At 39.6% G+C, this 72089-nt stretch overlaps 1 protein-coding gene across 1 annotated transcript; it reads left to right on the top strand.

Moving 5' to 3' along the window:
• The first annotated feature begins 49498 nt into the window (after positions 1–49498).
• Positions 49499–68532, top strand: P2RY10 (P2Y receptor family member 10). The gene is made up of 2 exons (XM_049872839.1): positions 49499–49653; positions 63149–68532. Exon 2 carries the CDS (start codon positions 63198–63200, stop codon positions 64182–64184), a length of 987 nt encoding a protein of 328 aa, XP_049728796.1. The 5' UTR covers positions 49499–49653; positions 63149–63197; the 3' UTR covers positions 64185–68532.
• Positions 68533–72089: the final 3557 nt, after the last annotated feature.

Here is a 72089-nt window from a genome sequence, read left to right as displayed (position 1 = left end):
AAGTAGGAGGACTCACACTACCTGATCTCAGAACCTACAATACAGCTACAGGTGTCAAAACAGCCTGGTACTGGTACAACAATAGGTACGTAGATCAATGGAACAGAATTGAGAACCCAGATGTAAATCCATTCACCCAAGGTCACACGAAAGGCCCAAAGTCTATCAAATGGGGGAAAAGACAGTCTTTTTAACAAATAAAAAACCCAAAATAGTGCTGGCAAAACTGGATGTACATCTGCAAAAAAAGGAAACAGGACCCATACCTCACACCATATACAAAAACTAACTCGAAATGGATCAAAGACCTAAATATAAAGCCCAAAACCATGAAGTTCACAGAAGAAAAAGTAGGATCAAGGCTAGAGGCCCTAATACTCTGCATTAACAGGATACAAGGCACAACCAACAACAGGCAAACTGCAGAGGATAAGCTAGATAACTGGGATCTTCAAAAATTAAACACTTATGTTGATCAAAAACTTCACCAAAAGAGTAAAAAGAGAAACTACAGACTGGGAAAAAAATTTTTGGCTATTACAAATCTGACAAAGGTCTAATCTCTAAAATCTATAAGAAAATCCAACACCTCTACAACAAAAAGACAAATAATCCAATTAAAAAACGGGCAAAGGAAATGAATAAACACTTCAACAAACAAGACATTCAAGCGGCCAACAGACACAAGAGGAAATGCTCACAATCTCTAGCCCTTACAGAAAGCAAAGCAAAACCACAATAAGATACCATCTCACCCCAGCATTACTGGCATGAATCAATAAAACAGGAAATAACAAATATTGGAGAGGCTGCGGGGAGATCAGAACTCTTATACACTGCTGGTGGGAATGCAAAATGATACAATGATTTTGGAAGACGATATGGCTCTTCCTTAGAAAGCTAGAAATAGAAATACCATATGATCCAGCAATCCCACTCCTAGGAATATATCCTAGAGACATAAGAGTAGTCACACGAATAGACATATGCACACCCATGCTCATTGCAGCATTGTTTACCATAGCAAAAAGATGGAAACAACTTATATGCCCATCAACAAATGAATGGATAAACAAACTGTAGTACTTATACACAATAGAGTTGTATGTAACTATACAGAAAAAGGATGAATTTGTGAAGCATCTCATAACATGGATGAATCTGGAGGGCATTATGCTGAGTGAAATAAGTCAATCACAGAAGGACAAATATTGTATGAGACCACTACTGTAAAAACTCATAGAAAAAGAAACAACCTTTGAGGTTAAGAGGGAAGGGAGAGGTGGGGATGGAAAAACACTTAATAGACAATAGATAAGTGGAAACTTTGGTGAAGGGTAAGACAGTACACAATACTGGGGAAGCCAGCAGAACCTGTACAAGGCAAGGTCATGCTAGCTCCATAGACACATCCAATCTCCCTGAGAGACCAAATTGCTGGGCTGAGGGCTGTGGGGACCATGGTCTTGGGGAACATCTAGCTCAAGTGGCATAACATAGTTTATAAAGAATATGTTCTACATTCTACTTTGGTGAGTAGTGTCTGGGGTTTTAAAAGCCTATGAACGGCCATCTAGGATACTCCACTGGTCTCACCCCTTCAAGCAAGGAAAAATGAAAAAAACTAAAGATACAAAGGGAAGATTGGTCCAAAGGACTAATGGACCACATCTACCACCGCCTGCACTAGACTGAGTCCAGTACAACAAGATGGCGCCTGGCTACCACCACTGACTGCTCTGACCAGAGATCACAATAGAGGGTCCCAGGCAGAGCTGGAGAAAAATGTAGAACAAAATTCTATCTCATAAAGACCTGACTTGCTGGCCTGACAGAGACTGGAGAAACCCTGAGAGTATGGCCCTGGACACCCTTTCAGCTCAGTAATGAGGTCACTCCTGAGGTCTACCCTTCAGCCAAAGATTGAACAGTCCCATGGAACAAAACAAGACTAAAGGGACGAACCAGCCCTGGGGCAGGGACTGGAAGGCAGGAGGGAATAGGAAAGTTGGTAATAGGGAACCCAGGGTTGAGAAGGGAGAGTGTTGACATGTCGTGGGGCTGTTAACCAATGTCATACAACAACGTGTGTACTAATTGTTTGATAAGAAACAGTTTGTTCCATAAACCTTCATCTAAAGTTCAATAAAAAAATAAAAGAGAATAAATCAGAAGTAGAATAATTGCACATTAATATTATATTTCATTACAAATTATCTCTGTGCAAAATTCTCTTCTCAGCTGCCCACACACTTGGAAGGGCCCCTGATCTCTGGCTCTGAGTCTAATATCACAGATCTTCAGGATCCTGACTCCCCCCGTCCCTGCACAGCACCCTCACAGAGCAGGGGAAGGAGCATTAACCCAAGGGTCAACTGTTGTACTTTTGATGATGACTTCTCTTCCAAAAAAAAAAAAAATTTTTTTTTTTTTCTCTTCCAGTCAGAAAACGCTTGAAGTGTGACCCTTGTAGAGCTTGTAACAAATCAGGTCAAGTGTCACTGCTTTTTCTTTCTTCAAAGACACTATAAACATGCACTACCCCTTCCTGCCTGACAGGTATCCTTTGGTTCTCTCCCAAAGCACTTCACTTGAACTTAGCTCTTATCATTTAGGCTAGCTGGAATAGGAGTAGTGCTTCCAATGTAGGGAACCCCCAGGTATGTGGAATAAAGGAATGGAGGCTTTAGGTACCAAACACCCTGAGGATGCCTCCTGTATATATCTCTCTTTCTTCCTATATCCAACCAGTTTATGCATCCCTGACATCCATTCTCTCCTTTCCAGTCCTATCACCACTCCTTTAATTCAGGTATTTATTAGCTGACACTTTATCTGTTGAAACAAACATCTATGTCTTAATTTCTGCCTCCTGACTCTTACTCCTTGACACCTTCCTCCTATTATTTCTCCAGTTTATCTTGCTCCCACTACTTTCCTAATCTACCTAATATGCTGATTGTATTATGTAATTTATCTGTCCAAACATTTTCAAAGGCTTCTAATTTCAACTTCATTAGTTTCTCTGCCTGGATTATTGTGGCTCAAACTGTTTTAGTGACAGGCACGCATAAAATATCAACTCTTTTAATTTTTATGAGATTTTAGGCAAAATCACTTTAACCTCCCTGAGCCTTAATTGGGATAATATGACTCATAGTCTTTGGTGAGGTTTATATGAGATAATTCCTCTGAGAATGACCAGTATAATGCTTGGTAGGTGTAAGTTCCCTTCCACCTTTTTTCTATTCAACCGTATATCCCACTATTCTCAAATAAATTCTTTCCATATGTTACTGAACCCTAGAAGGTGAATTCTGTCTGGCACACTCAGACCTACCAATGATCTGGGCACACCTTTGAGAAAGTAACTTTATTGCAATGTAAAGAGTAAGGAGCTCAGAGGAAGCTTCTCAGATCCAACTCCCTGAGCTATGAGGAAGCAGGGCTTATATGTGATTTGGGCAGCAAGATGGTGGCCACGCAGGTGTACTGGGCAGGGAAAATTCTAGAAGGCGGCCAGGAAACAGGAGGTGATGTGGTTCTTGTCAGACCTCTTGCTTTGGAATTGGTTCTGGGTGATGATTTTCCTTCTGATCCATTGCATCTGTGGCTGGGTCCTCTATTGAGGTCATTAACGGTTTCAGCTGGCTCTTCTGCACATGCAGGCCAGCCAAATCTGGCCTGGGCTAGTTCAAGGACAAATGGAAATTTACTGGCATTCATAGGGTCAGGTTACAATCCACCCTTGAAGTGTAGTAATTCCTTAATCTTAAGGGATAAGGGTTGGTGACTCATTTGACTCCTTCCTGCTGACACGAATTGGAGTTATAGGCAAACAATTAGCTTCTGGGGGATAGCAGGCAAAGAAGACTTAGAAGGTGGAAAAGAAGAACTATTATAGAACTTAAGTTTTACTTTTTTATACTATCTATATCCTCTTACCTTCCCCACCAAACTCACAAAAAGAAATATAAATTTAATATATGCCAGACAATGAGCTAAGTCGTTTTTACTTTCTTATTTAATCTTCACAATAACCCTATAAATCAGCCACTGTTATTTACTGCTATTTTGCAAATAAAGAAACTGAACCACCTGGAAGTGAAACCCCTTGACTCAAAATCAAAAGCTAGCAGAGCCAAGATTTGAACCCAGGCAGATGGTCTCCAAGACCCTTCTGTTATACTGCCACCAGAAGCTATATTGGTTTTCTCCTGCTGCCAGGCCCTTTCACACACTCAGAGGTTTTCCCTTCAACCCAATTAACGACCTCCCAGTAAATACTGTACACCTGCTGATGGCTTCCAACTTCTGGGCACCAGTGCTACTGCCGGCTTCTGTCGCCTCGCTCCACCCCTAAGATTTAGGAGGGCAAAAAGAATGGCTGATCTTAGGTGCTAAGAGAAGCAAATTGCCTTGTATAAGCAGAACACATGCCAATGAGCACTGAAATGCAAGTCGGCCTTCCCCCTGGCCCAGAAGACTGGAATAGAAATGGAGCAGGGAACAAGAGCCAGGATGTGAAAGTGTTTAAGATAATGTTACAATTAGAACTGTTACCTAAGATACCTAGAAATATTAAGTTCCTGGACTACTTAAGGATCATCTGAAGCACTACATCCCCAGGTTGCCTAAAGGAAAGTTCTCCCATACAGCATTTCATAGGGGCTCAATTGCAGCCTGCTTCTAGGGTCCACTCGGACTCTCAACAGGGCAATGTAGCAGCTTGATCTCTTTAGAATACGAATATTCACCCACATTGCCCACTCTAGCTTAGGTTTCTAATTATACCTTTTAAGCACAGAGTCAAATGCAGTAATCAAGGTGGGCTCCAGGGAGCGTGTAGCTTCCACCGAATTTCTAAATGTCCTGAAACCTCTTGAGCGACTTTGGATAAAAAGGCTCCTCCGTTATCGCTTTGAATTGAATAAGGTAGGCCAAGTCTAGGAATCATTTCATTGAGGAGAGCTTTGCTTACCTCAGACGCCTTTTCTGTTTGGAAGAGGAAGCCTTCTACTCATTCAGTAAAGGTATCTAGAAACATTAAAAGATACTTGAAACCTCCTGTAGCTGTTGGCATAACTCTTAAGTCCACTTGCCAGTCTTCTCCGGGTCAAATCCCGTGGGCTTGTACCCCAGGCATAGGAGGTTTTGGGCTTGTTTTTGGATTGTTCTTCATGCAGGTGATACATTGTTGAGTATTTTGTAGATTGGGCTCTTTAATTGGTTTGACTAGCCAGTGAAACATAGCACCCTGACCATAATGTGTGCTCTCATGTGCTGCCTTTATTATTGGGTGCATCAGGTGTTCTGGTATTAACACCTGTCCTTGGAAACTGTATAGCTGCTTGTCCCCTGCTGTTATTAAGGTCAAAGCCGCAGTCAGAAGCTCCGTTTATATCACATTCAGTGCTCTGGGGATTTTCTGGTGGCTGAAGATGAGGAATTAAAAGCAAGGCAAATGGTGTGGATTTTTCTTCTAGAAGCTTGTTTGGCCACCTGATCCTTTAATTATGTGACTCTCCCTTCTGGTTTCCCAGGGCAGTGTATAACTGCCACCTCTGTTGAACATAGTACATTATTCAAAAAAAGGCATCTCAGTAGGCTTTCTTTCCTCCAGTCCCACCAGCCAAGAATCTCTTTGCTGTCAGGGGCCTGCCAGGGTTTGGGGCAAGGTAAGAATGGTGACTGTCTTACCAGGCCCTGAAGCTGTGGGTCACCTCTGCCCATGTTTGGCAGCTCTGCACCCTGCCAATGAAGCCGGCTAAGGGCTAGGACTGCAAACTTGTCCCTGCCTGGGGTGGCTGGAAGATCCCCTGTGTGCATGGGACAGTAGCAGAGGCTATGTTCTCCAGCTCTCTGGTCCGTTGCGTATGAAGTAATAGGTTGTGCCCGTGCCTACTAAAAATTTAGTTGTCAGCCCACAGTCACTGTAACCCAGAGCTCCTCATGGGTCTTTTCTCTCTCCACTGCCACTATCTAGTCATCCTTGTAAATGCTTTTCAGGATGAAAGCAGGAACAGTAATCATTAGCCAGAGGCTGGGTGCAGGGGAGCCCCTGGGCCCTGTCAGTCCAAGTTATCTGCAGGAGTTGTGTTATGGGTTTCCTGCTTGGATTGGGTTTGCTGTGAGGGGCACTGTCTTTCTGGTGGCCTTCTTGTTTGCAGTAGGCACACTGTCTGGGGCCTACCTTTAAGGGGCCTTGGGTTGGCCACCAGCCCTTTTGGGGCCCATGAGGACTTACCCTGCATGAGATTTGCCTGGGTGGTGGGTTACCTCCTTCTAACTTTTGAAGTTTCCATCTGATGTCAGGGGCACTCTGGCTGATGAAAGTCATTTATTAACCTAAATTCTCTGGGTCTTCGGGGTTTATATCAGTAAATTGCCAGTATGCTTCACATACCCACCCATTCTGGGAAGCTGGAGGGATTTTCCTTGGAGCCTTGTTGTACATCCTGAACTTTTCTAAAGTTCTTCTGTGTTGGGGCCCCTTGCTGTAAACCAATTTATCAGTTTTTATAATGTTTTAGCTGTCCTGCCCCCAGCAAATGTCTGTGGCAAGTACAGCCTGGGGTGCTGGGAGTCTAATACCATTTTGAGGGTTGAGGTTAAGCAACCTGTCGGCCTCTTGGTGTGCCTTTTCTAAGACCATCTTCCTTTCCTCTGGAGTTAAAAGAATGTGCCAATTATACAGGTCAGAAGTGGAGAACACTGTATGGACCCACATAATCCCTCTTGGCTGGGTGTTGTGATCAAGTCCAGCAAGCATTTGTCTCAGTGGAAATTGCCCTGAGTATACTTGGGTGGATCCCTGGCCAAACAGCACCCCACTACAGGTGTGTGCTGGGGAGACTATTCCCTTGGCAGGACCAGGAGTTTCTGACTCCTGAAGAGCCGGCAAGCAATTTGCAGGAAGGGTGGTGGAGGGTTCTACCAAAGGGGTAGTGGCTGCCACCAGAGGAGCAGCGCAGTGGGGGCTGCTGGTGTTGGGGCCATCAGGGAGGTGCCAGGCCTGGAATTAGGCCTACACCTCCAGGTGGAAGGGGTATGGATAAATGCAAATCTGGGTGGGGCCCCGATTTTTAACCTAAGCCTCCACTCTATAAACAAAAAGCTGTGTTTCTCCCAGGCAAATCCTAGCTCTCCTTTTAGCAGATCCAATTAAATATTGACTGAAAGTAGTTATGTATTCTCTGTAATCTATACTACCCAATATTCTTTTCTAGCATACATATTTAAACATTCAATATCCATAGTACATCCAGATAAATGTATAATCCTAAACACATAACCTTTTAAAACATTCTGTTTAGGCTTCTGTACACCTTCATATGCATACGGCCTTGGGCCTCTGGTTGGGTGAAATCAGAAGACCCTGGCCCCCTATCAATCATCCCATTTATCTGGCCTGGCTTTGGCCCTAGGCCTTGCCAGGTGGAGTTTTCTCCCCTTTCTTTTTCCCCTGCACCGTTAGTTTACACTGTTTTTGTAGGGTTTTGTTTTGCCAGAGAGACATAAAGGTTTTTACACAGGGATTTCATCCCATTTTCCCTCTCTTTTGCAAAACAGACCTAATTGTAAAATAGTAGCATAGTTAAGTGACCCAAACAGTAATTAGAACCCACATGAAAAAACAAACAGCACCAGTAAAAGTACACTAGAGGTTGGTTTCCCATATTTCACTCACACACACACACACTCAGAACCAGAACCAGAACCTAAACCTGACCAAGGTCAACGACTAGAAACTAGGCTACCTGTTCTCTGCCGTTGGCTAGGGAGAGTGGCAGGGCAAGTTAATGAGGATGTCTTAGGAGGGCTTCAATCCTCCCCTATAGGGATGTCTTAGTCCTACTTACAATCCTCCAGATAACTCCCCACCTCAGAACCAGAACCAGGACAGTGGTCCACCAGAAACTAGGGTGGCAATTCTCTGCCATCAGCTCCGGGGAATGGTAGCATAACGAGGATGTCTTAGTAGGGCTTCAATTCCAATTAATGGGGATGTCTTAGTCCTACTTTGACCTTCCAGATACCTCCCCATCTCCAACCCCAAGCACTTACGCTTAACAAGAAAGATTTTGAGGGTACTTACCTAGTGGATGTCCATATCTGAATTAGTTTCTAATTCTCAAAGTAACAGTGCCTCAGACCAGTCATTGCCTCAGTCATGTTTAGGAGACCCACCCAATCCTCTCCAATAAGAGGCTTGGTGTGCGCTGTGGGTCGGTAGAGTTTCCACTCACAATCGGGGGGTTGCCAGGCTCCGAACAGAGGGTCTGTGCAACCCTCTGGACCCACATTGGGCACCAAAATTGCTACCAAACCCTAGAAGGTGAGTTCTGTCTGATGTGCTCAGACCTGCCAATAATCTGGACACAAGACTTTGAGAAAGAGAAAGTAAGTTTATGGCAATGTGCGAGCAAGGAGCCAGGAGAAAGTCCCTCAGATATGACTCCTCAAGCTATGGGAAACAGGGTTTATATGTGATTTGGGCAGCAAGCTGGTGGCCACGCAGGTGTACAGGGGAGGGAAACTTCCAGAAGGTGAACAGGAAACAGGAGATGATGTGGTTCTTGTCGAACCTCTTGCTTCAGAATAGTGTCCAGGTGATGATTTTCCTTCTGATTCATTCCACCTGTTGCTGGGTCCACTGTTGTGGTCAATTAATGGTCACAGCTGGCCTTTCTGCTGGCCTTTCTGCCATGTAACCTACTATAACCTACTGCCGTAGGGCAGGCCAAATCTGGCTTGGGCTAGTTTAAGGACTAATGGAAATTTACTGGCATCCCTAGGGTCAGGTTACACATATACAGGTCTTTGATAAATTGTCTATTTTTTAATAGAGAATTGCCATATTAAGTGTAACATAATCCAATTTTCTAAGATCTGGAATAAACTACAAAACTTTAAAGTTTGTTAAATAGAATTCGGTATTTTCTGATAGAAAGCATAATGGTGAAGATCAATGATCCTTGTGTAGGATAGTAAACAGCATTCTGGTAATCTTACATTTCTGGTTTTTTACTGTTGGATCAACAGGAGTTAACTGATAATACTAGTTATGAGGGTCCTGGTTGAGGTTCAGCTTCAGAGGTAATGGGTGAAATAAATACGTTAGCAATGAAAGATATTGAAAGATAATGAAGGTGTGAGAAATATTTTAGGGCACTTCTTTGGTTTGTTTAGGCTCGAAACTAAAGCTTTTCTCCATGTAATCACTTTTTCCAAAAGCCACAACTAATGTACACATGCTGTCATGGATTGAACTGTGTCCCCCTAAAATATGTCAACTTGGTTAGGCCATGATTCCCAGTATTTCGTGGTTGTCCTCCATTTTGTGATTGTAATTTTATGTTAAAGAAGATTAGGATGGGATTGTAACACCCTTACTAAGGTCACATCCCTGATCCAATGTAAAGGGAGTTTCCCTGGAGCGTGGCCTGCACCACCTTTTACCTTATAAGAGATGAAAGGGAAGTAACCAGAGAGGAGGAACCTCATACCACCAAGAAAGCAGTGCTAGGAGTACAACATGTCCTTCGAACCCAGCTTTCCTACATGGAGAAGCTTCTAGTCCAGGGAAAGGCTGATGACAAGGATCTTCCTCCAGAGCCAATAGAGAGAGAGAGCCTTCCCCTGGAGTTAACATCCTGAATTTGGACTTCTAGCCTACTAGACTGTGAGAAAATAAGTTTCACTCTGTTAAAATCATCCACCTGTGGTATTTCTGTTATAGCAGCACTAGATGACTGAGACAGAATTTGTTATTGAGAGTGGGGTTCTGCTCTAATATATACCTAAAATGTGGAAGCAGTTTTGAAACTGTGGATGGATAGAAGACTCAGAGGAAAGTGAGGAGAACTGTTAACACAGGAGAAGGTACAGATGCTGAGAAACAGCAGCAGCAAACCAGCAGCAGCAGAACCAGAAGACCAGCACCAGACCGTACTGGAGCCAACCCATGGAGTGAGAGAGCTGAGTGTCTGTCTTTGTGCAGGAGGCTTCCTGGCAGCGTGGGGTGCCTATGGGCACTTATCGATGGAGCTACTGAGCTTTGGAACACTTATTTGAGCAGGGCAGATGCTGGTGTGAGGCCCAAGGGCTGAGAGACAAAGAAAACAGGAAGCTGAGCTGCCTCAGTCTCAAAAGATAGGGCCACGACCTCTGGGGTTTCAAAGGGTGAAGCCATGCATGTCCTCTGTTGTTTCTAAGGGTGAAGTCGCCACTCAGATGGACTAGAAGAATGGTGTGCTTAAAGCTGAGGGAGCAGAGTTGCTGTCTGTCCCAGTGGGCCTGGAAGGTGGAGCTGAAGCCCAGAGCCAATGGGCCACCACTCAGAATCTGGAAAGTGTGGCCAATACCTAAAGTTTGGAGGGAAGGGCCATTGTGTAAATTGTTTCAAAAAACAGAGGATTATTTTCAAAGCCTTGAGGGCTAATGTAATGTGTTCTACTGACTTGCTTGGTGCCTGTTATGCCTTATTTCCCTCCAATTTCTTCCATTTGTAATGGAACTGTATAGCTTGTGCCTGCCTGTTCTACCGTTGTACTTTGGAAGCAGATAACCAGTATTCTGGATTTCACAGATGAAGAGGAATTTTTTGGATTTTGGACTTGGAGTTGATTTAATACTTTTGCTGTGATATGATGGGGTGAATGTGTCTTACATGTAGCAAGGGCATGAATTTTTGGGGGCCAAAGTGTGGAATGTCGTGGATTGAATTGTGTCCCCCCAAAATATGTGTCAACTTGGTTAGGCCATGATTCCCAGTATTGTGTGGTTGTCCTCCATTTTATGATTGTAATTTTATGTTAAAGAGGATTAGAGTGGCTTTGTAACACACTTACTAAGGTCACATCCCTGATCCAATGTAAAGGGAGTTTCCTTGGAGTGTGGCCTGCACCACCTTTTATCTTACAAGAGATAAAAGGAAAGGGAAGCAAGCAGAGAGGTGGGACCTCATACCACCAAGGAAGCAGTGCCCAGAACAGAGCACATCCTTTGGACCTGGGGTTCCTGTGTGGAGAAGCTCCCGGTCCAGGGGGAGATTGATAACAAGGATCTTCCTCTAGAGCCAACAGAAAAAGAAAGCCTTCCTCTAGAGCCAATGCCCTGAATTTGGACTTACAGCCTCCTAGAGTGTGAGAAAATAAATTTCTCTTTGTTAAAGCCATCCACTTGTGGTATTTCTATTATAGCAGCACTAGATGACTAAGACATACGCTGATATCATGTTCAGGGAGTTGTGTTTTCCAACTCTAGAGAAGCAAGGAGCATTAGTGTTAGTTCCTGCAGAATATAGTTCAAGGAATCTCCTAAAAATGAGGCTCTAAAGACAAGTCTGCTGGCACTTATGTCCTGACGTCCATTAAGATCTTGATTTCTTGGTCCCTCAATGTCCTTTATTGAATTATATTCACTTCCTTTTGTTTCTTACGCCTCCAATTCAGAAAGAATATTTACTTGTTATGCCTTAAGTAAAGTGCAATGTATGAGGTTAAGTATTTCTGCTTTATAGATCTATTTCATGGCTGTTTCTACTGTTATCCTAATCACTCTTCCTTAATCTGGTCACTATGGTCCTACTCACCTTTTGTGACCTGGACTGACATGTTTTTACTGCCGGGAGTACCCCTATATCTGGTTATCTTGCATGGCTGTGTTACTGTATAGGTTAATGCTGTTCGCCTTACTCATTGCCCTAATACCAGTTACTTAGGACTTGAGTTAATGAAAGTTGTTTGGAAACCTTCTAAGGGACATTATGGTTGTACTTCTTTCAAGATAGATATGTTCATTCTTTTGGCATTTTCCACGGTATTTTCAATATTCTTTACCAAAACCACAATTCAAAGGTATAAGTTCTTTTTTTTAAGTTGTGCTTTAAGTGAAAGTTTATAAACCAAGTCAGTCTCTCATACAAAAACTTATACATACTTGGTATGTACTCCTAGCTGCTCTCCCCCTCATGAGACAACACACTTCTCCTCTCCACCCTGTATTCCCCGTGACTGTTCAACCAGTTCCTGTACCCCTCTGCCTTCTCATCTCACCTCCAAACAGGAGCTGCCACATAGTCTCATGTGTCTGCTTGAGCCAAGAAGCTCACTCCTCACTGGTATCATTTTCTGTTTTATAGTCCAGTCCAATCCCTGTTTGAAGAATTGGCTTTGGAACTGGTTCCAGTCTTGTGCTGAGGGTCCAGGGACCATGACCTCTGGGGTCCCTCCAGTCTCAGTCAGACCATTAAGTCTGGTCTTTTTATGAGAATTTGAGGTCTGCATTCCACTGTTCTCTTGCTCCATCTGACATTAGTAGTGATCAGGAACACATTTGTATTCAGGTCATGTGGAAAATTTTCATGGGCTTGTAAGCTGTGTTGATTGGTGTAATTGCATCAAATATCATGTTCTAAATCTAGAACTACTTTGGAAACCTTTTGTTAAAAAGCCAAAAGATTTTGACTTTTTTAGTCCTCAAATATACTCATTTTTTTTGTTTGTTTGTTTAGTTTGTTTTTTATTTCTTCTCTTATCTGGTAGAAGATAAGTGTACTTTGTATAACAAGAATCACATGATCTTACCAATTGATGCAGAAAAGGCATTTGACAAAGCCCAACACCCATTCATGATAAAAAACTCTCAGCAAAATAGGAACACAGGGAAAATTCCTCAACATAACAAAGGGCATTTATACAAAGCCAACAGCCAACATCATCCTAAATGGAGGGAGTCTGAAAGCATTCCCCTTAAGAAGGGAACCAGACAAGGACACCTCTTATCACCATTCTTATTCAACATTGTGCTCAAGGTTCTATCCAGAGCCATTAGGCTAAGTAAAGAAAAAAAAGGACATCCAGAATGGTAAGAAGTGAAAGTATATCATTTGCAGATGACACGATCTTAAACACAGAAAACCCTAAAGAATCCTCAAGAAAACCACTGAAACTAACAGAAGAGTTCAGCAGAGTATTAGGATACAAGATAAACATACAAAAACCAGTTGGATTCCAAGAGGAAATCACCAAATCAGTAGCATTTACAGTAGCACCCAAGAAGATAAAATACTTAGGAATAAATTTAAACAGAGACATAAAGACCTATACAAAGAAAACTACAAGACACAACTGCAAGAAACCAGAGACCTGCATAAGTGGAAAAACATACCTTACTTGTGGATAGGAAGACTCCACATTGTACAAATGTCTATTCTACCAAAAGCCATCTATAGATACAATGCAATTTCGATCCAAATTCCAATGACATTTTTTAATGAGATGGAGAAACAGATCCCCAACTTCACATGGAAGGGAAAGAGGCCCTGAATAAGTAAAGCTTTGCTGAAAAAGAAGAACAAATTAGGAGGCCTCACACTACATGATTTTAAAACATATTATACCACCACAGCCTTGTGCTGGTACAAACAGATACATAGACCAATGGAACAGAATTGAGACTCTAGATGTAAATTCATCCACACATGAGCAGCTGATATTTGACAAAGGCCCAAAGTCAGTTAAAGAAGGAAAAGACAGCATCTTTAACAAATGGTGCTGACATAACTGGATATCCATCTGCAAAAAAAGAAACAAGACCCATACCTCACACCATGCACAAAAACTAACTCAAAATGGATCAAAAACCTAAATACAAAATCATGGAAGGAAAAATAGGGACAATGCGGAGTCCTAATACATGGCATAGACAGTATACAAAACATTACTAACAAAGCACAAACACCATAAGAGAAATGAGATACCTGGGAGCTCCTAAAAATCAAACACCTATGCTCATCCAAACACTTCACCAAAAGGGTAAAAAGATTACCTACAGACTGGGAAAATGTTTTTAGCTATGACATTTCCAATCAATGTCTGACCTCTAAAATCTATATGATACTGCACTGCAAAAGCTCAACAACAAAAAGACAAATAACCCAATTAAAAAATGGGCAAAGGATATGAACAGGCACTTCACCAAAGAAGACAGAAGGCAGCTAACAGATATGTGAGTTAAAAAAATGCAAATCAAAACTACAATGAGATACTATCTCACTCCAACAAGGCTGGCATTAATTCAAAAAACACAAAATTAATAAATGTTGGAGAGGTTTTGGAGAGACCAGAACACTTATATACTGCTGGTCGGAATGTAAAATGGTACAACCACTTTGGAAATCGGTTTGGCACTTCCTTAAAAAGCCAGAAATTGAACTACAATACTATCCAGCAATTCCACTCCTTGAAATATATCCTAGAGAAATAAGAGCCTTTACATGAACAGATATATGCACACCCATGTTCGCTGCAGCACTGTTTACAATAGCAAAAAGATGGAAGCAACCAAAATGCCCATCAACAGATGAATGGATAAATAAATTGTTGTATATTCACACAATGTAATGCTATGCATCGATAAAGAACAATGATGAATCCGTGAAACATCTTATAACATGGAGAAATCTGGAAGGCATTATGCTGAGTGAATTTAGTCAGTTGCGAAAGGACAAATATTGTATGAGACCACTATTATAAGCACTCAAGAAATAGTTTAAACAGAGAAGAGAATATTCTTCCATGGTTACAAGGGTGGGGAGGGAGGGAGAGGAGTATTCACTAATTAGGTAGTAAGTAGACAAGAACTATTTTAGGTGAAAGGAAAGACAACACACAACACAGGAGAGGCCAGCACAACTGGCCTAAACCAAAAGCAAAAAAGTTTCCTGAATACAACCGAGCACTTGGAAGGCCAGAGTAGCAGGGACAGGGGTTTGGAGGCCATGGTTTCAGAGGACATCTAGGTGAATTGGCATAACAAAATCCATTAAGAAAACATTCTGCATCCCACTTTGGAGAGTGGGGTCTTAAATGCTAGCACGTGGCCATCTAAGATACATCAATTGGTCTCAACCCACCTGAAGCAAAGGAGAATGAAGAACACTGAAGACACAAAGTAATTATGAGCCCAAGAGACAGAAAGGGTCACATAAATGAGAGACTACATCAGCCCAAGACCAGAAGAACTAGATGGTGCCCAGCTCCACCGATGACTGTCCTGACAGGGAACACAACACAGAATCGCTGATGGAGCAGGTGAGCAGTGGGATGCAGACCTCGAATTCTCATAAAAAGACCAGGCTTAACGGTCTGACTGACACTAGAAGGACCCTTTTAGCCCAAGGCTGGAACCATTCCCAAAGCCAATTCTTCAGACAGGTATTGGACTAGTGTATAAGATAAAAAATGATACTGGTGAGGAGTGAGCTTCTTAGCTCAAGTAGATACATGAGACTATGTGGGCAGCTCCTGTCTGGAGTCAATATGAGAAGGCAGAGGGGACAGAGGCTGGCTGAATGGGCACAGAGAATACAGGGTGGAGAGAAGGGGTATGCTGTCTTATTAGGGGGAGAGCAACTATGAGTACATAGCAAGGTGTATATAGATTTTTGTATGAGAGATGACTTGATTTGTGAACTTTCACTTAAAGCACAACAAAAAAAAGGAGTATTTTGTACAACCAAAAAGGACTTTGGAGAATGAAATAAAGATCTTTGTCCCTTTCTAAGCCTCAGTTTCTATAACTAATTAAAGTGTCCCATATGCAATTGTCCAATGCCTTTGCATTTGACCGTGTGCATCATAACAGTTTATGGATAACATTGTAAAGAAGGGGAATTCCAGAACACTTAATTGTGCTCATGCAGAATCTATACATAGACAAAGAAGCAGTTATTTGAACAGAACAAGGGGATACTGAATGGTTTAAAATCAGAAAATGTGTGCGTCAGGGTTGTATCCTTTCACCATATTTAGTCAATCTGTGTGCTGACCAAATATTCTGAGAAGCTCGACTATATGAAGAAGAACACCACATCAGGATTAAAAGAAGATTCGTTAACATTCTGCAATATGCAGATGAGACAACTTTGCTTACTGAAAGCAAAGAGGACTTGAAGCACTCACTAATGAAGATGAAAGACTACAGCCTTCAGTATAAATTACACTTTAACATAAAGAAACCAAAAATCCTCACAACTGAAACAATAAGCAACATCATGATTGGAGAAAAGATTGGCGTTGTCAAATAGCTTTATTTTACTTGTATCCACAATCAACACCCATGGAAACAGCAGTCAAGAAATCAAATGACGTATTGCATTGGGCATATTTGCTGCAAAAGGCCTCTTTATAGTCCTAAAAAGCAAAGATGTCACCTTGAGGACTAAGGTGCGCCTAACCCAAGCCATGGTATTTTCACCTCATATGCATGCAAAAGCTGGGCAATGAATATGGAAGAACAAAGAATTGATGCCTTTGAATTATGGTGTTGGCGAAGAATATTGACTATACCATGGACTGCCAGAAGAACCAACAAACCTGTCTTGTAAAAAGCGCAGCCAGAATGCTCCTTAGAAGTGAGGATGGTGAGACTTTGTCTCACTTACTTTGGACATATTATCAGGAGGGACCAGTTCATGGAGAAGGACCTCATTCTTGGTAAAGAAGAGGGTCTTAGAAATATAAGAGGACCCTCAAAACAAGATGAATTGACACAGTGGCCACAACAATGGTCTCAAACATAGCAATGATTGTGAGGTTGGCACAGGACCAGGAAGTATTTTGTTCTGTTGTACACTGGGTCGCTATGAGTTGGAACTGACTGAGGGCACCTAACGACAACAACAACAAAACAACATATGTGACTGTGTGAAATAAATGAATAACCATTGTAAAGAGATACATAGTAGGGACTCAAATAATAGTAGCTATTAAAAAATTTTTTTTATTGGTAATATTATCACTATGTTTATTGTTGTCAAATATTATCAAGGATGTTCATTGCGTTAAAACATCTACTGAGCACTTCTGTACAGGCACATGCTAGGTGAAGACTTAGACATGGTCTTGAGTCTTCGGTCTAGTGAGGGTATAATCATAAAAATAAATAATTACAACACAGTATAATATAATCTTCAGAGTAAAGTATTGTAGGCACCCAGAAAGGAAGTAAATAACTTCCTATAAAAATTAGAATAATGATAGTTCCTACCTCATAGGATTAGTATAAGAAATAGATTTGATAATATATGTAAAGCTTTTGGTACATGTTGTTAGTTGCTTTGAGTAGGCTCTGACTCATGGTGAACTTTTGTATAACAGAATGGAACATTGCTCAGTCTGTGCCATCTTCATGATTGTTGGTATGTTTGAATCTATTGTTGCTCTTCTGTCAATCCATTTCATTGAGGGTTTTCTTCATTTTCATTAGTCGTCTATTGTACTTTTCTAGAAATTGGGTTTTCCTGATGACGTGTCCAAAGTAAATGAGTCAAAGTCTTGCCATCCTCACTTCTAAGGACCATTCTGGTTCTATTTCTTCTAAGACTGATTTGTTCATTCTTCTGGCATTCCACGTTATATTCAATATTCTTTGCCAATACCACAATTTGAATGCACCTATTCCACCATTTTCTCAATGATCGTGTGACATGTATGAAATCAGTAAGTCTGTATCAAGAAGCCTGGAATAAGAAATTGAGGCAAGATATATCTTCACATCATCTATTTGTCTCTTGCTCATTGTTTATGCCTTTTATGATGTGGAAACCAAAGAAAGCATCAAGAATTTGGGGGAAATTAAACTAGATTAATGGAAATGAAACAACCAGAATGGAATTAATGAGAATGGTCATGCATTGTGAAGAATGTAACCAATGTCTCTGAACAATTTGTGTAAAAATTGTTGAACGGGAACCTAAACTGCTGTGTAAGTCTTCACTGAAAACAATAAAATACTATTTAAAGAAGAGGTGGGGCCAAGACTGCAGTATAGTCAGATACATACTGTCATTCCTTTGACAACAAAGACCTCTCCCGCCCCCCCCCAAAAAAAAACAACTGAATTGGATATATATGACAATCTAGGAACCCTAATCATCAAAGACAAACCTGAAAAATTGGACTGACTGACAAGTGGAAGGAGAGACAATTCAAAAACAGCAGAAATGGAGAATTACAGATAGCAGGATTGCCAGCATCCCACTAGCTGCATCTGCACAGCACACACAGATTGAGGAAGCAGGAGCATCATAACCCAAAACCCACCCCATCTGCTGAAGTCAAGGCAACAGTGAATTTGCATGCACCTCCAGAACCAAGCAGGAGTGACACCAGACCTGCAAAAATTAAGTGCAAGCTTCCAACCCACCACATATGCCCACCTTAAGCCTTCCCACACCAGAGCTCCACAGCCAAGGATCACTCCCTTCACCTCATTCATCCCCTCCCCACTCCAACACCAGTCTCGCGGCATTCAACACTGCCATGCCCCCTAACCCGGGAACTCATGGCCTGGTCTGGAGGCACCTGCCCCTTCGCCCAGCCACTGGTGTAGGGGGTCCACAGACTTACAGTGCCCTTCATCCCCCATATTTCAATCACACTGCTTACTGCCTTGCTGGCAGACCTGGCACAAAACTCCTTCATTAGGTCAAAATGGGCAGGGCATCCACTTGAAGCCCATTTGAACATGCAGCCAAAAAGTGGCAACTGCAGATTTCTGACATTTGAGACCACCCCATCTCTTAAGAAGGGGCCTCATCTACCCACGCCTGGGGCCTAAAGGCTGGTGGTACTACGCAGTCCTTCTAGCCGCCCATGACAGAGTCCTGAGAATTAATGGTGTCCCCCAATCCCTCCAGCCAATGGCACTGGGCATCCAAGGATCAGCTGCACTATCCCCCGACTATGTACTCTAGCAGACAGGGCACCCCCTTCATCCAAGCACCTGGTGGCAACTGACAGCCCCCCCCGCCTTGCTCCCCACATCACCCCCCCACAGCAAAAAGAGAACTGTGAGTGCTCCAAACATCCCCATGCAGTCCTACCCATCCAGGACTGTAGGTGAGAGTCCCTGCACCACACACTCATGATCAATAACCTGCACACCTTTGCCCCAACCAACCAGTAGGCAGAGGAGCACACACACAACGTTCAACCTAATGTCAAAGGAAAACACCCCCTGCAACCACGGCCAGGTGACGAGCAGGACAGATTCATTGCCTCACCAAAAACTACACCTACAGCATCAGCACCTGCAGCAGAACAGTGAACAGACTCCCAGACTCACAGACTTAGAAGCTGACAACCTGGAGACAGGAGGTGAGAGCTTCAATGCCACCAGATTAACCACCAGAGTAGCACAAAATCTCAGCCTATTTGAACATATCAAAACAAAACACAACAAAAATTCAGGATGCAGTAAACAAAAAAAGAATAAAAAAGTAAATATAATAACATACTGATACTTGGGAGACAACAGTAAATATCAAATCACATAAAGAACCAGGACAAGATGGCTCCAGCAAGCGATGAAAATAAAACACCAGAAAACATTCTGGAGGAAGAAAAAGCAATGAAACTACCTAATCAAGAATTCAAAAGCCTAATATACAGAGCTCTTCAAGAGATCAAGAAGAGAATCAGACAAAACACAGACAAAAACAAGGAATGCACATGCAAATGCACATACAAAGCAATAGAAGAATTCAGGAAAAGAATACAAGAACAAAATGACAGAAAAAAACAGCTGCTAGAAACCATACAAAAACAGCAACTAGAAATCCAAAAGATTAACAATAAAATTTCAGAATTAGACAACTCAGTAGCAGTCACAGGAGCAGAACTGAGACGATGGAAGTCGAAATTAGTGAGATTGAAGACAAACTCCTTGACACTAATATGAGATAAGAAAATATAATTTAAAAATTGAAGAGTCTAGAATTATGTGGGACGCTATCAAGATGAAAAACCTACAAGTGATTGGAGTACTAGACAGGGGATGGGAAGGATAACAGAAAACACAGAGAATTGTTGAAGATTTGCTGGCGGAAAACTTCTCTAATATCATGAAAGGTGAACAGATGACCATCCAGGAAGCTCAACAAACCCCAAACAGGATAGACCCCAAAAGATAGTCACCAAGACATATCATAATCAAACTTGCCAAAATAAAAGACAAAGAATCCCAAGAGCAGTTAGAGATAAAAGAAGAGTCACCTACAAAGGAGAACCAATAAGACTAAGCTCTGATTACTCAGCAGAAACCATGCCAGCAAGAAACCCATGGGATGACATATATATAAAGCCTTGAAAAAAAATTGCCAGCCAAGAATTATATATTCAGCAAAATTGTCCCTCAAATATGATGGCAAAATTAGGTCATTTCCAGATAAATAGAAATTAAGGGTATTTGTAAAAAACCAGGCCAAAATTACAAGAAATATTAAACGGAGCCCTCTGTTTAGAGAACCAACAACATCAGACAATTCAAGACTAGGACAAAGGACAGATCAACCAAATTCCAACCCAGATAGGGAATTCACAAAAACTAACCAAAGCCAAAAGACTAAAAATAGGGAACCTATTTGTCTTTTACAACATATGTAAATGACAGCAAGGTCAAACAAAAAAGAGGGAATAAATGTTGTAGTCATAGAACTTCCATTTACAGAGGAAGTCAAGGTGATATGAAGACATAAAAGACTGGCTGCAACTTAGAAAATAAAGGTAAATTTCAAGGTAACCACAAAGGAATCTAACAAACCAACCATAAAAATAAAAAAAAGAAGAAAAACATAAAAACTCTCAGCAAACACAAATTCAACAATAAGGAAAGAGATGAAAAGAAAATACATAAACTACTCAGCACAGATAATTAAGCAGAACAAAGAAACTGTCAACACCCCCCCCACACAAAATAAAACCAAATGGCAGTAGTAAAATCGTACATATCAATAATTACACTGGATATAAATGGCCTAAATGCACCAGTAGAGAGACAGAGAGTGGCAGAATGGATAAAAAAAATCCATTTATATACTGTCTACATTTATATACTGCCTTAGACACAAAGACATAAACAAACTAAAACTCAAAGGATGGAAAAATATCTATATCACACAATAAATAACCAAAAAAGAGCAGAAGTGGTAATATTAATCTCCAATAAAACAGACTTTAAAGCAAAATACAACATAAAGGTTAAGAAAGGACACTATATAATGATTAAAGGGTCATTACACCAGGAGGACATAACCATAATAAATATATATGCATCCAATGACAGGGCTCCAAAATATATAAAATAAACTCTAACAGCATTGAAAAGAGAAATAGACAGTTCCACGAGAATAGTAGGAGACTTCAACATACCACTTTTGGTGAAGGACAGAACATCCAGAAAGAAGCTCAATAAAGACATGGAAGACCTAAATGCCATAGTCAACCCACTTGACCTCATAGACATATGCAGAACACGCCACCCAACATTGGCGAAGTATACATTCTTTTCCAATGCACGTGGGACATTCTCCAAAATAGACAATGTTTTAAACCACAAAGCAAGTCTTAACAAAATTCAGAACATTGAAATAACACAAAGCATCTTCTCTGATCATCATGCCATAAAAGTAGAAACCAATAACAAACAGCGAGGAAAATAATCAAATACATGGAAACTGAACAACACCTTGCATAAAAAATACTGGGTAATAAAAGAAACCAAAGATGGAAAAAAAATTCATAGGATCAAATGAGAATGAAAACACATCTTACCAAAACCTTTGGGACACAGCAAAAACAGTGCTTAGAGGTCAATTTATGGCAATAAATGCACACATCCAAAAAGAAGAAAGAACCAAAATCAAAACATGAACCTACAACTTGAACAAACAGAAAGAAAGCAGCAAAAGAAGCCCTCAGGCACCAGAAAAGTGAAATAATAAAGATTAGAACAGAAATAAATGAAATAGACAACAGAAAACAAACAATTGAAAGAATCAACAAGACCAAAATTTGGTTCTTTGAAAAGATGAAAAAAATCAAGAAACCATTGGCCAAACCAACAAAAGAAAAACAGGAGAGGATGCAAATAACCTGAATAAGAAATGAGACAGGGGTATCACAACAGACCCAAATGAAGTAAACAGGATCATAACAGAATACCATGAAAAATTGTACTCCAACAAATTTGAAAACCTAGAGGAAATGGACAAATTTCTAAAAAGCACACTACCTACCTAATATAACACAAACTGAGGTAAAAAAACTAAACAGACCCATAACAAAAGAAGAGATTGAAGAGGTAGTTAAAAATAAATGAATAAATAAATAAACTCCCAACAAACAAAAAAAGCCCTGGCCTGGATGGCTTCACTGGAGAATCCTACAAAAGTTTCAGAAAAGAGCTAACACCAATACTACTAAAACTTATTTCAGAACATAGAAAAGGAAGGAATACTCCCACACTCATCCTATGAAGCCAGCGTAACTGTGATACCAAAGCCAGGCAAAAACACTACACACATACACACCCACACACACACACACACACACAAAAAAAAAACTACATATAAATATCGTTCATGAATGTAGACAGAAAAATTCTTAACAAAATTCTAGCCAATAGAATTCAACAACATACCAAAAAAATAATACATCATGACCAAGCAGGCTTCATATCAGTTATGCAGAGATGGTTCAACACTAGAAAATCAATCAATGTAGTCCATCACATAAATAAAACAAAAGAATCACAAGATCTTATCAATCGACACAGAAAATGCATTTTACATAGTTCAACATTCATTCCTGATAAAAATTTTCAGCAAAATAGGAATAGAAGGGAAATTCCTCAACATGATAAAGGGTATATATGCAAAACCCACAGCCAACATCATTGTAAACAGAGCAGAGTGAAAGAAAGCATTTCCCTTGAGAATGAGAACCAGATGAGAATGCCATTTATCACTGCACTTATTCAACATTGTGCTGGAAGTCCTAGCTAGAGCAATAAAGCAAGAAAAAGGAATAAAAGGTAACCAAATTGCTAAAGAATAAGTAAAATTATCCCTATTCACAGATGATTTGATCTTATACACAGAAAACCCCAAAGAATCCACAGAAAAAGCTACTGGAACTAATAGAAGATTTCAGTAAAGTAACAGAATACATGCTTAACATACAAAAATCTGCACTAAGAGAACCTTGAAAAGGAAATCATCAAATCAATACCATTTAAAATAGAACCCAAGAAGATAAAGTACTTAGGAATAAATCTAACCAGGGACATAAAAGACCTAGTCAAAGAAAACTACAAAACACTACTGCAAGAAACCAAAAAAGAACTACATAAGTGGAAAAACATGCCACCGTCATGGATAGGAAGACTCAACATTGTGAAAACTTCGATTCTATCCAAACCGATCTATAGATACAGTGCAGTTTCGACCCAAATTCCAACACCTTTGATCCAACTTGAGAGAGAGAGAAAAAAAAATCACCAATTTTATGCAGAAAGGGAAGAGGCCCCATACAAGTAAAGCATTACTATAAAGAAGAGCAAAGTGGGAGGCTTCACACGACCTGATTTTAGAACCTATTATATAGCCACGCTAGTCAAAACAGCCTGGGGGACAGAGCAATATGGTGCTATAGACAGAAGTGCCACACCTTCCCTCCACAAAGACCCGAAAAATTAAGTAAAACAAAGGCAAACACCAATCTTGAAACCTCAAGTGTCAAATGAAGAGATAAAGAACTCAACGAAGCACCAAATGGAATAAGAAACTGACAGAGAACAGAGACCAAGGAGAGGTATGGAGTGGAGGTCCCCTATCAGCTAACATGTCATGGATTCACCATCTTGGAACTCTTAGCCACCTAGAACAGCAGGCAGGGAGTATGGGAAGGCAACTTCACAGAGTTCCCAGCAGGAGACAAAGTGCCTGGTAACCAGCAGTACACACTTTCCCACCCCCCAACCTTCTTCCCCCTGCTTTGCCTCCACTGCTTTCCAGTGGGCTGTGGTCACTAGGCCAGGGAGATGCCAGCTCCTTGCTGCTTGGATTTGCTCCACCCCCACTGGCCAGCTACTTCAGTGCCATTTTTTTGTTGTTGCTTTTTTTTTTTTGGCTTCTTTTGGTTTCTTCTCTCTTTCTCACTTCCTTCCTTTCCTTTCTCTAGAACACCTGGCTCCATGTGCCATCTCTGCTCCTTTTGACAGGCTGTGCAGCTCTGCTCGGCTGGGGAACCATTTCCCCAGCTCATGCCACCACGCCACTAAACTTCCTGGGGGCTTTTTTTTTTTTTAGTTTTTCTTTGTTTCTCAGTTTCTTGTGTCCCTCCACCTTCCTTCTTTTCCTTTCTCCTGAATACCTAGTGCCATTTGCCATCTCTGCCCCTTCTAGACAGGCTGTGCAATGACACTTGGCTGGGTATCCCTTTCCCTGATCTGTACTGCCAAGCTAGAGGGCTCCCTCGGGGCGTTTTTCTTTTGTTGGTTTCTCTTCTCTCTCTACCTATCTTTCTTTTCTTACTTCTTAACACCTAGCACCGTGTGTCATCTCCACTCTTTTTTGACAGGTTGTACAGCACTGCTCCTCTAGGGAGTTCCTTTCCCAGTCTATGCCACCACACCAGTATGCTCCCTCCCAGCATTAAAAAAAATCTTTTCTCAGTTTCTTGTCTCTCTACCTTCCTTCCTTACCCTTCTCCTGAACACCTGACGCTGGGTACCATCTCTGCTTCTTAATGGGCTGTGCGGTGCCACTCAGCTGGGGACCCACTTCCAGTGGGCCTGAACACCTGACGCTGGGTACCATCTCTGCTTCTTAATGGGCTGTGCGGTGCCACTCAGCTGGGGACCCACTTCCAGTGGGCCTGAACACCTGACGCTGGGTACCATCTCTGCTTCTTAATGGGCTGTGCGGTGCCACTCAGCTGGGGACCCACTTCCAGTGGGCCTGAACACCTGACGCTGGGTACCATCTCTGCTTCTTAATGGGCTGTGCGGTGCCACTCAGCTGGGGACCCACTTCCAGTGGGATCTCTTGGAGCATTTTTTTTCTTCTTTTTCTCTCAGTTCCCTGTCTCTCTCTACCTTCCTTCCTTTCCTTCTGCCCAACGACCTGGCATCTTTTATTCCCACCTCCCATGGTTTCTTGTCTTTCTATCTTCCTTCCTGTCCTTTCTCCCAACTACTAGACCACTTGCACCTTTCTCTTTTTTTTTTTTTTTTGACCTAAGTTTCTTATCTCTCCCTTCCTTCCTTTCCTTTCTCCTGCTCACCTAGCTGGTGTGCTGTATCTGTCCCCTCTTGACAGGCTGTACCACACAGCCTGGCTATAAAGCCACTGGTACACAGTCTCCCTGGGTCTGTACGGGCAAGTTCCTTCAGTATTTTTTTTCTTTTGGTTTCTTTTTCTCTCTCTTTCTCTTCTTTCCCACACCCACTTAGCTCCACACATCACATCTTCCCAACACCCTCCTGCCTATCTGCACTCTACGCTGAGCATCGTACCCCCAAGCACCACAGGAATCACTACCAGAACATGCCCTGCACTGCCCCCAGAACCCACCTTGTTGGCCCCAATACATGCTGCAAATGACCCATCACAACCCCTCACCTTCTGCTGGATCTGTCCTGCTGCACCATAGCTGAGTGACTGACTCTGTCTATTGGACAAGGTGGTGAGAAGTATCATGTCCAAAGAGAAGCAAAAAACAAAAAATGCCCAGCCCGCCTGCTCAGAAGTAACCTAATAAAACAAACAAGTGGGACAAAACAAACAAATCCACAATCAATGAATGAAGAAAATAATTACCGAATTCCCAAATACAGTAGACAATATCTAAACATATATATATATATTTTAAAAAGGACAGTATGGTTCCAATAGGCTTTCAAAATAAAACACCAGGTGACCTTCCAGTAGATGAGAAGGCACTGGAACTACCTGATAGGAAATTCAAATCTCTAATATTCAAGGATAGCCAAGAGATGAAGAAAAAAGCAGACAAAAATCAGGGAAAAAATAGAAAAATCATGGAAAATACAGACAAAACAATGGAAGAATTCAGTAAAATAATACAAAAACAAAATGTCTAAATAAACTCACAACTAGAAATCAGACAAAAACAGCAATTAGAAATCCAAATGAAAAACAACAAGATTTCAGAAATGCACACTGTCATAGAATGTTTGAGGAGCAGGTTTGAAAGAACAGAGGACAGGATCAGTGAAATTGAAGACAAATCCTTGGATACCACTTTGAGGAAAAATCATAGAAAAGAACTAAGAAAAATGAAGAAAATCAGAGAACGATGTGGGATATAATCAAAAGCAAAAATGTTTGAGTGATGAGAGTTCAAGAACAGACGGAGAAAACAGAAAACACAGAGAGGATCATTGAAAAATTGCTAACAGAAAACTTCCCTAGTATGATGAAAGATGAAAACCAACCCTCCAAGAAACTCAACAAACCCCATATAAGATAGACCTCCTAAAAAATCACCAAGGCTTAATATAATCATATTTGCTAAAACCAAAGACAAAGAAAGAATCCTGAGAGCAGCTCGAGTAAAACAAAAAGTCACATAAAGAGGGGAAACAATAAGACTAAGCTCTGATTATTAGTCAGAAGCCATGCAGACAGGAAGAAAATGGGATAACATATATAAAACCTTGAAAGATAAAAAAATGCCAACCACGAGTAATACATCCTGCAAAACTCTTGCTCAAATACGATGATAAAATTAGAGCATTTCCAGATAAATAGAAATTAAGGGAATATGTAAAAACCAAACCAAACTTACAGGAACTATTAGAAGGAATTTTTTGGTTAGAGAACAACATCAGACAATAGCCTGAATCTAGGATGCAAGACCACATCAGCCAGATACCAACCTAGGTAAGGAACTCTCAAGTAGAAAACAAAACTAAAAGTTTTACAACAGGGAACCAAAGAGGTTAACCTGCATATGAAAACAACTTCAGAAGAAAAAAAGACGGACTAAATGGTATATGTTTAGAGTTTTCAAATGGAGAGGCAATACCAAGTAATGAAAGACTGGTTCAACCTTAGAAAGATAAAAGTAAATTTCAAGGTAACCACTAAGAAGATTAACAAAACTACTCATCAAAATAAAGAAGAAAAACATAGTCTCAGTAAACACAAAATCTGCAAAAATGAAAAAAAGGAGAGAAAATCCAGTAACAAAACGTATTCAGCTCAGGAGAGTAAGAGGAACAAAGAAAACGTCAGCATTAAAAAAAAAAAGCACTACAAAATAACAGCAATAAACCCAAACCTATCAATAATTACACTGAATGTAAATGGCCTAAATGCACCCATAAAGAGACAGAGAGTGATAGAATGGATGAAAAAACAGGACCCATCAATATGCTGTCTACAAGAGATGCACCTTAGAAACAAAGACAAAAATTTATAAAAAAAAAAAAATCAAAGGATGGAAAAAATATATATCAAGCAAACAACTATGAAAAAAGAGCAGGAGTGGCAACACTAGTCTCAGATAAAATAGACTTTAAAACAAAATCCACCATTAACAGACAAAGAGGGATGCTATATGATGATTAAAGGAATGAGCCATCATAACAACATAACCATAATAAATATCTACACACCCAATGACAAGGCTCCAAAATAAACAAACTAGCAGTGCTGAAAAGAGAAATAGGCTTTAGAAGAAAATCTGCCATAAAAGACAAAGAAGGGCTGTTCTACAATAATAGCAGGAGACTTAACACATTACTCATGGTAAAGGGCAGAACATCTAGAAAGAAACTCAACAAAGACACGGAAGATCTAAAGGCAACAATCAGCCGCCTTGACCTCATAGACATATATAGAACATACCACCCAACAGCTGTACAGTACACATTCTTTCCCGATGCACATGGAACGTTCTCCAGAAGAGAGCACATCTTAGGCCACAAAGCAACCCTCAACAAAATCCAAAACACAGAGATAAAACAAAGTATCTCCTCTGATCAAGATACCATCAAAGTAGAAATTAACAGCAAGAAGAGCAAAGAAAAAAAATCAAATACAGGAAAACTAAATAGCACCCTGCTCAAAAACCACTGGGTAAAGAAGAATTCAAAGATGTAATCAAAAAATTCCTAGAATCAAATGAGAATGAAAACACATCATATGAAAACCTTTGGAACACAGCAAAGGCAGTGCTCAGAGGTCAATTTATAGCAATAAATGCACGCATCAAAAAAGGAGGGACAAAATCAAAACATTAGCTACACAACTTCAAAGAATAGAAAGAGAAGAGTAAAAGAAGCCCACAGCCACCAGAAGAAAGGAAAAAAAAAATCAGACCAGAAATAAATGAAACGGAAAATAGAAAAACAATAGAATCAAGGAAACCAAAAATTTGGTTCTTTGAAAGGACCAACAAAATTGACAAACCACTGGCCAAACTGACAAAAGAAAAACAGAAGAGGGTGCAAATAACTCAAATAAGAAATGAAATGGAGAACATTACAACAGACTCAACTGAAATAAAAAGATTCATAAAAAAAAAATGCTATGAAAAACTATACAGCAACTAATTTGAAAACCTAGAGGAAATGGACAAATTTCTAGAAACAAGCTATCTACCCAAACTAACAAAAACTGAAGTTGAAAATCTGAACAGGTCCATAACAAGACGAGATTGAAAAGGTAATAAAAAAAAAAAAAAACTACCAACAAAAAAAAAGTCCCAGCCCAGATGGCTTATGTGGAGAATTGTACCAAACATTCAGAGAAGAGCTTACACCAGTACTACTCAAACTATTTCAGAACATAGAAAAGGAAGGGATACTTCGAATGCATTCTATAAAGCCAGCATAACCCTGATACCAAAATCAGGCAAACACCACGAAAAAAGAAAACTACGTAACCAGTATCTCTCATTAATATAGATGCAAAAATTCTCAACAAAATTCTAGCCGATAGATTTCAGCACCACATCAAAAAAAGAATGCCCCATGGCCATGTGGGATTCATACCAGGTATGCAAGGACGGTTCAACATTATAAAATCAATCAATATAATCTGCAATATAAATAAAATAAAAGAGTCACATGATCACCTCAATCGACGCAGAAAAGCCATTCAACAAAGTCTAACGCCCATTCCTCATAAAAGCTCTCAATAAAATAGGTACTATTGTTGTTGTTTGATGCCATTGAGTCCATTCTCATTCATGGTGACCCTATGCGCAACAGAACAAAACATCACCCGATCCTGCGCCATCCTCACAACTGTTGCAATGCTTCAGCCCATTGTTGCAGCCACCGTGTCAATCCATTTCCTTGAGGGTCTTCCTCTTTTTCACTGACCCTCTACTTTACCAGGAATGATGTCCCTCTCCACGGGCTGATGACATGTCCAAAATATGTGAGATGCAGTCTCATCACCCTTGCTTCTAAGGAGCATTCTTGCTGTACTTCTTTCAAGACAGATTTGTTCATTCTTTTGGTAGTCCATGGTATATTCAATATTTTTGCCAACACCACAATTCAAAGGTGTCAATTCTTCTTCAGTCTTCCTTATTCATTGTCCAGCTTTCACATGCAGGTATAGGTATAAAAAGAAAATTTCTCAAAATATGCTGGAGATCGCATGATTGAATTTTCCAAGATCGAAAACTTCTTCACTGCAAATATCTTTTTTCACCAAGATAAATGGTGGCTATATGGACCTCACCAGACAGAATACACAGGAATCAAATCCACTGCATCTGTGGAGAGAAGGAAAGGCTTGATGTCATCAGTCAGAACAATGTTAGGGGACGACCGTGAATCAGACCATCAATTACTCATATGCAAGTTCAAGCTGAAACTGAAGAAAATTGGAACAAGTCCACGAGAGCCAAAGTACAACCTTGAGTATATCCCATTTGAATTTAGAGACCATCTCAAGAATAGATTTGATGTGTCGAACTGAAGACCAAATGAGTTGTGGAATGACATCAAGGACATCATAAACGAAGAAAGCAAGAGGCTATTAAAAACACAGGAGAGAAAGAAAAGACCTAAATGGAAGACACTCTGAAACTTGTTCTTGAACATCGAGTAGTTAAAGCAAAAGGGAAAAAATGATGAAGTAAAAGAGCTGAACAAAAGATTTCAAATGGTGGTTCGAGAAGACAAAGTAAAGTATTATGATGACATGTGCAAAGACCTGGAGATAGAAAAGCAAAAGGGAAGAGCATGCTTGGCATTTCTCAAGCTGAAGAACTGAAGAAAAAGTGCAAGCCTTGAGTTGCAATAGTGAAAGTTTCTACATGAGCCATCACATGAATAGACATATGTACACCCGTGTTCATTGTAACATTGTTCACATTAACAAAAAGATGGAAACAACCTACATGCCCATCAACAGATGAATGGATAAACAAACTATGATACATACACACAGTGGAATATGATGCAAAAATAAAGGACAATGATGAATCTGCTAAACATCTCACAACATGGATAAATCTAGAGACTATTATGCTGAGTGAAATAAGTAAATCACGAAAGGACAAACGTTGTATGAGACCACTGTTGTAAAAACTCAGGAAAAGGTTTACACACAAAAAGAAACAATCTTTGATGGTTACGAGAGAGAGAAGGGGTGGGGATAGAAGAACACTAAATAAACAATAGATAAGTGGTAACTTTGGTGAAGGGTAAGACACTACACGATACTGGGGAAACCAGCACAACTTGTCCAAGGTGAAGTTATGGAAGCTCCATAGACACATCCAAACTCCCTGAGGAACCGAATTACTGGACTGAGGGCTGTGGGTACCCTGGACTTGGGGAACATCTAGCTCAATTGGCATAACATAGTTTGTAAAGAAAATTTTCTATGTTCTACTTTGGTGAGTAGCATCTGGAGTCTTAAAGCTTCTGGGTGGCCATCTAAGATACTCCACTGGTCTCACACCATCTGGAGCAAGGGAGAATGAAGAAAACCAAAGACACAAGGGAAAGATTAGTCCAAAGGACTGACAGACCACAAGTACTACAGTCTCCACTGGACTGATTCCACACAACTAGATGGTATCCAGCTACCATCACCCCAGTAGAGGGACCTGGACAGACCTGGAGAAAAATGTAGAACAAAATTCTAACTCACACACACACACACACACACACACACACACACACACACACACACAAAAGACCAGACTTGGGGGCAGGGCCAAGATGGCGGAATAGCCAGATGCTTATAGTCATCCGTTTTACAAATAAGACCTGAAGAAACAAGTGAAACAATTATATTTATGACAAGCTAGGAGCCCTAAACATCAAAGGCAAAGTTAGAAAATGGGCTGAGGGGCAGGGGGAGTGAGAGATCATCCACAAGCAGAGAGGAGTTGCCGGACCTGAATCACCAGGACCCCTCAGGCACCATTCCTGGGATTGGCTGTGGTGGGCTGGTGGTAGGGATCAGCTGCAGTTTCCACAGGGATAAGCAGCCAGCCACACAGCCTACTTACACCTCCAGAACCGGAGAAGAATGGTGCTCTCAGCAAATGCTAATTACTTGCATATATTTTGCCACACCCCCAGCCCCCAAGCCAGGTTCAGTGGCTGTTGATTTGCCTGGGCTAAAGATAGGCCTTGCTGAGCACTTTGAGTAATTCTCTCAGCCTTGGAGAAGGAATAAATCCACAAATGGGGAAAAGATAATTTGCCAGTTCTGCTAACCTGGGGAGCTCAGGACAGAAGCGGCTCCTGTCCAGGCATAAATGGTCTTTTTACATTGAATACATTTCCCCTCTGCATGACCTATGCGGGCCTATTTCAGGAGAACAGGTGCTTGTTGGCAGACTGCAACTATTTCAGCTGTGCGGTGGAGAGGTGTGTGTTTGATGTTTGGCACCACTTTGCCTATTAAACAGGGTCCTCACCTACCCACATGATGGGCCTAAGGACTGGTGGCTCCACTCAGGTCACTCAGCGACATGCAAAAGGGTCCAAGGATAACTGGTACCTCCCAGTCCTTACAATCAGAAACACTGGGTGCCCATGGCCCATCTGCAGAACACACCCACCTGTATGCTCTAGGGAACAGGAACACATTTTCCTCACAGACACTTGGGGGAAGGTTGTCAGCCCCCTGCCTTGTTCAGAGTATGAACCACTGCTGCAACCAGGTACTGGTACCTACACAAATCACCCCTGCTCCTCTAAGACTCTAGGACAGAGCCTGTACCACACACTTGGTGACTGGCTACTAGGACACCTGAACTGAATCCATACAAGAAAAGTGAATGGACTCCTAGACTCATATACCTGATAACATCTCTAGCCAACTATTGACAAGACATCAGAGCTTCAAAGGTGAAAATAATGAAGATAGCTCACTCAACCAACCCATTTGGGCATATCAAAACAAAACAAAGCAAGAAGCTAGGATACAGTAAGCAACCATAAAATAAAACCACACAATAACTTATAGATGGCTCAAAGACAACAGTCAATATCAAATCACATAAAGAAGCAGACCACAATTACTTCAACAAGCTCTCAGAACAAAGAACCAAGGGATCTTCTGAATGAAGGTGCTTTCCTGGAATTACCAGATACAGAATACAAAAGATTAATATACAGAACTCTTCAAGATGTCAGGAATGAGATTAGGAAGGAGATCAGGCAATATGCAGAACAAGCCAATGAACACATGATAAAGCAGACAAAGATATTAAAAAAGTTATTCAAGAGCATAATGCAAAATTGAATGAGCTGCAAGAATCCCTAGAGAGACAGCAATCAGAAATTCAGAAGATTAACAATAAAATTACAGAAGTAGACAACTCAATAGAAAGTCAGAGGAGAAGAATTGAGCAAGTGGAAAGCAGAGATGGTGATATAGAAGATAAAACACTTGACACTAATATATTTGAAGAAAAATCAGTTAAAAGAATTAAAAAAAATGAAGAAACCTTATGAATCATGTGGGACTCTATCAAGAGAAATAATCTACGAGTGATTGGAGTACCAGAACAGGGAGGGATAACAGAAAATACAGAGAGATTTGTTGAAGATTTGTTGGCAGAAAACTTCCCTGATGTTGAGAAAGATGAGAAGGTATCTATCCAAGATGCTTATCGAACTCCACATAAGGTAGATGTTAAAAGAAAGCCACCAAGACATATTTTAATTGAACTTGCCAAAACCAAAGATAAAGAGAATTTGAAGAGTAGCTAGGGATAAACAAAAAGTCACCTACAAAGGAGAGTCAATAAGATTAAGCTTGAGCTACTCAGCAGAAAGCATCCAGGCAAGAAGTCAATGGGATGACTTATATAAAACATTGAAGGAAGAAAATTTCCAGCCAAGAATCATATATCCAGCAAAACTGTCTCTCCAGTATGAAGGTAAAATTACAACATTTCCAGATAAACAGGAGTTTAGGGAATTTGTAAAAACCAAACCAAAAGTAGAAGAAATACTAAAGGGAGTTCTTTGGTTAGAAAATAATAATATCAGGTATCCACCCAAGACTAGAACACTGGACAGAGCAATCAGATGTCAACCCAGACAGGGAAATCACAAAAATAAATCAAGATAAAAAAGCTAAGAACAGGGAAACAGTGATGTTATTACGTAAAAGATGACAACATTAAAACAATACAGAGTGACTAAGAAATGTAGTTATAGATCTTTCCTATAGACAGGAAGACAAGGCGATATGTAGAAATAAAAGTTATGTTTAAACTTAGAAAAATAGGGGTAAATATTAAGGAAACCACAAAGGAGAATAACAATCATTCTCATCAAAATAAAATCAAGAAAAAAGCAGAGACTCAGCAGAAACAAAATCAACAGCAACAAATAAGAGGAAAGACAATATAAAAGATAAACTATGCAGCACAAAAACTTAAGTGGGAAAAAGAAACTGTCAACAACACACACAAAGACATCAAAATGTCAGCACTAAAAACAAACTACCTGTCCGTAAATACGCTAAATGTCAATGGACTAAATGCACCAATAAAGAGACAGGGAGTGGCAGAATGGATTAAAAAACAAGATCCGTCTATATGCTGCCTACAAGAGACACAGCTTAGACTTAGAGACAAACAAACTAAAACTCAAAGCATGGAAAAAAGTATATCAAGCAAACAACAATCAAAAAAGAACAGGATTGGCAGTAATAACTTCTGACAAAACAGACTTTAAACTTTAATCCACCACAAAGGATAAGGAAGGACACTATATAATGCTTAAAGGGACAATATACCAGGAGGATATAACCATATTAAATATTTTTGCACCCATTGACAGGGCTGCAAGACACATAAAACAAACTCTATCAGCATTGAAAAGTGAGATAGACAACTCCACAATAATAGTAGGAGACTTCAACACAGCACTTTCAGTGAAGGACAGGAGATCCAGAAAGAAGCTCAATAAAGACATGGAAGATCTAAATGCCACAATCAACCGACTTGACCTCATAGACATATACAGATCACTCCACCCAACAGCAGCCAAGTATACTTTATTTTCTACTGTACAGGGAACATTCTCTATAATAGACAACATATTAAGTCATAAAGTAAGCCTTAGAAGAATCCAAAACATCGAAATATTACAAAGCATCTTCTTTGAGCATAAGGCCATAAAAGTAGAAATCAGCAACAGAAAAAGCAGGGAAAAGAAATCAAACACTTGGAAACTGAACAATACCCTGCTCAAAAAAGACTGGATTATAGAAGACATTAAGGGTGGAATAAAGAAATTCATAGAATCCAGTGAGAATGAATACACTTCCTATCAGAACCTTTGTGACACAGCAAAAGCGGTGCTCAGAAGTCAATTTACATCAACAAATGCACACATACAAAAAGGAGGGCTAAGGTCAAAGAATTATCCCTACAACTTGAACAAATAGAAACAGGGCAACAACAACAAAAAACTCTCAGGCACCAGATGAAAGCAATAACAAAAATTAGAGCAGAATTAAATGAAAAAAAAAAACAAAAACAGAAAAACAATTGAAAGAGTTAACAAGACCAAAAGCTGGTTCATTGAAAAAAATCAACAAAATTGATAAACCACTGGCCAAACTGACAAAAGAAAAGCAGGAGAGGAAGCAAATAACCTGAATAAGAAATGAGATGGGTGATATTACAACAGACCCAACTGAAATGAAAAGAATCATATCAGATAACTATAAAAAATTGTACTCTAAAAAATTTGAAAACTTAGAATAGGCAAACACCTAACACTATCCACCTAAACTAACTCAAACAGAAGTAGAACAACTAAATAAACCCATAACAAAAGAAGAGGTTGAAAATGTATTTTAAAAAACTCCCAAAGAAAAAAAGCCCTGGCCTTTTGAAAAAAAGCTTCACTGCACAGGTCTACCAAACTTTCAGAGAAGAGTTAACACCACTATTACTAAAGGTATTTCAGAGCATAGAAAAAGACAGAATACCCCCAAACGCATTCTATGAAGCCAGGATATCCCTGATAAGAAAACCAAGTAAAGACTCCACAAAAAAAGAAAATTACAGACCTATATCCCTCATGAAATTAGATGCAGAAGTCCTCAACAAAATTCAACAACATATCAAAAAAATAATTCACCATGACCAAGTGGGATTCATACCTGGTATGCAGGGTGATTCAACATTAGAAAAACAATTAACGTAATCCATCAGATAAATAAAACAAAAGACAAGAACCACATGATCTTATCAATTGATACAGAAAAGGCATTTGACAAAGTTCAACACCCATTCATGATAAAAACTCTCAGCAAAATAGGAATAGAAGGAAAATTCCTCAACATAATTAAGGGCATTTATACAATGCCGACATAAACATAAATGGAGAGAGTCTGAAAGCATTCCCCTTGAGATTAGGAACCAGATAAGGATGCCCTTTATCACCACTCTTATTCAACATTGTGCTGGAGGTCCTAGCCAGATCAATTAGGCTAGATAAAAAAATAAAGTGCATCTAGATTGGTAAGGAAGAAGTAAAAGTATCTCTACTTGTAGATGGCATGATCTTATACACAGAAAACGTAAAGAATCCTCAAGAAAACTACTGAAACTAGTAGAAGAGTTCAGCAGATTATCAGGATACAAGATAAACATACGAAAATCAGTTGGATTACTGTACATCAACAATTAAAAGAGTATTGCAGTGAAAATCACGAAATCAATACCATTTACAATGCCCCCAAGAAGATAAAATACTTAGGAATAAATCTTACAAGAGATGTAAAAGACCTATACAAAGAAAACTACAAGACAATACTGCAAGAAACCAAAACAGACCTACATATGTGGAAAAAAATACCTTGCTCATTGATAGGAAGACTTAACATTGTGAAAATATCTATTCTACCAAAAGCTGTCTATAGATACAATGCAATTCCAACCCAAATTCAAATGACATTTTTTAATGAGATGGATAAACAAATCCCCAAGTTCATATGGAAGGGAAAGAAGCCTCGGATAAGCACAGCATTACTAAAAAAGAACAAAGTGGGAGGCCTCACTCTACCTGATTTTAGAATCTATTATAACTGCCCCAGTAGTCAAAAGAGCCTGGTACTGATACAAAAACAGATACATAGACCAATGGAACAGAATTGAGAATCCAGACATAAATCCATCCACATATGAGCAGCTGATTTTTGACAAAGGCCCAAAGTCAGTGAAAAAGTGGTAAAGACAGTCTCTTTAACAAATGGTGCTGGCATAACTGGATATCCATCTGCAAAAAAAAAAAAAAAAAAAAAAGAAACAAGGCCCATACCTCACACCATGCACAAAAACTAACTCAAAATGGATCAAAGACCTAAGTATAAAATCTGAAATGATAAAGATCATGGAAGAAAAAACAGGGACAACGCTAGGAGCCCTAATACATGGCATAAACAGTATACAAAACATTACTAACAACGCAGAAAAGAAACTAGATAACTGGGAGCTCCTAAAAATCAAACACCTATGCTCAAGCAAAAAGTTCACCAAAAGAGTAAAAAGATTACCTATAGACTGGGAAAAGTTTTTAGCTATGGCATTCCCAATCAGAGTCTGATCTCTAAAATCTACATGATGCTGCAAAAACTCAACTGCAAAAAGACAAAAAAACCAATTAAAAAATGGGCAAAGGATATGAACAGGCACGTCACTAAGAAGACATTCGGATAGCTAACAGATACCTGAGGAAATGCGCACAATCATTAGCCATTAGAGAAATGCAAATCAAAACTACAATGAGATTCCATCTCACTCCAACAAGGCTGCATTAATCCAAAAAACACAAAATAATAAATGTTGGAGAGGTTGTGGAGGGACTGGAACACTTATAGATTGCTAGTTGGAATGTAAAATGGTACAACCACTTTGGAAATCGATTTGGTGCTTCCTTAAAAAACTAGAAAGAGAACTACCATAAGGTCCAGCAATCCCACTCCTTGGAATATATCCTAGAGAAGTAAGAGCCTTTTCATGAACAGATATATGCACACCCATGTTCACTGCAGCACTATTTGCAATAGCAATAAGATAGAAGCAGCCAAGGTGCCCATCAATGGATGAATGGATAAATAAATTATGGTATATTCACACAATGTACTACTATGCATCAATAGAGAACAATGATGAATTCGTGAAACATTTCATAACATGGAGGAATCTGGAAGGCATTATGCTGAGTGAAATTAGTCAGTTACAAAAGGACAAATATTGTATGAGACCACTATTATAAGAAATTGAAAAATAGTTTAAACAGAGAAGAAAATATTCTTTTGATGTTTACAAGAGTGAGAAGGGAGGAAGGGAGGGAGAGGGTTTTTTACTCATTAGATAGTAGATAAGGACCATTTTAGGTGCAGGGAAAGACAGCACACAATACAGGAGAGGTCAGCACAACTGGACTAAACCAAAAGCAAAGATGTTTCCTGAATAAACTGAACGCCTCGAAGGCCAGTGTAACAGGGGTGGGGTTTTGGGGACTATGGTTTCAGGGGACACCTAAGTCAATTGGCATAATAACATCTATTAAGAAAACATTCTGCATCCTACCTTGGAGAGTGCCACCTGCTGTCTTAAACGCTAACAAGCGGCCATCTAAGATGCATCAATTGGTCTCAACCCACCTGGAGCAAAGGAAAATAAAGAACACCAAAGACACAAGGTAATTATGAGCCCAAGAAACAAAAAGGGCCACATAAACCAGAGACTACTTTAGCCTGAGACCTGAAGAACTAGATGGTGCCTGGCTAGAACTGATGACTGCCCTGACAGGGAACACAACAGAGAACCCCTGAGGGAGCAGGAGAGCATTGGACACAGACCCCAAATTCTTGTGAAAAGACCAGACTTAATGGTCTAACTGAGACTAGAAGGACCCTGGAGGTCATGGTCCAGACCTTCTGTTAGCCCAAGACAGGATTCATTCCCAAAGCCAACTCTTCAGATAAGCATTGGACTGGCCCTGGAGGTCATGGTCCCCAGACCTTCTGTTAGCCCAAGACAGGATTCATTCCTAAAGCCAACTCTTCAGATAAGCATTGAACTGGACTAGGGGATAGAAAATTATACTGGTGAAGACTGAGCTTCTTGGATGAAGTAGATACATGAGACTATGTGGGCATCTCCTGTCTGGAGGGGAGATGAGAGGGCAGAGGGGGTTAGAAGCTGGCTGAATGGACACGAAAAGAGAGAGTGGAGGGAAGAAGTGTGTTGTCTCATTAGGAGGACAGCAACTAGGAGTATATAGAAAGTTGTATATAAATATTTGTATGAGAGACTGACTTGATTTGTAGACTTTCACTTAAAGCACAATAAAAATTAAAAAAAAAAAAGACCAGACTTACTGGTCTGACAGAGACTGGAGAAACCCCAGAGTATGGCCCCTGGACACACTTTTCACTCAGTAATGAAGTCAATCCTGAGGTTCACCCTTCAGCCAAAGATCAGACAGGCCCATAAAACAAAATGAGACTAAATGGGGACACCAGCTCAGGCAAAAGGAAAAGAGGGCAGGAGGGGACAGAAAAGCTGGTAATAGTGAGCCCAAGGTCAAGAAGGGGAGAGTGTTGACAAGTTGTGGGATGGCAACCAATGTCACAAAACAGTATGTGTACTAATTGCTTAATGAGAAGCCAATTTGTACTTCTTTTAAAGTACAAAAACAAAACAAACAACAACAACAAAAAGAAAGGATGGTAGTGTTACAACAACAGACACATAGACTAGTGGATTAGAATTGAGAGCCAAGAGGTAAATCCATCCATGTATGAGCAGTTGATATTTGACAAAGGTCCAAAGTCCATTAAATGGGGAAAACATATTCTCTTTCACAAATGGTGCTGTTAAAACTGGATGTTCATATGTCAAAAAAAATGAAACAAGATCCATGACTGACACCACACACAAAAACTAACTCCAAATGGATCAGAGACCTAAATATAAAATAAAAAAGGATAACGGTAATGGAAGAAAACATAGGGACAATGCTAGGGGCCCTAATACTTGGCATAAATAGTATACAAACCGTAACTAACAATGCACAAACACCAGAAGAGAAATGGAATATCTGGGAGCTGCTAGAAATTAAACAGTTACGCTCATCAAAAGACTTCCCCAGACGAGTAAAAAGAGAACATACAGACTGGAAAAAATTTTTTGGCTATGACATATCGGACAATGGAGTAAACTCTAAAATCTACCAAACACTTCAACACCTCAATAACAACAACAACAAAAAAACAATAATCCAATTTAAAAAATGGACAAAGGATGCGAACAGACAGTTTACCTAAGACAACATTAGGGTGGCCAACAGACACATGAAGAAATGCTCCGAATCATTAGCCATTAAAGAAATGCAAATCTAAACTACAATGAGATCCCATCTCACCCCAACAATACTGATGCTAATCCTAAAAACACAAAATAACAAATGTTGGAGAGGTTGCAGGGAGGTTGGAACATTTATGCACTGCTGGTAGGAGCGTAGAATGGCACAACCACTTTGGAAAATGACATGGTGCTCCCTTAAAAATCTAGAAATGGGGATACCATATGATCCAATAATTCCACTCCTAGGAATATTAATATACCCTAGAGAAATAAGAGCTGTCACATGAATGGACATATACATACCCATGTTCACTGTAGCACTATTCACAATATCAAAAATATGGAAACAACCTAAATGACCATCCTCAGATGAGTGGATAAACAAATTATGGTGCATAAACACAATGGAATACTGGGCAATGATAAAAAATAATAATGAAACTGTGAAACATCTCACAATATGAATAAATCTGGAGGGCATTATGCTAAGTGAAATAAGTCAATCACAAAAGAACAAATATTGTATGAGACCACTATTATAAGAACTCAAGAACAGGTTTACACACAGGAAAAAAAGCATTCTTTAATGGTGGGGAAGGAGGGGGAGAGGAAATAATTAGATAGTAGACAAGGGTCAACTTTTGTGAAGGGAAACACAATGCACAACATAGGGGAAGTCAGCACAACTGGACAAAAACAAAAGCCTAGAAAATTTCTAGACACATCCAAACACTTTGAGGACCTGAGTGGCTGAGGATGGGGGCCATAGTCTCAGGGGACATCTAGGTCAATTGGCATAACATAGCTCATAAAGAAAATGTACATTCCATTTTAATGCATAGTGTCTGTGGTCTGAAAAGCCTGTGAGCAGCCATCTAAGATACAACTATAGGTCCCATCATGTTTGGAGCAAAGGAGAATGAAGAAAACCAAAGACACCAGGAAAACATTTGCCCAAAGGACTAAAGAACCACATGAACCAGAGACTTTACCAGCCTGAGCCCAGAAGAACTAGATGGTCCCCAGCTACCTCCACCTACTGCTCTGACAGGTATTACAACAGAGTCCTGGGCAGAATGGTAGAAAAATGTAGAACAGATTTCAAATTCATGAAAAAAGACCAAATGTACTTGTGTGACAGAGACTGGAGGAACCCCCAAGACTATGGCTGCAGAACTCTCTGCTACCTCAGAACTGAAATCACTCCTGAAGCCCACTTCTGAGACAGAGTAGACAGGTCTGTAAAACAAAAAATTTCACGTGAGGAACGTGCTTCTTAGTTCAATCGAATATACAAGACCAGATGGGTAACTCCTCTCCAAAAGCGAGATAAGGCAGCAAGTGTCAGGATCTGGACAAATGAACGCGCGGAACCAGGAGACGGAAAGGGGGAGTATGCTGTCACATTGTGTGGACTGCAACTAAAGTCACAAAACAATATGTGTTTACATTTTTGAATGTGAAATTAACTTGATCTGTAAACTTTCACCTAAAACACAATGTATTAAAAAATACATATTACTTTAAAGAAAAGAGCTTGAGGAAATTCCACGACTCTCTTTAATTCACAACATGTAGACACAAGGAGCCAGTTTGGTTGACTGAAACCTCTTCTTATAGAAATTATCTTAAATATATTTCTTTAGAAATTCATATCCTGTGAGACCAGCTTTCCCCCCCCGGCCCCTCAGGATTACTCATTCCTCACATAGGGCCTCAAGAAGTTGCCTGTCTCCATGACAAGCTTTTGGAACTCAGGAAAATTAATGCCTCTTCTAGCTACAAAGTATGTTTTTCTCACTTAAGGAAGATACTTCAGTGAATGACTCAAAAAAATTTTAATGAAAAATATGCAAAAATTAAACCCCTTCAAAGGCTGATTTATTCACACTCATGAAGACTCATTTTCTCTTTTGTTGATTACTATTTTAAGTGCTCTTTTGCAAAATATATTTCATTTGAAACTATTCTCTCTTTATTCTTATTGTCATTGCCCTAATCAATGCCCTCATTACCTTAAATTTAAATTACTGGTATATCATCCTAATAGGGCTTGTCATGGATTGAATTATGTCCTCCCAAAAATGTGTGTATCAGCTTGGTTAGGCCATGATTCCCAGTATGGTGTGGTTGTCCTTCATTTTGTGATCGTAATTTTATGTTAAAAGGATTAGGATGGGATTGTAACACCACCCTTACCCAGGTCACAACCCTGGTCCAATGTAAAGGGAGTTTTCCTGGGGTGTTGCCTGCACCACCTTTTATCTCTCAAGAGATAAAAAGGAAAGGGAAGCAATCAGAGAGTTGGAGACCTCATACCACCAAGAAAGCAGCATCAGAAGCAGAGCGCATCCTTTGGACCTGGAGTCCCTGCGCCTGGCAAGCTCCTCGACCGTGGGAAGATTGAGGACAAGAACCTTCTTCCAGAGATGACAAAGAAAGAAAGCATTCCCCTGGAGCTGATGCTTTGGGTTTGAACTTTTCACCTACTTTACCATGAGGAAATAAATTTCTCTTTGTTAAAGCCATCTGCTTGTGGTGTTTCTGTTATGGCAGCACTAGATAACTAAGATAGGGCTTTCCACCTCCTCTTTCACCTTCTTCTCCAATCTGTCTTGTCTATCATTGTCTGTGTGATCTTTCAGGGAGTAGTAGAAAGAGGCTTGGCTCTGGAGCTAGACGGGCTTGAGTCTGAATCTTGCTTCTCCCACTTACTTGTTGTGTGGTCTTAAGGAAATTAACCTCTCTGTGCTTCTGTTCACTCATGGTAAGATGGGGGTAATGTTAGCCCCTATCACATTGGGATCACAAGTTAGAATCAACTTGACAGCAACTAGCAGTGACAACAACATGTCATAGGACTGTTCAGAGTATTAAATGAGATGTGTATAAATTACCCAGAATGATGACAGGTACGTAGACTGTAACTCAAGTAGTTCTTATCTACCTCCTTCAGCTCTGTTTAAAGCTCTTCAGTGGCTTCCTGTATCCTATGACTTCTATACTCCAAGACCATCTTTGTATGGCTCAACACTCCAAGCTTCTTTCCTACTGTTTCCTAACATAAACCTTATGCTTCAGTCAAGTCTTTTGTCCTCAGTGTCACACAAACAGTACGTGTTTATTCTCTATTCATGTCCTTGGCATGTCCTTCTCTCTCCTGAAATTCCTTGCCCTCTCTCCTCTCCCTAAGCTGGTGTATTAGTTTCCCAGGGCTGCCCTAACAAAATACCATAAATTGGGTGGCTTATAAGAACATAAATTTACTGTCCCACAGTTCTGGAGGATAGATGTCTAAACCACTGTATCAGCTATGCTGATTCCTTCTGAGGGCTTTGAGGAAGAAACTGTTCTATGCCTCTCTCCTAGCATCTGGTGGCTTCTGGCAATCCTTGAAATTCCTTGGTTTGTAGATGCATATTCACATGACAGTCTTTATCTCCTTGTCTTTGTGTCTTTTCTCCTCTTTTATAAGGACACCAATCATATAAGACACACCCTACTCCAGTATGAACTCATGTTAACCTAACTGATAATAGCCTCAAAGACTATTTCCAAACAAGATTGCGTTCACAGGTTCTGGGCATTAAGACTTCAACATATTGTTTTGGGAAACAAAATTCATTTATAATACCTGATATTTGCCAAATTTCAGACACTCAAATTCTCCTCCACAATTTTCTATGCCTGATTACCCTCCATACTTTTTTATGAGTGTGCTTGTTTAAATAATCACAATTTTTAAAACTTAATTATCTACTTTAGCCTGTTCCTAAGTGATATCATCCATAAAAGCATGGATTTGATGTACAATTTTTAATAATGTTAAAGCATCAAAATAGATGCATAACTTTAAACATCTTCTTAGTTATTCCTTGTACCACTTAAAATAACCTTGCATGCCTCCATTGGAATATGTTCCACACATTGGCAAACACTGCTGAAACTAAAACTTGCCCACTGAGAAAGGATCAGTCAACCTTCTCAAACATGTCCAGCCTCCAGCCCATAGTTATCTCATTTTCTTTTTAACTTTCACATAGTTTAATAGTAAATCATATACTATGCCATGTGTCTAATTCTTTTATGAGTTGTCCTCTTGTCACTTGGATTGTAGGCTTCTGGAAGATAGGGAACATATTTTTTGCTTTTGAATATAATCCTGCCCATTAAGCATTCAACAAAATTTATCATTGTTGTAGCTCATTAATTACTTACTGAATGATTAATTCCAAAAGAAAAGTCAAAGGCCATATAATCAGATATGAGCAACGCTTGAATACAGTTTATCTGAAAAAGTTCATGTTAAATAGTTCTAATACAGTGCTTCAAACAGAACACAGGGATATCATATGGCCTAAAATCAGGAAAGGTGTGTGTCAGGGTTGTATGCTTTCACCATACTTATTCAATCTGTATACTGAGCAAATAATATGAGAAGCTGGCCTATACGAAGAACGCCGCAACAACATCAGGATTGGAGGAAAACTCATTAGCAGCCTGCGATATGCAGATGACACAACTTTGCCTGCTGGAAGTGAAGACGACCTGAAGCACTTACTGATGAAGACAAAAGACTTCAATATTCAGCATAGACTACACCTCAACATCAAGAAAGCAAAAATCCTCACAGCTGGACCAATAAGCAACATCATGATAAATGGAGAAAAGATTGAGGTTGGATCCATGGCCAACACGCATGGGGCACCCATGGAAGCAGCAGTCAAGAAATCAAAAGACTTGTTGCACTGGGCAAATTGGCTGCAAAAACCTCTTTAAAGTGTTGAAAAGCAAAGATGTAACTTTGAGGACTAAGGTGTACCTGACCCAAGCCATGGTATTTTCAATTGCCTCAAAATGGGAAACCTGGGCAGTGAATAAAGGAAGAAGAGTTGATACCTTTGAATTATGGTGTTTTCAAAGAATGTTGAACATAGCATGGACTGCCAGAAGAACGAACAAATCTGTCTTGCAAGAAATACAGCCAGAATACTTCTTAGAAGCAAGGGTGGTGCAACTTCTTCTTGCTTACTTTGGACATGTTATCAGAAGGGACCAGTCCCTGGAGAAGGACATCCTGCTTGGTAAAGTAGAGGGTCAGTGAAAGAGAGGCAGGCCCTCAATGAGATAGATTGACACAACGGCTGCAACTATGGGCTCAAGTATAGCAACAATTGTGAGGATGGTGTGGGACCAGGTAGCATTTCATTGTGTTGTATGTAGGGTCACTATGGGTCAGAACCAACTCCACAGCACCTAACAACAACAACAGTTCTAATGCAAGAAGAATTGAGGTCATTGTTTACTCTGTGCTTTGTTTTTTAATTATTTGTCCTACTGTTTTCCCAGAAAGGACTGAGGGTAGTTTAAAAGGATGCATACCATAGCAAGATAATATAAATTAAAAGTAGGTGGAAAATAAGGGAAAAAACATAAATATTGAGCCATGAATGAGGCCAATTAAAATGCACACCATAAAAAGGTATCTACACTTGTTATCATAGGTGTTGTTGTTGTTAGGTGCTGTTGAGTTGGTTCTGACTCATATCTGCCTTGTGTACAACAGAACAAAACACTGCATGGTCCTGAGCCATTCTTATAATCATTGTTATGCTTAAGCCCATTGTTGCAGCCACTTTGTCAATCCATCTCTTTGAGGGTCTTGCTCTTTTCCGCTGATGCTCTACTTGTTATCATTAGACTATAAAATCAGCTTCAAGTTTTTCACTAACCTACGGATGCAGTGCTGGAAGTGCTCACTTGTCTGTGTCAAGAAATTTGGAAGACAGCTACCTGGCCAACCAATTGGAAGAGATCCGTACTTGTACCCATACCAAAGAAAGGTGATCCAACGGAATGCAGAAATTATCAAACAATATCATTAATATCATATGCAAGCAAAATTTTGCTGAAGATCATTCAAAAGCGGCCACAGCAGGGAACTGCCAGAAGTTCAAGCCAGATTTGGAACAGGACATGGAATCAGGGATATCACTGCTTATGTTAGATGGATCCTGGCTGAAAGCAGAGAAAACCAGAAAGATGTTTACCTGTGTTTTATTGACTATGCTAAAGCATTCGACTGTGTGGATCATACCAAATTATGGATAACATTGCAGAGAACAGGAATTCCAGAACACTTAATTGTGTTCATGAGGAATCCACACATGGATCAGAGGCAGTCATTCGAACAGAACAGGGGGATACTGCGTGGTTTAAAGTCAGGAAAGGTGTGTGTCAGGGTTGTGTCATTTCACCATACCAAAAAAAAAAAATTTTTTTTTTTTATCAATCTGTATGCTGAGCAAATAATCCAAGAAGTTGGACTATATGAAGAAGATCAGGGCGTCAGGATTGGGGGAAGACTCGTTAACAACCTGCATTATGTAGATGACACAACCTTGCTTGCTGAAAGCAAAAAGACTTGAAGCACTTACTGATGAAGATCAAAGACCACAGCCTTCAGTATGGATTACCGCTTCAACACAAAGAAAACAAAAATCCTCACAACTGGACCAATAGGTAACATCATGATAAGAGGAGAAAAGACTGAGGTTGTCAGAGATTTCATTTTACTTGGATTCACAATCAACTCCCATGGAAGTAGCAGTCAAAAAATCAAAAGACACATTGCTTTGTCAAATTGACTGCAAAAGACCTCTTTAAAGTGTTGAAAAGCAAAGATGTCACCTTGAGGACTAAGCCACGGTATTTTCAATCCCCTCATATGCATGTGAAAGCTGGACAATGAATAAGGAAGACCAAAGAAGAATTGATGCCTTTGAATTGTGGTGTTGGTGAAGAATATTGAATATACCATGAACTGCCAAAAGAACGAACAAATCTGTCTTGGAAGAAGTATAGCCAGAATGCTCCTTAGAAGCAAGTATGGCAAGACTACGTTTCACATACTTTAGACATGTTATCAGGGGGGATGAGTCCCTGAAGAAGGACATCATTCTTGGTAAAGTAGAAGGTCAGCAAAAAAGAGGAAGACCCTCAACAAGATGGATTGACACAGTGGCTACAATAATGGGCTGAGCATAGCAACAATTGTAAGGATGGTGCAGGACAGGACAGTGTTTCATTCTGTTGTGCACAGGGTTACTATGGGTCAGAACTGACTCGACTGCACCTAACAACAACAACAACATGTAAAGAGGGACATATGATCAATTATATAATATCAGTGTCCATTAAATTCTAATCAAAGCAGTTGCTTGGGAAAAGCTTAGGTCGTCCTGATAACAAGATCAGATAAGACTCTTTGGTTCTCTTAGAAAAAGAAAGTTCATGGTAGTAAGTAATGCCCTCAATAGCCATCGCTCCCTATCTCCTGCTACTGTCAGAAAAGACCTAAAATCCTTTGAAGCACCAAATCTTAAACTTCCTCCAGCCTAAGGAAGATATGGTCCACCAATTAAACCTTGAGGCTGAACGTCTGGAAAAGAAGATATTTCAGAATTAAGAGCAAGAAGGAGCAGCTGCACTACTTTTCTACTCTTTAGATACCTATGACTGGATATATAATGCTTCATTTGAGGCACTAATGATTTCTACATGATCAATCATGTCAGATAACTAGAGGACTCTCTTCCAAAAGCTAATTGGAGATTGTTAATTTATCAGCTTTTTTGATTTGTCCACATCTTTGCGCCTTCTAATCAGCAATCAAAACTTGAGTTGAATTTTTCTTTTTCATGAACTGGGACATTGACTTCTAAGCTTTTTTTGTTTCCCTTTTTAGGGTCAATGAGAGGAGAGGATACTTGCATGCAAGAGAGAAATGAGGTAAGCTGGCTTCCTCCTAGAAATGTTAATGTGTTTGTGTGAAAAACGAAGGTGGGGGTGGTGACAAGAGCTACTTGTCAGGAAAAGGTTCCTTTTCTCTCTATATCACAGGGTTTGGTTTCTAAGCTCAAGAGGTCTGCAATTTTCTTTGTCTAGAGAAGGATCGGACCCTAGGAAAACTGGCTGTCACTGTCCAAACTCACAAGGGACAGATTTGTACCAGAAAGCCAATTTAATAATTTATAGCCAGGAGCATAACTCAAATGGACTGAAATGTGTGGTTGCCTGTCAGTAGGGAAGCCAAGTCAGGTAACTAAATTAACAATAGATTGGAGCTGAATAAATATATGAAATCAGCATGAGGAAGGGAACTGCAAGGTCAAGCTTGTTTTATTTGGTATACATCAGTCAGATGGGCACCCTCTCCTTTTACCAGTCCTCACAAGCCATGGCTTTCCCATCAATCAGCCCAAAATCTTAGTTTCCAGTGCAGAAATCTTTTCTGCTTCCATCTTGTTATGCCCTCAAAATTTATGTTGAAGATCTCTGAGTGTTGGACATGGCTGCATCTAATTCTCTAATGCTACTTGTTTTATATGGAGAGCCTGGTGCAGATTCAGGTTGCCCTCTTATAAGAATATTATCTATTTCCTTCTTTAATCAGTCTTATCCGTTAATTAAGGAGCCCTGTTGCCTAATGATTAAGGACTAGGCTGCTAACTGAAAGGCCGGCAGTTTGCAAGTGGCTCCAGGGAGAAAAGACCTGGTGATCTGCTTCTGCAAAGATTACATCCTAAGAAACTCTATGAGGCAGTTCTACTCAGTCCGATAAGGTCATTATGAGTTGGAATTGACTCGATGGCACATAACAACATTCATGAGTCCAAATTCTACCCTTTGACCTTACCCACAGTACTTTCTTTTTCTCCTTTACTATGTTTATTACAGAAACCCTGGTGGCATAGTGGTTAAGTGCCACTATGGCTGCTAACCAAAAGGCGGCAGTTCAAATTCACCAGGCGCTCCTTGGAAACTCTATGAGGCAGTTCTATCTGTCTATAGGATCTCTATGAGTTGGAATCAACCAGATGGCAACGGATTTGGTTTTCAGTTTTTTATGTTTATTACCCAGAAGACTCTGCAGCTTTGAGCTCTTGGTTCTGAGTGCAGTTCTCTTATGTGCCCACAGAAGTTTGTGCTGCTTTGTAAGCCTTCTTTTTCAGAACTATTCTCTGATTTGGTTGAGGCTACAGTCTCTAAATGTATTATCTTCCTTTATTTTCAGTCTGAAGACCCCATAGACATTGTACATAAAGTTCAGAATCCTGGAATGCCTGGAGGGAGGCTGTGTAACCAACAATATTTATTCATGCATTCTTTAAACATTCATTGATTCATTCATTTCCTCACATATTCATTTAACAAACATTTGTGAAAGTGCCTTGTGTTGTACAATTTGAGAATATAGAGATGAGTCAGACATTGTTTTTGCCCTCAATTTACACTGTAGTAAAAAGAAAAGAAAAATTCTTTTTTTTTTTTTAGGGGATAAAAAAATGTACAAAAATAACCAAAGTGCACATTAAATTGTGAACCTTGGGATAAGGAGGTCGAGGAAAGTGCACTCCAGATGGAGGGAAGAGCTTAAGTAAAGGTAATCCTACTGCTTTTATTTCTGACTTGTATTTTGAGATTTCTTAGCCTTTGCCCTCAGGTCTTGAAGAAGCTGCATCTCTTGTTCACAGGTAAACTCTCATCAGATTTTACTTGAAAATCTCATCTTGCCATGGAGCCTGCTGAAACCTAATGAGACAGGCATGTGGACTATAGTGAAAGGCGGAAGGGTAGGGAGCAGTGAAGAAGGCTAGTATGCAGTCATTGAGTGTGCGCATAACCTGCCCTTTGAATTTCTCTGCACCAATGAAATGAACTAAAAAAAAAAAAAATAGAAATAAAACTAAGGTGGCGTCATCTGTTCAAGGGACTTACCTTCGTTCTGTGCAAGTTAGGTTTCTGTGGTGAGACACCAAATGTATTCAACTTCCTCTTTCAACAACAAGTTTGTTAGTTATCGGCAGGATCCTTGCCCCTCAGAGTTAGGCGTTTTTACTCCTACCTCCCTGCAAAAAGAACAAGAGTCTAATCCCGGCTGAACTCCAAGGTAAGTTACAGCCTAACACCTGGAAATTGGTGGTTCCATGTGGGAGGATTGGTGGAGACATGAAGATCCAAGACGTAGGCTGTTGTGGGGTTGGTGTCTGAAATGAAAATGGTCTCTGGTTTCTCATCTCAGACTTTTTACAGCAGGGGCAAATATGATTGCCTTTGAATCTGACCAGAGTCCAAAGTTAAGGTTAATGCCGTTAGTCCCCACCATTGTTCCAGGAGTGTGGTGTCCATGATACATCTTCCTCTTTTCTGAGGGTTCTTTGTAGGGTGGGACCAGGAAAGATGACACAAAGTGGTTAGAAAAGAGTGTCCTCAATGAGACTCATTGGGACAACTTGGTATATTCAGTCAGAAAAAGAGGATTTTTTTACACATTTCATGTAGATTAAATTTTGTGTTTGTGGAGGAGAAAAGGAAATGTGAAAATGTTTGTGCTTTATCTTGGTTGCTGGGAAAAGAAGAATGATGTTTTGCACTCAACTTCTGCTGTGTGTAGTTCATCTAGCTGTATAATAAACAAAGATTTTTATCTATTAGCTCCTTGCTTTGAAGTTTAGTTTTCAGCAGTACAGAGACAGATGTTAAGTTTTCCCAGGAGAAAAGGAATGAAAACCAGAGCATAGATTTTGGAGCTGAAACCAAAAACCTGAAGAACCAAATCCATTGCCATCCAGTCAATTCCGACTCATAGCGACCTTATAGGACAGGGTAGAACTGCCACATATGGTTTCTAAGGAGCACCTGGTGGATTTGAATTGCCAACCTTTTGGTTAGCAGCCGTGGCTCTTAACCACTATGCCACAAGGGCTCTTAGAAGATCCAAATCTCTTAAAATACACATGGGGAAACTGAGAGATAGTGCAGGGAAGACACTTGGGATCACATCATCCAGTTTGGGAACCTGTGTCTTCTGACTAAAACACCCTTTTCCCTACAGCAGTCTGCATCTCCCAGAGAATACTGTAAATGTTATTTATGACTCTGCCAGTTTTTAGTTTAGAAAAGGAGAAAATATCTCAGATCACAAGCTCTAGTGAAATTATTTCAGAGTCCGCTTGGAAGATTTTTTTTGATCCTTTGAAAGCTACTGTTTGATCCAAGTCATCCGCACTATACAGCAGAGTCAAGAATAACAGCAAAATGACACCTGTCTTTTCAGTAATTATTGCTTATTACTTTGAGTGCTAACATCTGTCTTGTTCAAAGCCAAGATGAATGAGTAAAATAGGAACTGCCAATTGGGGAGTTCCTGAAGATGGACTGTGCCAAGCCAGGTGGCATCAGAATCAGTATAGATAGAATGATGACAGGTTTTGTTGTGCTTTTAAGGGTGAAGTAGCCTCAGTCCCAAGGATCCTGCAAGTAAGAATATAATATTTTTTGGTTGTTCAAATGAATGCAGAGAGTTTTTGCCAGTTCTGTTAATTGGAAGTTTATTCCTCAGCAATTGTGACACAGTAAAATTATTTGCTGCTGAAAGCAGGGGACTTGCAAGTATATTGCAGCAGAAAATGGCCTGAAGTATACTTGGAATTGGGTCATGAATTTGGGGTAATTGTCTTTGCAATGGCCCTGTTTAACATGGCTATTTCTTTGGACAAAGGGAGTTCTGTTTTGAGCTCAACTGGGGAAGTTGTTGAGTGCAAGTTGTACAACCCGCTCAAATACTAGCAGTGATGAATCATCAAACTCCAAATGAATGAGCATATTTCTGGGTCATTTGAATTGTCTTCAGTGGTCAGTGGTGTTTGAAGTAAGTCATTTGAGGCCATAAGAGACAGGGCAGACCTCTGTCATGGCTCTAGCAAAGAGGATTACACTTTGCCATCACGTCAGTTCCAACTCATGGTGATCACATGTACTACAGACTAGAACGGAGCTCCAAAGGGTTTTCATGGGTGTAATCTTTATGTAAGCAGATCACCAGGCCTTTCTTCTGTGGCACTGCTAGGTGGGTTCAAACTACCAACCTTTCTATTAATAGTTAAGTGCAAACCTTTTGCACCATCCAGGGACATTTTAGTAAAGAGAATAGAGGCTGTATGTTTTGAAACTACCCCTTCTAAGAGTTCCATCACTCAGGGTAGTAGATATGGCTGGCAAGAAATCTAGGCTTTATTTAAACGCCATTGGCCTAAAGGTCTGCTTACACTCCAGATAAGGGTATTTTGCAGAGAAATTTTCATCTAGTATCAGTTCACATGCATCAAAAGCAGAGTGATAAAGCAAGCAGAACTATAGACAGGGGGTCAAGGAGTCTGTGTTCTAGCTCAATGACTCAAAGGTGTGGCATTGGGCAAGTCATTTTATTTCTTTGGGTCTCAATCTTCTCACCTTTTATAAAGGGGAGACTTGGAATAGATGGTATCTAATTCCCTTCTTAGAAATATAATGATTCGATTCTAGGCTGCTAGGTACCTCAGAAATGTTACATATCATTAAGTCATGAATAACGGTGTCATTAGTAGGAAAATCTAATTAGAAGGTTCTTTCTGAAAATAAAATCCAAGTTTCCAGGGTAATTCAGTAACCTTTGCAAAAGGTCATTGTATTTCTTCCAGATTATGTTATCACAAGACCTTCAACTTTTAGGGCACAGGAAAATGTTTTGTAAGTAATTTCCTTTTTTGTTTTTCTTTTTCTCAAATAATAAAACACAGACAACAAAGGAAAGAGTTCTAAAATCTGATTTCCACCATGACTGTGTCTTTCAATTTTTATTTGTCAATCTTTTAAAACTAATGTTGCCTTTGAGAAATATGAAAATCTCACTAGAAGGTTATTGTGAACTTGCCTTACTGAGAACCAGACCCTGGACCCTAGAAAGACCTACCACATCATACAGATTTTTCAAGTACTCTGCACCCAACAGCCAAGAAGATTTTATAGATCTGTACACCCAAAAGTTTGTATTATAAGGACAATAATTATATTTTGTTCTCCAAATAAATTTATTATGATAAAGAATATGTATTTTTTTAAGTAGCATATGTTTTTCACACTCCCACTTTAAAATTACTGCTTTAGACCTGTCTGGCTCTCATGACTATACTTTTCAGGGATTTTTTTCTAAAAATACAGGATCTAACCAAAGTCCTAGGAGATCACTCTGTGTACACGTAAAGAGGAAATTCACTAATGTTTGTTGAATGTCTGTTGTGTACCAGACATGAAAATAGGTACTTTCGCACAAGTTTCCCATATAATCTTCACAACAATCTATGTTGTGGACACCACTAGTATCTTTATTTTATAGATGAGGAAACTGAAGCCCAGAGATAAGTGAGATGTTTCAGGCCAAGACCGAACCCATTGCCATCAAATCAGTTCCACCTTATACAGACTATAGGACAGAGTATAACTGCACCATAGGGTTTCCAAAGCTGTAATTTTTATGGAAGCAGACTGCCACATCTTTCTCCTACAGAGGGGCTGGTGAGTTTGAATTGTCAACCTTTTAGTTAACAGCCAAGCACTTAACCACTGCACCACCAGGGCTCCTGTTTCAGGCTACACAGCCAATAACTTAGTCAAGATATGACCCCAGGTCTGCGCAAAGATCATGGCTTTTTCCACTAACAAAATGCTGCACCAACTGCAAAAAATGGTATCTAATCATGCCTCCTTCCTAAGTGACTAAAAATCCAACTAAGATTAATGCATGGAAGTTCAAATTCAAACTCTAATATGCTAGTTCTTTAATTCATTTTAAAGGTATATAATTTTTACTTCCCCTAATTTACAGAAAAAAATGTGTAAACTTGTAGAATATATCCAAATATCTGCATTTCTGATGTCAAGCTGGGTTATCTGGAGTTGATTTTAATTAATTCAGAAGATATCAGTTTCCAGTCCCAGCTGATCTTCTTTAGCTCTGGTTATGAGAGATTGAATGAAGGACACCATGGTTATAGAATTCATACTGGCAGAGCCAATTCATGTTAGACTTTAGTGGTTAAAAAAGATAAAAAGGTAAGATAAGGCAAAGCAAAGTTCCCAATGACCTGTAAAAGCTGTACCTTGGAGAGTGAGAAGTTTCCTTTTAAGTGCCCATTCCCTTTTCCCTGTTTTATTTCCCCTTCTCCTCTCAAGATGACAATCCCACAGTTGTCCCTATCGTCAAAGAAAATAACCCAGAAAAAAACCCAGTGCCGAGGAGAGGTAAATTTAATAAACATTCTCATTTAGTGGTGTTAATATGGAGCCCTGGTGGCACAGTGGTTAAGAGCCTGGCTGCTAACCAAAAGGTCGGCAGTTCAAATTCACCAGCTGCTCCTTGGAAACCCTATGGGGCAGTTCTACCGTGTCCTATACCGTGTCCTATACGGTTGTTGTGCGTCGGAATCAACTCGACAGCACTGGGTTTTTTTGTTTTGGTTTTATTGAGAGGGTAGAGGTTTGTAGAGTCGGTACTAGGAAAAGAGCAGTCATTTTGATGCTAAAAGCTTAAACTCCACACTCCTGACTCTGCCACGTGCTAATCTTGCATCTTCAGGCAAATGAGATCGATTCTTTGAACCCCAGTTTCCTCATCTGTAAAATGAGGATGATATCCCCTGACATGATTATTCATAATATATATTTTTAATAATTATTAACTGCAAATGTTGGTGTAATAATGCTCTTGAAAATGTAAATCAGGAGATAGATTGAGGTGATAACTGTGTAAGCATTAACAGTGGCAATGGCAGTGCTGGTGGTATTAGTTAGGGGCAGGTATTGAGAGGGATAATGCCTATAAAGCACTGGAAAGTTAGAGCTGGAAGGGAGTTTAAAGATCACCCAGTTCAAATTGTCTTATTTTAATAGTGAGAAAAATGAAACCCACAAAAGGGAGGGGGCTTATTCAGGGCAAGATAAAGAGTTAGTATTTGAATAAGTATTAGAAACCAAGTCTGTTGGCAACAAATTCAGTATTCCTTTTCATATATCCTACTGCTTTTGAGCCTTTTCTATCCCACAAAAAGGCTTGTCCCATTCAGATCACTCCTGTTATAGATTGTTCCAGTACTTCTACCCACAGATCTGTTACGGTTTGGGTTCATAAACAAAGCTCCAAAAAGGCCCCTGGCTTTGATAGAACTGTACCCTAACATATGATGGGTAATTCAGAGTAGAGTTGCCCAATGCAGGGAAAAGATGAGAGTTAAGATGGGATCTTATGAGAGGAGCAAAATATTGAACTCTGAGATGGGCTTCAAGGGGAAAGGAGTTTGATGGAGTTTTGGTCAGGAATATCCTTAGAGCCACATGTTGAAAGTGAATCTTGTTAACTCAGAGCTGATGGCTGATTTTCTGTTCTGTGATTACTAGATTAGAGCTCTGTACTGGTCATTTTCTTCGGGACTTAGCTTCTGTCAGCAGACTCCTCTTTCAAAAGAAGAGGCATCCCTCCCCATGGTCCTGACCCTTGGAGTAGGCAGTGTGTACCCTGGGCAGAGTGTCCCAAACTGGAGGAACCAAGAGGCATTTACTTCTGTAAGACTGGTATTCTTAGGAATTCATCAAGGATTCTGCTCTAGAAGCTGGCTGAACGGACATGGAAACACAGGGTGGAGGGAAGGAATGTGCTATCTCATTAGGGGGAGAGCAACTAGGAGTATGTAGCCAGGTGTATATAAGGTTTTATATAAGAGACTGACTTGATGTGCAAACTTTCACTTAAAGCACTATAAAAATTTAAAACAAACAAAAAAGAAAGTGATACTAAATGGGCACGCCAGCCCAGGTGCAAGGATGAGAAGGCAGTAGAGGATAGGAAAGAAAGCTGGTAATAGGAACTCAAGGTAGAGAAGGGAGTATGTTGACATGTTGTGGGGTTGTCAGCCAATGTCACAAAACAATATGTGTATTAATTATTTAATGAGAAAGTAGTTTGCTCTGTAAACCTTCATCCAAAGTACAATAAATAAAGGATTCTGCTCTAACTGCAGCTGAGTGGTTCACAACTACAGAGCTAGGGACTGAAGCGTGGCACTGAGAATGTGGCATTTTCACAGGTTATAATTTTATCTGGCCCTTATTGTCTCTGTGGACTTAGTTAGCTGAGTTGGTTATGCAACATCGATGAAGTTAAGTCCTTAGGATTAATCCCCACATAAGCCAGCTAACATCAGTTGTTTTAATATGTTCAGCCTTGTTCAAGAATTAGAGAAGCAAATTTGGGACATGGTCCCTGACTTCATAAATTTACAACCAAGTGTAAAGAGATCCATAAATAGTTAAACAATAAAAGAGTTGTAATAAGGCAGAATATTTATTTAGTTAAAATATTAACGGAATAACTACTACGTGCCAGGAATTCTGCTATGTTCTGACATATTAGTTAGAAATAGAGACATAGATGCAAACATTTAACATAATATAGTGAATGTAGTGTTAATGTAATTCTCATGGTGATATGGGGCAACCAGATAAGCATTTTTATTACATATCTATGGTAGCATGCTAGACGATAGACTTTAAGAAGGTAATTCTTCAGGCAAGTAGATAATTTACTAAGTCTTTTAACAATCCAGGCAAGGGAAGATGGCAAGATGAAAGCCTGATATAGAGGAGCCGTAGCTGAGAGAAAGAGAGAATTTTGTGGTTGATTGGATTAAAGAGAAGTTGTCTAGGATTATTCTAAAGATCCTGGCTCTTGAACTGGATAGATGGTGGTGGATAAGTAAAGTTCAGGGAGTGTGATGAGTTTTTTGTTGTTAGTTGTTGTCAAGTCAGTTCCAACTCATGGTGATCCTATGTGTACAGAGTAGAACTGCTCTATGGGGTTTTCAAGGCTGTGATCTTTCAAAAGCAGAAGCAGGCCTGTCTACCAAGAGGCCTCTGTGTGGGTTTGAACTGCCAACCTTTCGGGCTAGTACTTCAGCGCTTAACCATTAGCTCCACCCAGGGACTCCCATGAGGAGTTTAGGTTTGGGCGTATTCATTTCAAGATGCTTTGGGATGGCTTGGGGACATTCAGGAGCTCTGGTGATGCAGTGGTTAAGAGCTCAGCTGCTCATCAAAAGGACAGAGTTCTAATACACCAGCCACTCCTTGGAAACCCTGTGAGGCAGTTCTGCTCTGTCCCATAGGGTCGCTATGAGTCGGAATCGACTAAAAAAAAAAAAACAGTTTTTGTTTTGTAGACATTCAAATGGGAAATCTCAGCTCAAAGTTGGACATACAGGTTTAATATCTGGAGAGAAGTCAGATCTGGATATATAGATGTGAGAGTCCTCAAGATATGGGTGGTAATTGATGCCATGAAAGTAGATGATGTTACTCAGGAAGAGTATGCTGAATAAGAAGAGAGGATACAGACTTGGAGAAAAATCAACATTAAAAGAATAAACAAAGCAAAAAGAAGCCACAGAACAGATTTAGAAAGAATGCACAGGTAGTAAAGAAGAGAACCAAGAAAGAATCGTGTGTTGGAAGCCAAGGGAGGAGAGCACTTATAAAAGATGGACGTGGTCAGACTGTTTTCAAGGCAGCAGAGACGTCCTGCATGATTTAGCAACATGATGATCACATGTGGACATTCGCCAAAACAGTTTCAGTGAGGTTGTTCAGGGTATTTACGCTACCTTGAAGGGCAAAGAAGAATGGATATAAAGTGAGGAAAAAGAAACAGTGTAAACAACTCTTGAAATTTTATTTAAGAAGAGAGGGAAAATGACAAAGAGAATAAAGTACTAGAGAAGAAAAGAATTATTTTTGAGGTTAGAGAGACTTGATGACATAGATATAGCTGAGAGAGGAGGGGAATATGATGATCAGGAGTGAAAGGAACAATTAATGAAAGAGGATCCTGAGGAACATAAGAAGAGATGGGATTAAGGGTACAAAGATTCATCCGGAGCATCTGGAAAGACAGCTATGTTGGGAAGTGAGATGAGTGTAACTGTAGAAAAGATTATATGTGTGTTGGGAGGGGGCAATGGATGAAGTTGAGTTGCTTTTCATCCAATAACCTCAATTTTCTCTGTAAGGTAAGACTGCTGAGAAAGGTCTGGGATGGGACAGCAGGAAATAGGAGAGAGGTTTAGTAGAAATGTGCAGATGCAGAATAGCTACCATGGGAAATGAAGAAGATGCTAAGCAGAGGTTTGCAAAAGAGGATAGAGCAAAAACAAACAAACAAACAAACAATAACTCTTAAGCTGGAAATCATAAATTTGTAGTTCTGTTAATCCAAAAGACGTTGGTATTTTTAATAGTATTGTCCAGCAGCTTAAGTGGTAAGAAAGAGAAGATTGTGGAATTGACCTGAGGTTAATGTTTTGCCAGGCTGGTTCAGCAGAAGAATGGGGTGCAAGGAAGTCAAGGGTTCTCATCTGAGAGTTGTCAATTTTACCAGTTATTTGATCTATAACTGGAGAAGAAGTGAGATGAAGGAGGTTTGTCGAGTTAGACTAGGAGAAATGGAGAGATCTAGAAATGTTAGATCTCTAGGAGTGTATGGTGCAAGTTAGTATGGCATAGTTTGCAGTGTAGCTCAGCAATCACAATGTTAGAGAAAGAAAACCACTTGAGACAACAGGAATTGATAAAGAGTACAAATTTGGAAAGCGCTGGAAAAAGGAAGTACTACCTTCTCTGACTCAAAGTGCCCTATCTCTCAGAATTTGATAGAGAAGAGAGCACTGAATAAGAGGCCAATAAGCCTGGCTTCTAGTTTTGATTCCATCATACTCTAACCCTGTGACCTTGAACGAGGCACTGAATCTGTCTTGAATCCATCTCGTTATCAACTAAAAATATGGTAGAGGTATTACTGGTACCTGTCCCGTTTACCTCACCAGGGTGAGGCTGTGCTAACATGAGGGGTTCTCATCATCTTCTATACCATTCCCTCAGTTCTTGGTGTGCACTGATGGTGTTTTTGGATAATTTAAAAATGTTTCTCCCACCAGACCAGAAGCTTCTCAGGGCCAGAGGCCATGGTTTATGAGTCTATATTCTCCACAGAATCTAGCACAGGGCTTATAGTATTGGGCTTATTAAATACATGTTGATTGAATGATGGCCTCCAAGGCAGTCAGAATTTCAAAAAATCAATGGAAAAAATTAAATAAGGTTATTTTCCCCTTTTTGTTTACTTTAGAGGCATAGACAGCTTTGGGAACTACAGATGCAACTTTCTTACCCCCATTTCAGGTCCCACACATGGGTGGGTATGAAATCATTTGCTGATTATATTAGTAGGTGTACACTTTAAAGGATCACAACCAATAAAATTGAAAAATTGAGATGCCTTTGGAAGCAGATCACAAAGATACCTCTCTTCCTGAGGTCCAGGTAATAGTGTTGATGATACTCGGAGAACTTGAGTTATGTTGGTTTCTACCCACAGGATACGTCTGATCACCTGTGATTTCTGCTTTGTTCTCTCAGGTCTTTCCAGGCATTATCTTTCTGAGTTGAAAAGGAAAGGCATAAGGAATATTGATGCTGATAGGCCAGATCAGAAGACAGAATTTCAGGGAAACAGTTGGCAGCAGAAATGTGTTAGTTGAGATATCATAGCTTGCATTTTTGCTTTAATGCTTTTAAATAAAGGCTTTGAACTATTGTGATGCAATTCAATCCAATTATACAAATACTTTTGGGTATTACTAGCTAGCAGGCTAGGTCCTAGTTACATGGAGATGAACAAATCAGATGTTATGACACTGGTGTTTTGTTACGACTCTAATGAAGTTATAATAGATTGGTTGAGATAACCAATGAACAAGTAAACAAACATCTGTATTACAAATGTAGATGCTACAAAGGGAAAGAATAAAGAGTATGAGAAAAGATAATGACGTGTAGAATTATCTAGTTAGGATTGGCAGGAAAGTTCTCTCTGATCATAAACTGAGTTTAAAAGGAGTCAAAAACGTGCATATCTGGAGGAGCAGAATTCTAGACAGAAGGAACAACACATACAGAGGCATGGCTTAGTTGTCTAGTGCTCCTATAACAGAAATACCACAAATGGATGGCTTTAACAGACAGAAATTTATTTTCTCACAGTTTAGAAGGCTGGAAGTCTGAATTCAGAGTGCCAGCTTATGGGGAAGGTTTTCTCTCCCTGTCTGCTCCGGTGGAAGGTTCTTGTCAGTCAGAACAACCTCGTCTCAGCTGTGTCCATTAGACAGGCCTCTCTCTGGCCCTTGGCCCCAAGGCCCCTCAGCCCGTCCTCTGTATTACTGAGGCAAGTGTTACAAAGCTCTTCAGCTCCACTGACAAGTGTCCAGACGCACCCCACTCCGCTTGGAAGCCTCCTGCCTGAAGGTACTCAGGTCTCTTTCGGTCTTTCTCACTCCCTGGGTTGGCTTCCACACGTCTCATACTGGTCTTCTAATTCTGCTGCTGCCATTTCTCTGTGGCTGCTTCTCACTGTCTTGAGCCACCTCCAGTGTTACACCTTTCTCTCTCCTGGTTGTAGGGGGTTCTCAGCACAGGGACTATGGGTCTAGAAGGTGAGCTCAACTCTCATCTCTTCTTCTTGGTGGTATTAAGGTCCCTATCTCTGTTTGCTTCTCTCTCCTTTTATCTCTTGTAAGATAAAAGGTATGAGTCAAGGGTATGACTTGAATAAGGGTAGTAAGGGTGGTGACTGGGATAAGGGTGTTCACTTGAGCCACACACTCTAGTAAGGTAGACTCAGTATACATCCTGCTCTAATCCTGCCTCATTAACATAATGGACAGCTCACTCCCCAGTGGGACTATAACTACAGGCATAAAGGTTAGGATTTACAATGTATTACAAAATGGAGGATAATTACATAAGCTCACAAGATGGAGGACAACCACACAATACTGGAAATCATGGCCTAGCCAAGTTGACACATATTATGGGGGGACACAATTCAATCTATAACAAGATCTTTGTCAGGAAAAATGCTTGGCTTGTTCTAGAAACTGAAAGCATCTCAGTTTAGCTGAGAATGAGAATGAGGTAGAGAACAACATAAGCTGATGTTGAGGGATATAGGAACCACAGTGGATATGGCCTTTAGGCCATGGTGAGACATTCCCTCATCTACACTATAAAGGCAATAATAACATTTACCTCTTAGGGTGGCTGTGAGCATTAAACTAGATAATGCATGTGAAAGCTCCCATTGCAGATATCGGGATACATAATCCAAAAAAAAAAATCCGAACCCGTTGCCATTAAGTCGATTCCAACTCATAGCAACCCTACAGGGCAGAGTAGAACTTCCCCATAGGGTTTCCCAGGAGTGGCTGGTGGATTCGAACTGCCAGCCTTTTGGTTAGCAGCTGAGCTCTTAACCCTTGAGCCACCAGGGGATACATAATAGATAGTCACAAAATTATAATTAATCTCTGCTTTTCCACATGGGAAACCCTGGTGGCGTAGTGGTTAAGTGCTACAGCTGCTAACCAAAGGGTCAGAAGTTCAAATCCGTCAGGCGCTCCTTGGAAACTCTATGTGGCAGTTCTACTCTGTCCTATAAGGTTGCTGTGAGTCGGAATCGACTCGACGGCAGTGGTTTTGGTTTTTTTGGTTTTCCACCTTGAGTACCCTCTTCCCCCTCATTCTGGTCTTAAGCCATACAGATATGCAAAAGATTACTGTATGATTCTTTAGGGCATATCACACGTGATAGGCCAAGTAGGGGGAAGTGAACATAAGAGAAATAGTAGATTATAACATCACCCCCCTTTTATCTGTGAATCCATCACTTGGAATTTTGTTCTTTTATCACATCTCTATTTCCTGGAGCCCTGGTGGCACAGTGGTTAAGTGCTTGGATGCTAAACTAAAGGTTGGTGGTTTCAACACACCCAGAGGCCCTGTAGGTGAAAGACCTGGCAATCTACTTCTGTAAAGATTATAGCCAAGAAAACTCTATGGGGAAGTTCCACTCTGTCATATTGGATCACTATGAGTCAGAATTTACTTAAAGATACCCAACGACGACAACAAAATTTCTTGGAGCAGGACTGAAAATGAAGTAGGAAGCTACTCTGCTACTTAAGAGGAGAAACTAAAACCAGATTGGTCTTGTTTTTGTAAATGTGCAAAACAAAATAACAACAAAACAATAACATAACAACAAAACTCTTATCCCACCTGAGGAACAAACTCACTGCTTTACTTCTTCCACTTCTGGCTCTAAATGCAAAAAATATTCCATGATATGGATAGAAGGTATGTTTGTAAAACTTGCTTTGAGTAGGAAAATGGATGGTGGGAGCAGGGTGGGTATGAAGATTAAGCACCTTGTCTTCCCTTTTGAAGTCCCAAATCTTTCATTCAGTAGATGTGTGGCTTTAAGAAACTCTTCTCTCTGGGCCTTGCTTTTTCTACCCTTTTTTTTTTTAATGTAGGAGTTGAATTAGAGTTTTTCCAAGGGTTCTTACCAGAGAATTAAAGTAAAATAAAGAGTCTTTGGATTGCTTGCTATTCCTACCTGCAGGGAGCCTGTGCAACTCCATGGTCAGACCTTGGAAAGCCCTAAAAATTACTGTGTGCTACCCATGTCCCACAAATAATACATAATAAAAACCATGCTAAAGCATAGAGTATGATTAAGGAACTCCAAAACAGATTTTCTCCTAATGATGACTACTTTAATGAACAAAAGACTAGCATTATATCTTTTTTCCAAAAAATGGTTTTGGCAGCCTTGTTTTGCTGTTGCCCTAAACAATGTTCATTTTGACTGTTGGATAATCCTGGCATATCCATGGCACCACACCAGCAAAGAATTCCTCTTAAAGGGTGAATAGGTCTTTTCCCCTCCAGGTTACATAAGAGAGGCTATCCCAGTTCAGCTTCTGGATGAATCCATATGCTACTGAAGTTTTTCAGGTAAATACGGAATGGGACCAAAGACAAAAGAGAGAGACAAAGTACAGGAGAACCTCAGAGTCACCAGCTACTGCGATGGAATAATAGAGAAACCACGTTCCCAACCCCTAAAAATCAGCCAGGACACTGGCATGCTGGCTCGAGGAGGCAGGGCCATTTTCCAAGTGTTGGGGAGCCAATGTAGGAAGACAAGACCCAGTGAGTGAGGTGGCAGGCAAAGAAGAGGCAGGGTGATCTGAAAGGTGAGGCTGAATTTCTACCATTGAAATTGGGGATGAGTGGGCAGTATTCACTCCATCCAAGACTTGAGGCAAGACAAATTTTGAGGCAAAGGAAACAGACTCAAATGCCAGAGATGATATACACACACTTTTGAATGTAGCAGGAACAATAGACTGAAAATTTCAGGACACCCTTGCCCCTGAGACACAATTTAGAGAATCTGGGAGGGCAGTTGGAGTGCAATTCCATGCCTCCATAACTGACTTTCATTGGGTGACCTTGGATCAGTAGTATAGTTTCCATGAACCTCTGCTTCTACATCTGTGAACAGGTCTCTTCTAATTCTAATATCCTATGTCTCTGTAAGTATAAAAGGAAGAGCTGATGGTTATCTAAATAACTCATTAATCATTATAGTTTTTTGTTTTTTTCTTTGTTTTGGGCAGGTATCATAACACCGTGGTTTACCTTGATGAATATACTGAAATATTAAAGATGAATAGCAACAGCACCAGCAATGCTGAAAATGGCTGCATTTCCCTTAATGTGACATTTCAGTACTCGCTCTATGCAACCACCTATATCCTCCTATTCATCCCCGGTCTTCTGGCCAACAGTGTGGCCTTGTGGGTTCTGTGCCGCTTCATCAGCAAGAAAAATAAAGCCATCATTTTCATGATCAATCTCTCTGTGGCTGACCTTGCTCATGTGCTGTCCTTACCCCTCCGGATTTACTATTACATCAACCATCACTGGCCTTTCCAGAGAGCCCTTTGCCTGCTGTGCTTCTACCTGAAGTATCTCAACATGTATGCCAGCATTTGCTTCCTGACCTGCATCAGTCTTCAGAGGTGCTTCTTTCTCCTCAAGCCATTCAAGGCCAGAAACTGGAAGCGTAGGTACGACGTGGGCATCAGTACTGCTATATGGGTCGTTGTGGGGACTGCTTGTTTGCCATTTCCTATCCTGAGAAATGCAGGCTTAGCCAACAACAACGAGTCCTGCTTTGCTGATCTTGGTTACAAGCAAATGAATGCAGTGGCTTTGGTTGGGATGATTACAGTTGCTGAACTGTCAGGATTTGTGATCCCAGTTGTCATCATCGCATGGTGTACCTGGAAAACGACTATATCCCTGAGACAGCCACCAGAAGCTTTTCAAGGGATCAGTGAGAGACAGAAAGCACTGCGGATGGTTTTCATGTGTGCTGCAGTCTTCTTCATCTGCTTCACTCCATATCATATTAACTTTATTTTTTACACCCTAGTAAAGGAAAGCATCATTAGCAGTTGTCTCGTTGTCCGAAGCACACTGTATTTCCATCCTTTTTGTCTGTGTCTTGCAAGTCTCTGCTGCCTTTTGGATCCTATTCTCTATTACTTTATGGCCTCAGAGTTTCGTGACCAACTATCCCGCCATGGCAACTCTGTGACCCGTTCCCGCCTCATGAGCAGGGAGAGTGGTTCATCAATGATTAGTTAAAAATAAAATAATTCCTCAATTATGAATTTGTTTACCCACATTCCTTGACTTGTTTCAAAGGTCAGAATGAATAGGCAGACAATATCTTTAGTTGAACCTTGGGGAATAACCAAAATAGGTGTTTTCTTGTGTGATAGTCGTGGTCACAAGGGTGTGATCGTGAATGCAGAGTGTGGAAAATATGAGACAGGAAAGGAAGATGGGATTTGCTTTTTTCTTCTTTTGAAATTCAAGGCATTTTCTTATTTAAGAAACCAAGATCAAAATTTTACTAATGTTTCTAATCAAATAGAAATGGGATATTTTATTTTAAGCATTTTTCAGTAAATATGTTGTTGTTAATAAGATACAATAAATACACGAATCTTTTCCAGCTTGTAAAAGTAAGTAAATCTTCATTTCATATGAAGACATTTCTGAATGAGGGTAAAAATCTATAGTATTTCTAAGGGATAAATGCACAGGCAGGAGGACTAAAGAGTTGAAGCAAATGTGTGCGTGAAGTTCAAGACCTCAAATCTGTTACTGAAGAAAGGGTATGGGAATTCAGTCATTTAAAATGTATTGGATGTCTATTGTGTTCTGAGTTGCCGCTGTTTTAGGTAATTTCACATATAGCATCTCATCTGCTCCCCCCCCAATAAACTTGTGGAAGTTTCCATTATAAACGAATAGATGGAATTTCAGAAAGTTTAAGCAACTTGCCTTGGAATAAACAGTGGTGAGCCAAAATTTGTCCAGTATACACCGAATCTGCTTAAATTTATTTCCTCTTTTTGCATTGTTACATTTACTAGGTCAATACTAAACTTTATTTGAATGGTGAAGACATATACTAAAGCTAGGTCACGTAAGACCAAGACCATTTCAGCACAACTTGCCTGGGATTATCTGAAAAGGCTGTGGGTTATGTCATGTCAGGCTCCAGTTTTCAAGGTATTAAATTATAAATAGTTGAGCTATACTAGTACTTTCTCAGTCTATACAATCCTGATGATATGGGTTATAACAGCCTGAAATAGTTTATTATTTCTCACAAAGTGTAATTTAAGGCTTAACGCATGATATACAAGCCCTATAAAAAAAAAATTTTTTTTTATAGGCCTATAAGTGGGTCAAAAAAGGAAAGTTGGAAAGCTGACAGATGAACATTTTGTAAAATTTGTATTTTTTGGGGGGGGAGAGCTAGCCATATTCTTTTTAAAATTTACTATATCTGCGCTTATTAAAAAATCCTTCTGGCAATTTTATTATCTTCATTTTTTACAAAGGTTATTGCCATCGTTTCAGAACCGTAAGAAAAATTTGAACATAAGTCGTCCTCAACTTCTGAGGTGGGCATTTATATTTATGAAGCTCAATCCGTCACGCTCATCTTTTATGCCTGCAATTTAAAGAACATAGATATTGGTGTTCAGTAAGGAGAAGGGAAGTAGTGGTCCTCAGAACATCCATTTGAATACACTGGCTATGGACTAGGAAGAGAGACAAACAAAAAAAGGAAGAAAAAAAAAGAACAAGAGTTCTCGTAAGGGAAAGAGTTCTGTAATTATAGAACAGTAAAACTGGTTTTCTTGTGCTTTCTTTATTAACCTGGATCTGAAGGAAATGTCAAAAAACGGTTTCCAGATGTGCTTGGAGTTAATGGCAGCACTAACAGAATGACTGGGTAGACAACCCCATCCTAAGGAGATGACTTTGAAAGAGATCCATTTGGAACTATGCATCCTGTTATGCTTGTGGAGGAAAGGAGCCTCAGTTCTTGAAAGTCGAACCCATATGCCCTTTTTTCAAGTGGTTAGCAAGACATGATTTGTGGATTAATGGGCAAATTAAATTATAGCCTTTTACTTTGAAAGAGCCCTGGTGGTGCAGGGTTTAAAGCACTCGTCTGCTAACCAAAAGGTCAGCAGTTGGAACCCACCAGACGCTCTGTGGAAGAAAGATGTGGCAGTCTGCTTCCATAAATATTTACAGCCTTGGAAGCCCTATGGGGCAGTTCTACTCTGTCCTATAGGGTTGCTATGAGTCAGAATTTACTCAACAGCAGTGGTGCTTGGCTTTGGATTTTCACTTTGGCCATCAAAAAAACAGAATCTCTGGGCTTTTTTCTTACCTCCTTTACAAGTAAAATTTCTACAAGATTAAATTTGTGTACAAACTCATAAATTTTATTTGCAATTCATGAATGTGGGGGGCATCAGCTTTGGATGTCAGATCAGATTTTTGAAGAGCGGTACAAAGTGAAAGGGTTTTGTAGGCACAGACAGAACAGGAAGCTATACTGGGCAAATTTCAGATTGGCTAGTGGGCATTTTCTTTCTTTATTTGGGATTAAGGGGAAATTTTGAACTAGGTTAAAATGAGCAGACAAGTCCTGATTAATTAGCTTATATTTCCACTTCTGGGAGAGTCAACTGACTTGGATCTTGGCTTTTAGGAAGATTAGGCATTTACAGGAAATACAAAGTTTTGATTTGCTGATGTGACTTCATCTCGGGCGGGCCTTTTGGGGGCCTAGTATAGTCAGGTTAACAACTGTAAATCCCTATGTGGATCCACAATCAACAACCATGGAAGCAGAAGTCAAGAAATCAAAAGTCTCATTGCATTGGGCAAATTGGCTGCAAAAGATCTCTTTAAAGTGTTGAAAAGCAAGGATGTCACCTTGAGGACTAAGGTGTGCCTGACCCAAGCCATGGTATTTTTAATCACCTCATATGCATGAGGAAGCTGGACAACGAATAAGGAAGACCGAAGAAGAATTGACGCCTTTGAATTGTGGTGTTGGCGAAGAATATTGAGCATACCATGGGCTGTCAAAAGAACGAACACATCTGTCTTAGAAGAAGTACAACCAGAATGCTCCTTAGAAGCAAGGATGATAAGACTGCGTCTTACATACTTTGGACATGTTGTCAGGAGGGATCAGTCCCTGGAGAAGGACATCATGCTTGGCAGAGTACAGAGTCAGTGGAAAAGAGGAAGACCCTCAACAAGGTGGATTGACACAGTGGCTGCAACAATGAGCTCAAGCATAACAACGATCGTAAGGATGGCTCAGGACCAGGCAGTGTTTCGTTCTGTTGTGCATAGGGTCTCTATGAGTCAGAACTGACTCGATGGCACCTAACAACAACAATGATAACAATGTGGTGATATGGAAACCCTGGTGGCATAGTAGTTAAGAGTTTGGCTGCTAACCAAAAGGTCAGCAGTTCGAATCCACCAGGTACTCCTTGGAAACCTTGTGGGGCAGTTCTACTCTGTCCTCTAGGGTCACTATGAGTTGGAATTGACTGGACACCAATTTTTTTTTAATGTGGTGAGAAAGAAAAGGATAAAAACATTCAAGCAAGAAATGGTTGGTTCTTGAATTTGAAGGCTGGGATACCTTACATAATGCCATGGGGGAAATGATAATGCTTGGAGTGATGAGATTGCAGCTCAAGAAATCCATGAGACTGCTTTAAAGTATGACAATGACCAAAAATTTGAACAGTTATCCCTGTGCTTACTACAGGAACATAATGTGATACAAAGTGGACAGCGAACCATAAATTCTTGAATGAATTTTTCAAAAATTGCTAAAAAGCCCCAAGTTGCCCCCCAATCTATGTAAGACACCTGTCAAAATCCACCTAGAAACCTTTCAGAATCCCACAGCCCTGATGAAAGACGTTTTCACCTTCTGATGGTTTTGGTAAAAATGGGAAGGAATTTTGAGGCATATAATAACTTTATACAATAATTTTTATAACAAAGGCAGTTTCTGTGTGATGGATATGCTGCTTACCTTTAAAAAGCTTTATATGCTAACACAGAATATAGGTATAAAAAATTGATTAAAGAGATTATTCTTATGAAGCAGTGGTCATTTCTATAAAAATATTGAGCATCAGACTCGTTTAAAAATGTAACCCTTTGTTATGAAATTGTTTCTATGAGAAAATCAGCATCTCCTGTTAAAATTTAAGAACCCCCAGAAGCCCAGACGACACTCCAAGACTTCTGGGTGTCTTATCATTAACTATATCTCTGCAAACCAACCTCATTAATCCCTCAAGAATGTCCCTTCTTGTTTCCCCAAGGACCTTGCTCACTTTGAAGTAATAGATAGTAGATGTTTAACCTAAACGTTTCTTTTTTCTAAGACCTGTATCTCTAGAATTTTGTGTATTCCACGTGATTTGTTCTTCTACATTACTGTATAACCGTCAAAGAACCAACGGTACGTTCTTTCATTTATCACAAGATTGTAAAATGCATATAAACAAAAAACTACTTTGCAATAGTCACACTTTCTCTAAAACTGACTGCCACTTTGAAAATGTCTCTCTCATTCTTAATAAATAGTTGCTGTCTTTAATTGTCAAAGTCTTATTCTTCTTTAGCGCTCCTTACATCTTTTCGTATATTTTCCAGGAATATATCTCACCATAAGATTGCTGCTTGTGATAGAAAATTTTAAACTGCATTCCTGTAGGTTTAATTTACTTTTAGGTTGTAAGTAGTATGGGTGGCATATTAACTATTTAGACCACTTATGACTGCAATATGTGATTCCAAGTACAAGTATACTATTCTCCTCTAAGACTCTAAGTTAATTAACCTCCAAAAGTCCCAAATTTACTACTGATGAATAATTAGCATATTTTGGAGCCTGCGTTTAACTCAAAAACCACAGTTTTGCTTTAGAAATAGAGAATACGTTTCTAATTTTCACGTAGGTGTTCCTTTGTCCAACTAAACTATATATGCAGAGTTATAAATTAGGGAGCAATTTGTTTTACAGAAGCTGAATTTCAAATCGGGTACTAAGAAGAAAGAATGAGGGTAGCAAATTTTCAGGAGCTGTTGACATACGTTAACATATTTCCTGATCTTTTGGACTTGCAGGAGAAGGGGGCACAAGGATTTCCACAATTTAAGAAATTCCATTTGAGTTGGGCCTTGCAGGATGGGGGGTCTTCAAGTTCTCACTAAATATGAAGAGTAAGCATTCTGGTTGGAAAACCCTGTGAGGCAAGGACGGAAAGACAAAAAGGCTGGGATTTGGCTAACACCAAATACTATAGTTTGGCTAGAAATATAGAAGGGAGTAGCAAGTAACGAAGCTGGAAAAGTTAGGAGTGTAGAATATGGGGGGCCTTATAGGATTTGAACTTTTGTGTGGTGGGGTGAAGTAAGGTGGATCATAAAAATGGTGGAAAGAGAAAACCTTATGTATAACTGGTCTTGAAGAACAATGGTTGGATATAAGAACATGGGCAAAAGTCTGGTGGCAAGTATACATCATAGATTTCTCATTCATTCTGAGGTTTGGATTATATAGGTAATACCACAAGCATGCACACAAGTATTCACAAATATACAACAGAAATAGCTATCATTTATTGAATCTATGTGAGGGGATTACTTTGGACTGTCATATTTAATTCTCATGGCAACCCTGTGATGTAGGTATTATCATCATCCCCACTTTTTGGATTAAAAACCTTAGGTATAGAAAGGTAAAGTTACTTACTCAAGGATATACAGCTAATAAGTGACAGGACCAGGATTTTTATCTCTGGAAGCCTAAATCCAGTGCTCATAAGCTTAACTACTACATATTAGCCTACACTTTACTGTGATAGAATGAATTTGGTGGGAAATGTTCGTGTATTTAAGGTGGTTTTCCCTTTAATCCAAAAAAAACCAAAGAAGTATATACCACATTTTGTCACACCCCTTTTTATAAATGCTTATTCCAAGCTCTTGTGTGGCAGCAAAGCCCTGGGGATTAGTGTAAATAAATATGTGATGACAGGGATGGCCTTAGCCATAAGCACACACATATGTATATATATAAGTAAATAAATAACCTGAAAAAAATCACTCTGAAATGTTAATTATCTTTGGGAGATGTGATTATGAATAATTATTTTTTTACTTTAAATTTTTTCTGATATTCCAGATTCTCTTTGGTAGACATAATTTTTAGTCAGAAAATAGTAAATACTATTTTAAAAAAAGAATCAGCAATTAGGCAAATGAAAAATATAATTGCTTCAAAACAAATAATTATGAGGGAATAAATTAAAAAACAGTAAGGTATAATGGATATTTAGTAGACATTAAATAACATAAAAAGGGAATATAGTGCTTCTAAAATAAGGAATTATACATATGACATTATACGACCCAAATTAGAAATACCAACAATGTAAACAATTTTAGAAAATAGAAAGGGCAGAAAATAACCAATGAGAAAATATAAGAAAATGCTATAATAAATTTAATGTAAATACATTTGTAAATCTCATTGAAATGGGTGATTTTCCATTTAAAAGAATCATCAAAATGATACAAGAAGTAGAAAGCTCAAACCACTGCAAAAGAAATTAAGAAAATATTAAGAGCATCTACATAAGAGAAAATTGTACCTGATGCACTTATTAAAGTTTTCAAAGAGCACATAATTTTGATTTTCATGATTACTCCTAAAATATAGAAAGAGAAGGTAAGCTGCTAATTCAATTTGAAATAAATTATGATTCTGATTAAGGCAAACACATAAAAAATAAAGGTCATTAATAAATATAAACTCAAAAAAGTCTAAATATAATTCAGCAATGCATTAAAATCCTAATATTACCATATTTAAACAACAACTTTATAGCATATTTTTAGTGCAGTGAAATTGTTTCAGTTATAAGTAAACCTAACAAAATAAATTCTGCCCTTCTCTCATCACCAAGCTGAAAGTGAAACTAACTTAAAGGGGAAAATTCAAACACATATCAATTTGTGACAGATGGGCCAGTATAGCAACATGAATTATCTGATTATCTTAACTGGTTATTATGAAATGGTCAAAAGGGACAAAAAGCACATATGTCACTTGATTATAATCATTTCATCAGAAATGGAATACAACCATGGGTTTGACCATTAAAAAATTTGACCACTGAAAAAATTTGACCTTTTGAAATTCTTCAGCCGTTTACTAAACTATAACTATAAAAAAAAATATAGATGCTACAAAAGACTTCTTTACAGATTTACAGAGAAAATATGTCACTTTGGTGATTAAGGTACATCTGACCCAAGCCATGGTCTTTTCAATACCTCATATGAGAAAGTTGGATAATGATAAAAGAAGACAGAGAAGAATTGATGCATTTGAACTGTGGTGTTGATGAAGAATATTGAATATGCCTTGAACTGCCAGAAGAATGAATAAATCAGTCTTAGAAGACATACAACCAGCACACTCCTTTAAAGTGAGGATGGTGAAACTTAGGCTCCCTTACTCTGGACACATCATCAGGAAAAACCAAACCAACTACTAGAAAAGGGCATCATGTTTCATAAAGTAGAGGGCTAACAAAAACGAGGAAAACCCTCAATGAGATGGATTGACACAATAACCACAACAAAGGACTCCAACATACCAAAGATCATGAAGCCTGCACAAGACAGGGCAATGTTTCATTCTGTTGTAATAAGGTCACCATAAGTCAGAGCTGATTTGACCACAACAACAAGATGCTTGGCCCATGGAAGGTAGTAGATTTCCATGTGGAGAGTACTTGATTAGTCTTTTCCAGATTTGGAGGTAGATAAATATTTACTAATAGTCTCTACAGACAGTCTCTGTTCAGGCTAAGTGGCAAGACAGTTATGCATATGTTTTTGTTGTTGTTAGGTGCTGATGAGTCAGTTCTGACTCATAGACTCTAACAACAGAACAAAACACTGCCCAGTCCTGTGCCATCCTCATAATTGTTATGTTGGAGCACATTGTTGCAGCTAGTGTGTCACAATCCATCTCCTTGAGGTCTTCCTTTTTTTTATCTGACTCTACCAAGCATGAAGCATGATGTCCTTTTCCAGGGACTGATCCTTTATGATAGGATG

Source organism: Elephas maximus, chromosome X (assembly GCF_024166365.1).
Source record: "Elephas maximus indicus isolate mEleMax1 chromosome X, mEleMax1 primary haplotype, whole genome shotgun sequence".
Taxonomy (NCBI): Eukaryota; Metazoa; Chordata; class Mammalia; order Proboscidea; family Elephantidae; genus Elephas; species Elephas maximus.
Note: the sequence above shows the minus strand (reverse complement) of the source record. Positions and strands in the feature narration are given on the sequence as shown.

Coding starts and splice junctions, on each gene's coding strand:
- P2RY10 (XM_049872839.1), top strand. CDS start 63,198: ATGAATAGCAACAGCACCAGCAATGCTGAAAATGGCTGCATTTCCCTT.